This window comes from Trachypithecus francoisi, unplaced genomic scaffold (assembly GCF_009764315.1).
Source record: "Trachypithecus francoisi isolate TF-2019V2 unplaced genomic scaffold, Tfra_2.0 Lachesis_group8, whole genome shotgun sequence".
Lineage (NCBI taxonomy): Eukaryota > Metazoa > Chordata > Mammalia > Primates > Cercopithecidae > Trachypithecus > Trachypithecus francoisi.
Window position 1 is genome coordinate 104,960,902 of NW_022681473.1, and position 72,089 is coordinate 105,032,990.

Sequence of the window (72,089 nt, forward strand, 5' to 3'; positions counted from 1 at the left end):
TTATAGATATCCTTCCCACAGTGAAGCTCTTGTGCCCCTGAGCCCAGCTTGGCCTCTCCTCCTTGGATGTCCAGCTCTAATATACCTCATGACACTCAGGAGTTAGCCAGCACAGCACATGCTAAAGCTGGGCACACATATTCCCAGGACCCAGCAATTCCATTTCTATACATATACTCAACTGAAATGTAGACATGTTGTTACAAAAGGACAGGACAGGCACAGTGGCTCACACCTGTAATCTCAGCACTTTGGGATGCCAAGGCTGGTGGATTGCTTGAGCTAGGAGTTGAAGACTAGCCTGGGCAACATGACGAAATCTCGTCTCTACTAAAAATACAAAAATTATCTGGGCATGATGGGGAGTGCCTATGGTCCCACCTACGCAGGGGACTGAGGTGGGAGGATCGCTTGAACCTGGGAGGCAGAGGTTGTAGTGAGCCGAGATCACGCCATTGCACTCCAGCCTGGGTGACAAAGCAAGACCCTGTCTCAAAAAAAAAAAAAAGAAAAAAGAAAAACAGCCGGGCGTGGTGGCTCAAGCCTGTAATCCCAGCACTTTGGGAGGCCAAGATGGGTGGATCGTGAGGTCAGGAGATCGAGACCATCCTGGCTAACACAGCGAAACCCAGTCTCTACTAAAAAATACAAAAAAAAAAAACTAGCTGGGCGAGTTGGCAGGCGCCTGTAGTCCCAGCTACTCAGGAGGCTGAGGCAGGAGAATGGCGTAAACCCGGGAGGCGGAGCTTGCAGTGAGCTGAGATCCGGCCACTGCACTCCAGCCTGGGTGACAGAGCGAGACTCCGTCTCAAAAAAAAAAAAAAAGAAAAAAGAAAAACCCCAAAAGGACAATAACCTTCAGAGCAGCACTATTCATAATAGCCCCAAACTGGAAATTACTCAAAGATCTATCAATGGTTGAACGAGTAGCTACATGGTAGTTTTTCACACAATAGAATGTCATACAGCAAAGACAATGAACAATCTACAATTACAAGAATATGAATGAATCTCACAAACACTGAGTGAAATGTACCAGATGCAAAAGAATATATACTGTCAGATACTCTTTTTTCTTTTTCGGGGGTGGGGAGGGGAGGGGCAGGGCAGGGTCTCACTCTGTTACCCAACTGGAATGCAGTGACTCAATCTCAGCTCACTGCAACCTCTACCTCCCCAGGCTCAAACAATCCTCCCACCTCAGTCTCCCAAGTAGCTGGGATTACAGGGATGCCCCAACACGTCCAGCTATTTTTTTTTATTATCATTATTTTGTGGAGACAAAGTTTCATCATGTTGCTCAGGCTGCTCTCAAACTCCTGGGCTTGAGCCATCCTCCTGCCTCAGCCTCCCAAAGTGCTGGGATTACAGGCCTGAGCCATTGTACCTGGCCTTATATACGGTAAGATTCTATTTATACAAAGTACAGAATTTATGATGTTAAAAGTCAGGACAGAAGTTACCCTTGGAAGGTGAGGTAGTGACTAGAAGGGACATAATGGGAGATTCTAGTGTTTTGTTTTTGCATCTGGATAGAAGTTATGTGACTCAATTTACCTTCTGGAAATCAGAAATGTGCAATTGTACAATCTGTACACTTTCCTATACATATGTTAGACTCCAATAAAAAAAATTTAATGAAAAAGTAAAAGAGTAGGCCAATATTGCACCCTCAACCAAAAGCCAAAATCACAACCCAAGTGATAAGCCCTAACCTTGTTCCTGTCAGGGCATCACCATCCTCACGGTCACCTCATGGCTCAAAGTTGACCCTTGCCCTTATCCTTGATGGCCAGTATGTCATCTGATGGCTCTTCCTACACAATCCCTGTCAGCTCTGACCAGTTTCCTGTGTTTCTGCTGTCACTGCTCCATTTGATGCCTGAATTCAGCAAAAGTTAGCATCTAACTGGTCTTTCAGCCAGGGCCAGGACTAGGGTGAGGCAAGTATGGCACCTAGGGGGCAAAGTGTAAGGAGTCATCACCCTCAGGATCTTGTAAACTCAGGATCAGTCCCTGACAGTGATGCTTCTTTACATTTTCCCTGCCTCAGCCTAGTCCCAGCCTGCCCCCAGCTTCCCACTTTTCCCTTCAGCACACATGGCTCCATGCTGCCAAATTCTTCTTCTTGCTTCCATCATGGCCCTCCCCTGCCCAAGGATTTACTAGTGTCCCATCTGCATCCTAAATTAAGGATGGCCCTGGGGTGGACACACAACTCCCTCCACCTCATTTTTTTTTTTTTTTTTTTTTTGAGATGGAGTCTCGCTCTGTCGCCCAGGCTGGAGTGCAGTGTCGCAATCTTGGCTTACTGCAAACTCTGCCTCCCGGGTTCACGCCATTCTCCTGCCTCAGCCTCCTGAGTAGCTGGGACTATAGGCACCCGCCACCACGCCCGGCTAATTTTTTTTTCTTTTTGTATTTTTAGTAGAGACGGGGTTTCACCATGGTCTTGATCTCCTGACCTCATGATCTACCCAACTCGGCCTCCCAAAGTGCTGGGATTACAGGTGTGAGCCACCACGCCCGGCCCTCAGTTTCTTTATAAGAATGTGAGAAACCTGGACCCAGAGGTTTCCTTTGAATGCCAACTCCAGGCAGTTATAACAGCTAGCTCAAGCCCTGAGTTGAAATAGGCCTCTGAGGACAAGTACAGATTTACTGTACAAAGGTATCGACCATGTACGGTGATTCACACCTGTAATCCCAGCACTTTGGGAGGCTGAGGCAGGTGGATTACTTGAGGTCAGGAGTTCAAGACCAGCCTGGCCAACATGGTGAAACCCTCTCTCTACTAAAAATATAAAATTTAGCTGGGTGTGGTGGTACACACCTGTACTCCCAACTACTCAGGAAGTTGAGGCAGGAGAATTGCTTGAACCTGGGAGGTAGAGGGTGCAGTGAGCTGAGATTGCACCACTGCACTCCAGCCTGGGCAACAGAGTGAGACCCTGTCCCAAAACAAACTATGTAACTGCTATAACAAACTAATACAGACTACCAGATGACTTAAGCAATGGTTATTTCCCACAGTTCTGGAGGCTAGGAAGTCCTAGATCACAGCACTTGTAGACTTAGTGTCAGGTGAGGACTCACTTCAGTTCATAGACAATGCTTTCTTGCTGTGACCTCACATGGTGGAAGGGGCAAGGAAGTTCTCCAGGGCCTCTTTTCTAAGGGCACTAATCCCATTCATAAAGGCTCCACCCTCATGACCTAATCGCCTCCCAAAGTCCCCACCCCACCATCACCTTGAAGGTTAGGATTTCAACATAGGAAGAGTGAGGGGACATAAACATGCAGCCTATAACAGCAAGAAAGAGGACAATTGTGATAAGCATGTCAGGTATTTATTTGCCTTAAGTGAATCTAAACTGTGTACCCTGGCATTCCAGACCCTCCATAATCTAGTCTCATCCTACAATGGTCCTGTTTCCTAGGGAATCAATTCTAAAATGTTCAGCCTAAGTTCCAGAATAAGCTAAGCAGAGGCACACTGAAACAAGCTGCACTGTGCTGGAGGCAGCATGGCCACCTGTGGTGGTCACGTCACTCTCAGGTCCACCAGGGCCAAGATCCTACGAAGGTGGTCAGTCCTCAGGCTCCCTGGGGTTCATCTCCATTTTTGGAATCCAATTACAAAACATTGACCTGATCCCACTCCAGAGAGTTGATTTATGCCCTGGCTAAGGGAAAAGGAACCAAAAACATTGTACCCATTTGTTCAAGCTGTGGATGATTAAACAGGGTCACCTCTCGCCTGCCAACTGGCCTGGTCCTCTCAGCTCTTCTGGCACCTGCTGGAGGCAGCTGGATTTGGCAGGTGGCCAGGCAGGTCAGCCCAGCCAAGAGGACAAAGCCCAGACTGTGAACCCATGGAAATGCCAACCCAGTGCCCCTTGGAGGCCCCCAGGGCTTTCTGAGTCCAAGACATACACACACACACACACACACACGTACCTAACAGTTCATCAGTTACTGAATGGAAAAATCTTCCTAGTCCCCAGTTTTTCTTCTTTCCCAGCATCTTTTCACCCAAATGGTAATGTCTGGGCTTTGCCAGAGCTGGCACATCCAGGGATCTCTGGTCAGAGAGACTCCAGAAGACATGTCCTTCCTCTCCATCTGGGTGAGCAGCAACACACAGCCACCCAAAAGGCAGGTGGGGAAGGCAGGTACGTATGAACGCAATACAAGATTTGTGCTCTGCTTGGGCAAAGTGCCAGAAAGACGCAGAAAAGAAGTGACTGATTCTTTAGAGTGAAGTATGGAGGCTTCTCGGAGGAGGTGACTGATGTGGGTCTTAAGGGATAAATAACAGCCTAACAGAGCTGCAAAAAACGGAAAATCTTTTGCCAGAGGATAGAGGCAGAAATAAACTGGACAGATTATCAAGCCCCTCCCGGAGCTCAAAACCCCAGGACCGGGCCTGTGTGTCCTCCAGGCCATGACCTCATTTCCAGCGCTTAGGGACAGGGGGTGGCAATCTTTGCTCTGCCTTCCCCAACCGTGCGGCATTTCCAGTCTGCTCCAACAGCTTCCTATGAACCACTGTCAAACCTTCCCAGGGACATTCCTAACATCCCTTGTCCAGAGAGGACCCCTGTGGGGAAAATCATGACAGGTGAAACAGTAGGAAGTGAGGTTTCTAGAGATTGGAGGAGACAGAGAAATGAGCGGGGCAGCTGGGCTCCACTCTTCCCTCTCCGGAAATGCGGGAATGCGCAGCGAGGGGTTGATCCTGCCTCCTTCCTGTGAGGCTCGCCATCCTTCATCCACTGCTGCCTGCTCCTGCTGAAGCCCGGGATGCGTGTGTGACCGAGCAAACAGCGGGGCCGCGAGACTGCGCCCGCAGCACCCTCACTGTGGCTGGGGCACGCCTTTCTCCCGTGAGCCGAACTGAATAACCCGATTCTCGGGAAGGAGTGTCAGAGAAGCCACTCAGAAGGACTTGGATACTCTGTGGGGACAAAGTTTGAGCAGAGAGAGTAAGAGGGACAGAGGGGACTGCGTGAGGGAGGGGAAGGGAAGAAACCCCCTTTCCTCTTTCTACCCAGCAGTTCCATCCACCGCCCCTACTCCTACCACATGCCTACAGGCACCCTTCAAAGCCTCCACCCGCCTGCCCGCCTGCCCCAGCCATAATAGCCTGAAGTCTACCCAAGGGCGAGAACCAGGCTCTCTAGTCCATGGTTTTAGGAAGCAAGGCTATGCTGTGGAATTAACAAGGGGTGGGAGTCTAAGTGTAGATTTTGTTTCCAGTTATGCCTCCTCCAAGTGGGTGACCTGGGGCAGGGTCCTCATCTGTAACAAGCATAGGTTTTTCATCTGCCAATTGAGACTTGATTGTAGTACCTACCTCCCATTATCGAGGGGATTAAATGAGATATTTGTAAATTCCCAGAACATACTTCTCTAGTAATATGCTTCATTTTCAAGTGTACAGCTCACCTCCTCACCGACATTGCAAGCTCCAGAGGGGAAGTTTTGTGCCCCATCCCACCCCCATCACACAGCGCTGGGCATGGGGACGGCTCAATAAATGCCCTTTGGAAATCACAGCTTATCAAACAAGAGGGAGGAAAAGGAGGCAGAATCCTGGGAAGGGAGCTTTGACCCCCCAGGCTGGGCAGGAGGCTGAGTCCCATCTTTCTAATCTAGTTGTAAAGCGCCTGTGTTCATTATTTTAACAGTTATTTGTGATCAAACGATTTGGTGTTAATGTGGATCTAATGTATAAATCCATACGGGTCCCACAGTCATTTAGCATTAATTAAACAAGGCCATTCTAAGACTGGGATTCCACTGGGTTTATTGTGCTTAGCAGTGAATGGCAGAAACCACTCAGCCACTCTGCTTTCTGTTCCTGTCTTGTACCATTTACCTCTGGAGAGCAGGGGAATAGCAGGCTTGAAGCTACCCTGGACAGAGGGTGGGGGCACAGGGAGGACCCTGGCTAGGGTGTGGAAAGCTGACTGACAGGCGAGGAGTTCCATAGAGGCCTGGCTTGCAAAGAAGAAATAAGGGTTGCATTAGCATATCACGGGCCTGGATGCCCAAAGAACAGGATTTTAGTCCTGCTCTGCTGATGACTAGCTGCGCAGCCTCATGCAAGACACTTCCCTGCTCTGTCTTCATCGGTTAAGAAGCCTGGACAAGCCAACCTCATTCCCTCTACCTGGAATGCATCTCCTTCCTTTTCCCCATGGCTGCTCCTTTCCATCTTTCACATCTCAGCTCACGTCAGCTCCTCCAAGAAGAGATAACCACCGTCTGTTACCACCACTCCCCACCACCCAAGCACTCTGGAGCACATCGCCTCTCTTTTATTTTCTTCATGGAACTTGCCACTGCTTAATTATCTCTGCATTTGTACTCCCTTGCTCCCTTGTGTGTTATCTCTGTCTCCTCCCCACTGTTATCTCCAAGGTCAAGAGCTTCATATGTCTTATTCCTCTCTTTCACACAAATTCAGTACGTAGCACATGATGGGGGCCCAAAAAAATAGTATGTCCGTCAGCAGAATCATGAGGTGATCATTAAAACCCCTCCAGGATGGCACTCAATAGTCCTTGACATCTGCACCCAGAAAGTAAGGGTAGTATAGGGTGCAGGAAGAGTGAGGTTCATCCAGAAGAACTCATGGGAAAAGGACGATCAGAGCTGGGTTCTGGGGGACAGAGGAAAGCCAGCCTAGAGAAGGGGAAAACGTGGATATTGTCTTGAGAAGGCAGGCAGGAGCCACAGTGGTGGAGAGCTTCGAGTCCCTGCAGCTGCTACACCTTCAGGCTCCCAGCCAAGACCATTTGGTGAACTATATTAATAATCACAATACAAGAATCCCTTGTGAACTGGAACAATTTCCCTTCCAAGGCAGTGACATGCATATCATTTCACTTTATTCTTCTGCCATCCCCTTGATACAAAGGAGGAGGAAATATCTTCTGCTGTTTGTATGTATAAAATTAATAACAGTTGTTCATTTGTGTAGTACTTTCCTGTTTCCAGAACACATTTTCCTATACAAGAATGATAGTATTTATTCCCATGTTGCAGGGGAGGAGACTCAGAAGTGAAATGACTTGTCCAAGGTCAGTCATAGAGTATGTAGCCTGGAAAACTCAAGCCCCAAACTCCAAATTTTTCAACAACCCAATGGTGTTTTTTCCAGATGAGGAAACTAACAGAGACACAGAGACAGAGACAGAGACAGAGAGAAAGTACAGGGCTAGCTTATGAGAGCTCCCCACCCACACATGCAGGGGGCTCAATTATTTGTAGAGTCAGGATGAAGGCATGCGGACAGGGGGAAGGGAACAGTCTCCCTTCCCAACCTGAGCATGGAGATGGAGATCACCCTTAGTAAAAATGTTCATTTTTACAGTTCAGGGAGAGAGGGGCAGAGACTTCTTGTATTACAGAATTCTAGAATTCTCAGCTGAAAATGATGTTGGAGATGTCTATGATCACATTATACCCAGGTCCCAGTGCCCTCTTCTAAGCTCTTTATCATCATAATTTCTGATGTAAAAAGCATGATGCCATGCACAAAATGGGCCCTCAGTGAATATCCAATGCAGGGCCAGGCACTGAATGCAAGAGAGTGAGGAGGATCAGATGCAGTAAGTCAATAGCCATTGGCACTCAGCCCCTGTGTGGGGGATACAATAGGGAATGGTGGGGACTGTGGCAAGTTAGGAAAGTTTAAACTCTGTGTGAGGGGAGAAAGGTTGCGGCCAACTGTTGACACGTGGACATGCAGGCCCAGTGTTACCAATTCTTACAGTTTTGAAAGAAGGTCAGAAATGTGGATCTCTATCAGAAATTCCAGATAATGTAGACACTTAAATTTAAAGCACTGTGTAGGCCAAACAAAATATGTCTTAATAGCAAGTTTCTTTTACCAGCTTTGTTGAGGTATAGTTGATATACAACTAACTGTACCTATTTAATGTGTACAACTTGGTGAAGTTGGACATACGCAAACACCTATGAGACCATCACCACAATCAAGGTAATAGGCATATCCAACACCTCCCAAAGTTTCCCATGTTCCTTTGGGTTTGTTTGGTTTTTGCGGTAAAAACATTTAACATGAGATCTTAAGGAATTCTGAAGTGCACAACATCAGATTCTTAATTATAAGCACTATGTTGTACAGCAGATCTCTAGAACTTATTCACCCCGCAGAACCGAAACTTGCATGGAATAACAATTCCCCATTTTCCTCTTCCCCTAGCCCCTGACAATTTGCTCCAAGCCCTGCGTTGGTACAGCCAACTGTTTTCTCTGCTGCTATTAGTTTGACAATTTCTGATATGTCATATACATGGAATCAATTTCTAATATGTCATATACGTGTGACTGGCTTATTTCACTTAGCATAATGTCCTCCAGGTTCATTGTGCTGTTGCAAATGACAGGGTTTCCCTCTCTTTCAAGGCTAAATAATATTCCACTGTATGTATCTACCAGGTTTTCTTTATCCATGTAACAGAAAGTTTCTATCCATTGTCCATTGGTTTGACACTTGTAGTTAAATGAATAAATTAACCCTGTTTGAACCCTTCATTGTGAAGATTGGGCAACTGGAAGAGTTAAGCCATGTTCCTAAGGTTACAAGCAATGAGGGGCAAAGTTTAAACTCCAAGTTTCCAGATTTCCAATCCAGTTCTTAAACTGTTGGTCCAGGGGACAAGGTCAGTGAGGGAGACTGTGTATATGAGGACCCGTTAGATTTCGGGACACATCACCACCCAGTTTGGCGTCCTGAATCCACACATTCCATCCAGTCCAGGCCCGGGCCAAGAAGCCAGGGTCCATTGTCCTATATGAGCTGAAAGGCCTCGCCCACAGAAGAGGCACAGGCAACAGCACCTCCTGGCCTCCCTCCAACCAAAACCCTAGAAGAGCCCCTCACACCCTCCCCTGTGCCCCATCCTCAGGCCACTTAGCATGCAGCACCGTGGCACCAGCCAGCTGTCACTTAGGCACTTACAGGCAGAACCGTGGAAAAACCAAACCACTGTTATTACACTTAATAACCAGTTTCCACATCATCAACTCATTGGAGTCTGACAGGCGCTGTTAGGATGTCAGCTCCCTCGGCCTAACAAGTCAGCACTAGCCGGAGGGTGGGAGAGCACCAGGCAGGACTGGGCACCAACCTTCTACGAGTTATTCCATCCCCCTCCTGCCCCACCCAGAAGACACGCACCCAAGGGCAGCCGAGGCTCCGACCTTCCTCTGCCCCACACACTCAGGAGCTTAGCGCTGTACCAACAGCACCCAAGGTTACAGCAGGATCAGAACCCCAGAGAAGGGGGCTCAGGGCCCTGACTGGTATCCGAAGAGGAGAAAACAGCCCGGCTTGGCAGAGTAGGGGCCAAGGGGTCTGAAGGAAGAGAATCAGGACTGGGACACCTGGTTGGATCCTAGCTCTACTGTGAGGCCTTGAGTAACATACTCCATCTTTCCAAGCCCCAGCTCCCCATCTGTAAAAGGTGATACCTCAAAGAGTTCCTTGGAAGGCAAGCATAGTGCCAAGCATGGTGTCCATGCCCAATAAATGGTAGGTATCCCTGAGTTATTACGAAATAGATGGGCAGAGGGTGGGGGTCCTAAGAGGGGGACACAGGACAAGCACAGGGACTATTAGAAAATAAGACCACGGAGAAATGCTTCTGGATCGACCTAATATACTAGGGGAGGTTAGGTCTTTTAGAGTTGTCAATAAAATAGCTAATAATAAAGTAATATTTTCATTGTACCCTCTTTTAGAGATAAATCAGAGATGTTAAGTCACTTGCTCGAGTTAGCCCAGCAAACAAGTGGTGGAACTTGGCTTGGAGGCCCAGCAAGTGAGACTGCAGCCCGAGATCTTGGCCATCCTTGCCCCTTCTCCCTCTCCTCTCCTCTCCCCTTCCAGCCCATTCGGGTATCACAAACGAAGATCTGCTGGGGAAAGACGCAGGAGGGGCTGGCCCAAGATGAGGCAGGGTCTTCGTCTCCCACTCCCAGATGGTTCCACACTGAAACAGCAAATGACCTTAGGGGCTTAGGGAGCAATTCAGTAGTGGGTGGAGGTCAGGGCCCAAGGCCTCTGGAATGCAGTGATCTGCCTGTTGCTCTGGATAAGGCCACTCAAGCGCCGACTTCCAGGAGGCCCAGCCAAAGCATTGGTTCCCATCCAGAGCCTTGGAGGACAAAGGGCCAGCCCCGTGACCAGACCCTAGCACATACACCTGCCTGGCAGAACCCTCCTTTTGCCCGCGGCAGCACGGGCCTGAGGTAGTGCAGTGCTGCCATCTTTTGGCCGCATGCTGCACTGCATCCCCACCCGCCAGGTTGGGTGGACCTGGCTACAGACAGGGCCCCAGGCGTTCCAGCTGCCCATTCTCCGGTGCTACAGCATCTCTGAGCCTGGAGAGGGTCTACCCAGCATGCCCTGGTAGAGCGGCCTCTCCATCAAATGTGGCCCAAGATGTCAGAGCAGTCTCGCAGCCACAGAGGCACCTTCTGCCCTTGCAAAGAAACCATGGGCGAGGGCCCCAAGAGGCCCAGGGCTGGCCGGGGTCCCCCACTCCATCCCGCGGTGTGTGCAATGAGGCAGAGCAGAGACAAAGGAGGTGGGTGAGTGGGAGAGGGCGCACCTCCAGGGACCTCAGCAGACTGTTTGCTACCTGTTTCCGCATGAGCTGAGATTTCCAAGATGCCAGGAGCAGTTGTCCGAGAGGCGGAATTGTGGGTGATGGGAATGATTTTGTTAGGTTGACTGTTTCATTATGATTATTCTATTATTTTTTCTTTATGCTTAATTGGAATTTCACATTTTTCTACAATGCCCAAGTCTCAAGAAATAATTTGTTTATAAACTTGTCTGAAAGCAAATTTGCTTTTAAGTAAACACATAATTCTAGAGCAGAAAGGGACCCTTTATTTCACAGTTGAGGAAAATAAGCTCAGAGACAGGTGACTTGCCCAAGGTCACACCACTAGTTTGTGGCCAAGATGGACTAGACCTTCCCTCTCAAGACAGCGTCTTTCTCCTTTGAGAGTGAGATGGGCCTTTCCCTGACCCTCTAGCTAGGGTAAGATCCCCTATTTGTCACTCATGGTACCTGTTTTTCTGTTTACTCCCTGTCTCTCCCATGCAAGCTTCATAGGAGCAGGAACTTTATCCATCTTGTTCACCAAGGCATTCCCTCTGTCCATTATAGTCCAGGGCATGTGGCATACACCATAAATGCATGTTGAATGGATGCATGGAGTTAATCAGGGAAGGCTTCCAGGAAGAGGTGAGTTATACATCCATTTTTGAAAAGGCACTTGTAACAGATCAACAGATTAGATGAGAAGCATTCCTAGGAGCTGGAGGATGGCCTAGACCTGGCACACAGTAAAGATATGTTCCCAAATACTTGTAGGGGAGGGGAAAATGGCAGAGTAGTACAGATTGTCCTTCTATGCCTGTAGGGACCTGAGCTAGGATCCCATCCCTGACCCTGATTCCTCACCTTGTCCTGGGAATCTGGGAAGAAACCAAAAAGAATCCCTCTACGGGGCCAGGAAAGACACTAAGAGCTGAAGCCTCCATCAGCCTAACTGGATCTGACGAGGTCTGGCTGGGCCTGGTTGGACCTGACCATCCTGGGTGGACAGATGGGACCTGACTGGGCTAGGTCTTAGCTGAGAATCCCCTTCTTACTCCCATATTTAGGAGACTGCAGTAGCTGTCATATCAGCCTGATCTCCCAGGGCTCTAGTCTAGAGACATAAGCGGGTGGGGGTTGGGGGGTGGGGCAGAAACATTGAGGCCAAGGGGAAAATGGGAGGGGTCCAAATTTATGCACGGTCTTATTTCTAGGGTCTTTTATGAAATCACTGTTACTTTAGGAACATAAAGATGCATTAAGATGTAATGATCACGTTAAAATATGGAAGCCATTTACTATGTTTAGGTACAGATATGAAAGTCAGAAAAATGGAAAATTTCAACAGGGGGGAATGAACATTTCTGAAAAGAAAAAAAAAATTCTTCTCTTAATTTTTCTGGAAAAGTCCATCAAAAGGTTCTTGGAAAAAAAGGTTTATTTCTCCCAGAATGGTGCATCATGTCTATCTGACAAGGAGGCCAGAAGCCCTGTGCACCTCCCTCTGACCTCAGTCAGGAAGGAGACATGCACTTACTGAGCACCTGCTGTATGCCAGGCTCCGGGCTGGGCTCTTTGTGAGCATTGTCTGGTGTGATAGAAATAGGTCCACCTGTAGACTGCAAGTGCAGGCAGCCCACACAGGCTCTCGATAGACCGACAGCATTCTGCCTGACACCTGGGGGTGTCTCACAGCCTCAGCCTCTGCCTGTGCAGGCTTGCCTGTCCACACAGAAGGTAGGTGGGGTTCCAGTCTGCCTTTGGCCTGGCATATATTTGGAAAGTGGGGTACACATGCTTGTGTGGGGTCCTTCCCTTTCCCTTCCCGAAGCACTTCATGCCCAGTTTAAACTCAGCCCCCACACTGGGCTTCAGACTTTCAATTTCTTCCTGCAAAACCGTTCAGCACCCATACCTAAAGAGAACAGGATGGGATGTTGATGAGGGCCCCCCAGGGAACTGGAGCTGGGATAATTCTTTATTGTGAGTATGAAACAAGAATTTGGAGAGGAAGAGGGCAAAGACAAAATGATATCAAGCACATCAGAAAAAGACTCAGAGAGAGGTAGAAATTGAGACAGAAAAAGAAAGATGAGGAAAAGAGGAGAAAAAGAGACACACAGAAAAACCCGAAGAGAAGGTTACAAAGCAGGGAGGGGAGGAGAGGACAAAGGATGGACCAGCAGTTACAGGGCCAGGGAGAAGGGGGAAGGCAGAAGACTATCTTTCCCCACTGCCCACCCCCAGCCCCGCCTTAACTCTCCATGGAGGAACTGCTCAGAAATGGGAGGCAAGAAGAGAGAGCGGAGATAGGCAAAGTCACCAGGTAACCTTGGAGACAAAAGTCAAGGAGATGGGCACAGGGAGGGGCATAGCAGGGGATGGGGACACAAGCAGGAGAGTGGCAACAGGTCCCACAATCCAGGGAGGGGCAGGTGGGGACAGAGGCCAAGGAGAGTGACCCGGATGAGCTGTGGGAGGGAGAGGGACAAAAGATTCCAGGAACAAACCCAAAGAGGCCTGAGAAGTCAGAATAAAGAGAGTTTACTGAGAATCAATTTAGGGAAGAAGGAGCAGGGAGTTGGGAGCTACGATAGGAGAAAGGGGGGTGAAGCGGGGCAAGCAGCAGCAATGCAGCCAGGAATAGCCAGCCCACATGGCCGTGCTGAAGTGAGGGGGGCCGGGCCATTGGCTATGGACAGCGGGGCACAGGCAGGAAACAGTCACAGCAGACTGGTGTGGGGAGCCTGGGTTTCTGATCCTTTCCCTGAGACCTGCTAAAGGCAATGAATCTCAGCTTCTGGCCAGGGGAACCATTCCAATCACTCGAGTCCCAAATCCTGAGTCCTGCTATGTGCCAGGTGCTTTGCTGGGTGCTCTGGGGGACACCCGGACCATTGACAAACATGTACTCCGAAGACACTGATGGGTTAGTGGGAGAAACGAGGTGTATACACAAACAACAAGATGGTGATACGGAGCGACTTCCGGATCACTCACTGCCAGCCAGGGGCCCATCAGAGGGAGCCTCCCTTAAGGAGCCATGCCTGAGCCAGGTCCTGAAGACAGGGCAGGGCTGAGACAAGGGGAAGGCTCATCAGGTAGGGGGCAGTAGGAGCCCGCAGCAGGCAGGCCAGGGAAACCCAGGGTGACCCTGGGTCTGCCAGGGACTAGTGTGTGGCCCAGGACAAGTCACCTAACTTTTCTGAACCTTCCTTTCTCCACCTTGCAGAATTTAAGGATTATGGATAATATCTGTACAGTGCCTGGCATGTAGCAGGTACTCAATTAAGGGTAGCTATCATTGTTATGAATAAATAGAAAACATTGAGCTAGAATAAAAGGAAGTGGCTAGAAATGGACTAGAAAGGGGGTTTTAAGACACCCTTATCTCCTACGATCAGAAGCAGCTGTGAGCCACGGTCAGGAGGAACTGTCCCCAAAGAGCCTTTGGTGGAGCTCTCATTGGTATCTAGTTAAGAGTTGGGTGGCTTACAATTACCAGCCAAAAAGAACAGTTGAGAGTATGCTGGTTTTAAGATGTGTCCACAATTTTTTTTAGCGTTCCTTCCAAAACAAACAAACAAAAAAACCCTAATTCCCCTCCACTTGAATGTGGCCAGACTTAGTGACTCATTTCTAATAAAAAGAATGTGCTAGAAGTTACAGAGTGACTTCTGAAACTAGGCCATAAAAGACATTGCTGCTTTCTTCTTGGCCTCTGTCTTGCGCTCTCAGATCACCCATTCTAGGGAAAGCCATGCCCTGGAGACACTCAAGTAGTCCTATGGAGGGGTCCACAGGGCAAGGAACAGCGGCTTCCTGCCAGTAGCCAGGAAGCCTTGTGAGCCAGGCAAGTCAATCATCTTGGAAGTGGATCCCGCAGCCAGTCAAGCCTTCAGATGAGATGGCAGCCCCAGCCAACATCTTGACTGCAACTTCACAAAAGACTTCATGCCAAAAACATCTAGCTAAGCCACTCTCAAGTTCCTGATCCACAGAAACTAGATGAAATCATTCATGTTTACTGTTGTCTTAAGCTGCTGAGTTCTGAGATCATTTGTTACAGTGGATAGCTAATACGGGGGCCTGTGACTAGGTCTGGAGTCACAACCCCCAATAGGGCATCAAACCCACAGCAGTGGCCCAGTGCCCATGGCAGTGGATGGGGTGGGGTGAGGAAATGAGACATAGGGACCCAGGCAGGGCATCAACAGGTCCTGCCACAGCCGGAGCTCTGAATGACACTCAGAGCAGGCCTGGCTGTGTAGGGCATGGGCAGGTTCTGAGTTGTTCAGTATTTCCAGGAAAGGCAGTGAGACTGAGATTGAGTTGGTCATCCTTGTTCCTGGCTCTATCCCCATAGACACAGCTATGTGGCTCACCTAGGCCAGCAGGCAGGTCAGGGTAGAAGTAAGCACAAGGAGGCATTTACCTCACCTGGCCTCAAACTCCTGTCTTCCACTTATCTAGTTTATCCTACACAAGTGACCTTGACTCTGTGCCTCAGTTTCTCATCTGTGAAATGGTGACAATAAACCCGACTTTGTGGGGGTAATACTCTCGCAGAGCCTCATTACACAGAAGTCAGATGATGACATAAACATGCAGCATCGCACAAAGTCAGAGCTCCTTAAGTGTTGGTACCACCCAGCCCTTGGAGCCAAGAGAGCAGGTTCAGTTGTGAATCTCCTGTTTTTCTTTGCCTTCTGACTCCCATGTGGCCCACATCCCTAAGGGCAGAATCCATTTGTACCGAAGCTTAAGAGGAAATAGTTTTAAAAGCACACTGGTTATTTCTGATTCATATCCATCTTCCAACTTGTTTGCAGACTAAATCTTGGCCTTGACCTCATTCCATTCTCATCACAACCCTGGTTGCTCACTGAGGCATGTTTGCTTTGCTTACCTAAGCCTCAAAGTCTCCTCATCTGTGAAACAGGGCTAGTAACTGTACTGGATCCATTTGGTTGTTGTGTTGGGTTGGGTTAAATGAGGTCTCAGGGAAATGGGCCCAGCAGGCTCTCCTCAAATGCTTAGGATAACTATGGCAATGACAGTTTCACCAGGACCTGCAACACTAAATATGCTCATGTAGCACAAAATGTAAACAACATGGGGATCCTGACTTCTTTTATAGAAGGAAGTCTATACCCTTTTTGAGGCCTTCTCCTCGAATAATTAACTGCTGGAAACCCCAGGAAGTTCTGACATAAGGCAAAAATCTGTCTTCCTCCCTGATCACTTGCTGCATCATTCTGTCCAGTGTTCACCTCTGTACCCACTAGTACACCTTCCACATCAGTGCCCACTGCATATAGGGGAAGAACCTATGGGATGGATGGATGGATGGACGGACGGGTTAGTAGATGGATAGATGGGTAGATAAGTGGGTGCCTGAGTGTGTGGATGAATATGTCAGTAGATAAGTGGATGTGGGTAGATGGATGGGTGAACAGATGGGTGAGTAGGTGGATGGGTAGGTGGGTGAGTTAAGGAAGGAAGGGAGGGAGGGAGGGAGGGAGGGAGGGAGGGAGGGAGGAAGGAGGGAGGGAGGGAGGGAGGGAGGGAGGGAAGGTGGAAGAAAGGAAGGGAGGAAGGGAGGGAGAGAAGGTGGAAGAAAGGAAGGGAGGGAGGGAGGGAGGGAGGGAGGGAGGGAGGAAGGAAGGAAGGAAGGAAGGAAGGAAGGAAGGAGGAAGGAAGGAAGGAAGGAAGGAAGGAAGACTTCAGCTCTCTCTCACTCCAGGCCCCATGCCAGACCTCACCCTATTCCTTCCTTGGGGCTCAGTATATACGGAGAGAATTCCTCTCCTGCAGGGAGAGAGAGGAGAGAGGAACATCAACCATCCCACAATTAGTTTTCAATCTTAATTATACACATTTCTGATGCATTCATCAACTTCCCCTATTAAGGCTGCCATAGCCCCGTCTCTGCCCTAGGGTGTGCAGAGGGAGAATGGGCTGTTCTCCCCAGAAGAAAGGGAGAGAGGCGTCCTAGCCAGGTATAGAAGCCTGTGTTCTTCAGGGTTCAGGAGATCCAGCAGCCAGGAGCGAAGACACAGCCAGCAAGACAGGAGCCTTCTACCATGTCCTGACCCCTGTGAAGTCTTAGGATTCTCTAGGAGGAGGATAGAGAGGACCTTCCCCGCCACCAACACAAACACCCCACACCAGAGATGCCCAGAGAGATGGCTGGCTAGCGGCTAGGAGATTATTTTGATGTCATGGAAAGTCCTGTACTTAAGTCAGAAAGCTTGGACTGAAGATTCAGCTCTGATACCTACTGACCATGTGACCTTGGACAAGCCAAATGACCTCTTTGAACCTCATTTTGGTGAGGAGGTTAGAGTCGATGATCTTGTAAGATCCCTACCATCTCTCAAGAGTCATTGGGTCCAGAAGATCAGCATCAAGGTCATTCAGGAACCCCTGATCTGGACTCGGAGATCAAGGCAGGAGAGTCCTGCCTATTAGCTGGCCACCTGTTGGCCTGGATGAGTCAGGGAAGCCTCCCAGGTTCCCCCTCTCAAGACTATGACTGTTGCCAGGAAGGACACCCTAGCAGAGCCTGGAGCCTCCACACCATGGGCTGGGGTTGGCAAAAAGACTGTAGCAGTGCCAGAAACCTCTGAGCATGCCACACACCTTATCCTCTGCAGAGGTAGCTACCCTGTAGGGAGTCAGTACCCTTCTAGTCCCAAAGCTTCCAGGAGATGGAGAGCCAGAACCATTGCCTAGTACCCAACGAGGGGCTCATGGCCTCATCCACCCTGCACCAAGTCCTCAAGAGCCAGGTATGAGCTCCAGCCACAGGCAGGACCAAGCTTCCTACCCCATGCTCCAGCCTCCACCTTGAATTCTGAGCTCCGGCCTTCCTGCTGTGCGTGCCACCTGGCCAGCCCAGGCTGCCCTGGCAAGGACATGGAACAAGGCCAGGTCCCTAGTGTGGATGGTAATTCATGGTGCTTCAGCTCAGCCAGGCCAGACTCCACCAATCAGGAGACTGGTCTCTCTGGAGCTCGGCCTCAACTGCTCCAAAGCTGAGCCTGGGAAGAGGGAAGGGTGATATGAATGGCCAGCCCTCACCTTCTGCCAAGCCCAGGGAAGAGGGCTGGCATTACACAAGTACTTTGCTAGAGACAGTATCTGTTAGGAGCCTTTGCCTCCCTCTGGGTTCCAACCCAGCCTGCCCATCCTGTGGCCAACAGCATCCCTGGCCCCTGGCTTCAGCCACAGCTCCCAAAGTCAACTCATTCTGCAAGTCAAAGCACTGAGCCCAGAAGGGGAGACAACTTTCCCACGCAGCAGCAATAGAGAGGGGGAGCTCTTCCCGGCTGTGCTGCCCTGTGGCTTCAAGGTAGAGGGATGGCACTGCAGGCTCCAGGACCCAGCACCAGACTCCTCCTTGGGTTTGGCTGACCCCCATGGGAAGGTCTCTAGGAAGACAAGAGACAGAGGCCTGAGGTACACCTGGCTTGGAGACTGGCTTCGCCTGTCCTCACCACATCCCTGCCACTAACCTGCCGCATGAGCTTCCCTAAGAGACCTAACCCTGTTGTGTCTATGGTTCCTCATTTGCCCAGCAATCTCCTTGGCTCAGGGCTTTTTGGGAGGTCCATATGAGTCAACGCCCTGCATCACCTGTAGATGCCAGAGCTGCAAAGAGACCTGGACAACATCCATCCCAACCTCTAGCTTTTGCAGTTGTAGAAGAGGCTAAGTTAGGTGACTTTTCCAAGGTCACACAGTATGTCCTGCAAGAATGTGAATTAAAACACTCATCACTGTACGAATATAAGGAATTCACAGGAACAAGGTTTATATAACAGATATTTAAATCAGTGATTATCTGATAAAAGTTACATACTCTCCCTCTGAGAAACACGCACGCGTCAATGTGCAGCCTGCTCATGTGATATGAGGGGGTTGGCTCCTGAAGCCCATTCGTGGATTAGCCTGTGGTCAAGGATTCCAGCTCTGTCACTTGGACAACTTACCTAACTCTCTGTGCCTCATTTCTTCAACCACCAAAGGGAACAATAGTACATGCCTCATGGTTGTTTATAGGATTTAATGAGTCTGCAACATACTTGGAACAATGCTTGGCACATAATAAATGCTGAATAAATGTTTGCTATTATTATTCCCTGAAGACAGTCTTGGCACCCCCACGGAACCCCAGATGCCAGGGCAGCCTTCCTACCAGGGGGCCTTTCAAATGTCCAGGGGTACCTGTTCATGTCTCCCTAAACTCCCAGCCTCAGCTGGGCTGGGTGAGCAAACTATGAGATAAGGATCCCACCCACCCCTACCTCCCACCAGCACCAGGCAAATAACCCTGATTCAAGCCTTGGTCAACCTCTACCTGCCCACTGCCCACCTGGACAGCCACTGGCTGCAGTTCCAGGAAGCTGCCTCTTCCCCCCACCCTCCCCACTGCCCAGGAATCAATGCAATCCCCTAAAAGCTCATAACTTGGAGGTAATTATAAGAAGCATCAATTACTCAACAATGTGGATTTCATGAATTCAATTAATTTGCATGGCAATCGATACGGGCGGGTTCGCTAGGGTCCCCCGGGGAAGTTAGGACATTGTTCTGCACGCTATTGATTTTACAATGTAAAACAAAACCTCTCTCCTCGAATTCATAGATGCCCATTCAGCCATATTAACTTTCAGATCATTTATTTTTGTATGTCTTTCAACTCTGTTTGTTGCTATCACACAAATGCAGAGTATTACATTGTAGGGAATAATTGAATCAATACAGTCATGCTACACCAGACTTCCCCAACTCAAGGAAGAGCAGTTTGCAGACCAGCTCTTCTGCACTCTGCCTTCCCCAGCCAGCTGTCCACCCTCGTACCCACCCCAAACTCTCCTTCTCCCAAGCAGGTCACTCCCCTAACCCTAAGTCTCTCACTCTGTCCAATGTATCTGCATTCAGGATAGACTTAAAGTGCAGCTAGAGAAATATGGTTAGACAACAGGAAGAACTTTTTCTGTCAGTGAATGGAAGCTCAAGGAGAGTTGGAAGGAATTGAGGGCTTTCCTTTTTGGAAGGGTCTTTAGAACCAAAAAGATTGCAGCCTGATGGGGGCCTAAGTCAGCGGCCTCTCAGGGATCCTGGACAGGGGAAGAGGGCTTCTTTTCCTCCGCTGGAAGCCATGAGATTGAGGAGACAGCATTCTCTGAACATTAACCCATCCCATCTCTTGAAGAAGGCCAAGTTTAATAAGAGGAGTGATTATGAAAAAAGTCAGGGGCCTACCAGCCTTAGCCTCCCATGCCTCCAGCTCAGGTGCGCCCAGCTCTGCCGTGTTCTTCAATCCTGCCCCCTCCACACCCAGCCAAGCCAGCTCCCCGGGTCCTCTTTGAGGCCAGGCTATGTTCTGAGCAGCATCTGAGACTCCTGCCTACCCTGCACACACACACACACACACACACACACACACACGCACGCACTCACACACACATACACACTGTCACACTCAGCAAAACAAGGCTGGGGCCCACCAACCCAGCCACACTCCCAGGAGAGCAGGGACCACCTTCCCACCCCACAAAGCCCCTACTCAGCACATCACCCTCCACTCCCCATGTCTAGAGAAGGAGTGAAGCCTTTTTTTAAAATTTGCCTCTGCCCCCCACCCCCTGTCAGGATATTAGACAGCTAAACAGCCCAGCGCCTGTTTCCTTCAGATAACCAGCTCCTGACGAGCCCCCTAATTGTCCCCAGAATCTCAGTGCCAGTGTATAGAGTAGGTCATTTAACCAACAGTACACACAACTAAATAAAAATCCATTTTCCAAGAGAAAATTCTATTCTTATCAGAGTTTTGCAAGAGGGTTGCAAGCGGCCCATGTTAATTGAAGCTTTGATGTTTGTAGGAGGAGGCCTCTAATCAATGCCACAAAGGAGGCTGATTCCCTGCAGTGTGCCCCTTGGCCGAGGAGCAGAGTCTGGGGAGCTGGTGATGGGGGGCATGGGGTGCAGGGGGCCGGGCAAGGACAGAGGGTCCAGGCTAGCCACTGGACACCACAGTCCCAGCCACTGCCTCAGGCCAAGAGGCAGGCACAGAGATGTCAGGGAGGCAGGTGGCTGGGTCAGGAAAGTCAGCAAGGCTGGAGGTGAGCAGGACCCAGAGTCAGACAAGCCTAGGATCAGGATCTACCTGGTGATTTGCTCACTGTGTGGCCTTGGGCAAGTCACTTGACATTGCTGAGCCTCAGTTTCCCCTCTGGATGACCGTAATCCTCTTTACCTATTCTCAAAAGCCATTTGATGATGATCAAATAAAAGCACAGAAAATGAGTTTGAGTATGTCCTACGAACTAGGCTACCTGCTAACCACTTTACAAGTGGCTTTGTGTAGCGCATCTGATGTGCTTCCTGCCTTCCTCTGACTGCTTTGTAATGGTCCTCATCTCATTCATCTTCAAGGTGGGGAATCTTAGCCCATTTTGCATATAGAGCAACTGAGGCTCAAAGTGCCTAAGTGTCTGGCTCAAAACTTCACAGTAGAAAATGGCAGAGCTGGGATTCAAACCCGCTGTCTTCAACTCCAGAATCCAAACAGTTTTCTGTTACTTGAGATTTTCTCCTAAAACAAAGTAGGAGGGCCCAGCCAGACCCCTCATAACTATCTCCCCACTTCCCGTCCTTTACCTTCGCATGCGCGTGCGCACACACACACACGTCATTTCCTTTGCTCCTCACAGCAACCCCCAAAGCAGGCAGGTAGGCACCCAAAAACAAGAAAGGGGGTCTTGGGGGAGTTTGTGTGGGTTAATGAGCTATTCTTCATAAAATCAACTCTGCCAGGACCATAACAAACTCTCAAGAACTGGCAGCCCCAGCACTGTGATAATGGTGGTGGTGGTGATGGTTTTCATACCCAGCACACAAGAACTGCTCAAAAGAGACAGTTAACAATAGCCATCAATCATTAGCATGGCCAGGTGCAGTGGCTCACGCCTGTAATCCCAGCACTTTGGGAGGCCAAGGCAGGCGGATCACCTAAGGTCAGGAGTTCGAGACCAGCCTCAACATGGAGAAACCCTGTCTCTACTAAAAATGCAAAATTAGCCGGGTGTGGTGGTGCATGCCTGTAATCCCAGCTACTCAGGAGGCTGAGGCGGGAGAATTGCTTGAACCTGGGAGGCGGAGGTTGTGGTAAGGTACCATCGCACCATTGCACACCAGCCTGGGCAACAAGAGCGAAACTCCATCTCAAAAAAAAAAAAAAAAAAAAATTCATTAGCATCCCTGTTTTCCAGATGCATATACTGGAGCTCAGAGGATTTCAGTGAGTTCCTCCAGCCACAGCCAGTGAGCAGTGACATCAAGATGTCTTGAATCCTGGGCCTCAGCTGCAAAGCCATAACCAGTCCTCTGTGCTCCTGTGGACCAGTGCTTTTACGAAGGTCCTTGCAGGTTAGGAGGAAGGGAAATCTAAACACACGCCTGCCTAGCACCTGGGGAGTGAATCCTGGTCCTGAGAAACAGGCATGGGAAGGAAGTATCTTCAGAAGAGAAAGAAGGAGTGGGTGAATTTGCCAGGCCAGATTAGGCTAGAAAGAGTTTATCCTCCATATTCAACATGTATTTACCTGTGAGCTGCCAGTTCTGTGCCAGGGCTTGCGGGCTCAGAGACAGAGAACACATGGACGAGAGGCTTTCATTTCTGTGGGAGCTGTCTAAAGCCAGGGGAGCTTTGGCAGAGGTCTGCTTAGGACCTCCAGGAAGAGAAGGTAGGTTTCAGTTGCCATTTCCAGGATGCGTGGGGGTGTCTGGGCAGGGAATTGAGGAGTGAGAGGGTCTCCAGGATCTTTCACACCCATGGCCACATCTGGCGACTTTACCAGCTGAGATCAACCAACAACAAGGAAACCGAGGCCCAGAGAGCTCCGGTGACTTGTTCAAGATCCCAGGACCTGCAGGGAGCTGAAGTCAGATCCAAACCCAGGTCTTTGGACTCTGACTACAGTATCTTTCCCACTATGCCAAGCCAGTAGGGGATGGATGCAAAATATAAAGTGGCTAGCTCAAAATCAGGCGTTAAAAGCAGGTGTCAGGAAATGTGGACTAGGGAGAGCCCACGGGGCTGGCCTTCCCCACAGGGCACCAGGGCCCAAGATCTCCAACAGGCAGTCCCTGTGCCCAGCAGTGTATGCAGACCGTCTGCAACACTTGGACCCAAAGGGAGTGGGGCTTGGGGAAGGGAGGGAGTGTAGACAGATCATCTCAGAGTGAGAGGAGCAATTTCTTTTTTTTTTTTTTCCCCCGAGATGGAGTCTCACTCTGTTGTTGCCCAGGCTGGAGTGCAGTGGTGCGATCTCAGCTCACTACAACCTCTGTCTTCTGGGTTCAAGCAATTCTCCTGCCTCAGCCTCCCGAGTAGCTGGGATTACAGATGCGTGTCACCATGCCTGGCTAGTTTTTTGTATTTTTAGTAGAGATGGGGTTTCATCACGTTGGCCAGGCTGGTCTCCTGACCTCAAGCGGTCCACCTGCCTCGGCCTGCCAAAGTGCTGGGATTACAGGCATGAGCCACCACGCCCGGCCGAGCAGAGCAATTTCTACCCGAGATACCAGCCTCTAGCTTCAGCCTGCTCGAGAGCTGTGGGACCTGAGAAAAGATGACGGTGAGGTTCAGGGGACCAGTTACTGAATCAAGGCCAAGGTGAATGGGATGTGTCAGGACCAGCAAGCCTCCTACTCCTTAACCGTCTCCACTGATTCCATTTGCTGTAACAGCAGCAGGGCTTTTTGCTATGAGCTGGCATACCATGAGTTAAAGTTTAACAAGCATCCAGGAAAAACGCTTTACAAAAACAAGAGGTCACAAGTTGAGTCTCCTGATCATGAAATCAGGTCCCATGGAAGCCTGTGTTACTGAAAGGCTCCTAACTGGTCTTCTCACCCTGAACCTCTGTCCTACCCACTCTGTTCTCCACTCTGAAGCTAGCCAGAGAGATGACTCTATGGCAAAATCTGACCATGTCACACCCCACTAAAAACCCACCAGTGCTTCCTCACTGCCCTGGGGACAAAATCCAAAGATCGTGCTAACACATAAGACATTTCTCTTTTCCTCCTGCATGCCCTTCCAGGAGTCTTGCAAGCCCCTCCTCATATGCAAAGCTCCTACAGACAGTGCCCAGCATGCCCAGCCCATACTGCTTATGCTGTCCCTCATCCTATAACATCCCACCACCACCACTGCATCCATCCCACATGTGATAGGTTGCATTAATGGTCACCATTCCAAAGAGCTGGGTATGTGTGTGTTATCCCACCAAAGAGGTGAAATATACGGAATATGTTTCCCTGCCCCTTAACCTTGGGTACAGACATATGACTTACTTTGGCCAATGGAATGTTAGAAGAAGTGTAATTGGGCTTTCTCTCTTCTCCTTTTTCTGTCACCATTAGAGAATCATGCCAGGCTAGACTGGTGGTCCCAGAGGAGGATAAGAGTCTCATGGGGCAGAGTTGCCTGATCAGGCCCAGCCAACATCAGCAGACCCTCAACCAACACAGACACATGAACCAGATAAATGGTATTGTTATTTGCCACTGAGAGATGGTAGGTGTTTGTTACACAGCATATTGTAGTAGTAGCTGATACATCATTTTAACTTGAATAAATTCTATCCACTCATTGGGTCTCACCTGAGGTAGATGTCATGTCTTCTTAGAAATCTAACCTGAGCTCCTCGCCTCTTCCACAGGTCAGCATTGGGGGCTCCCATCGCACCCAGCATTAACCCTTCCTGCAGCACATAGCATGTATTGCGTTAAAATTGCTATTTCACTTTCCTGTTTCCCTCACCGATCCTGAGCTTCTTGAGGTCAAGGGTTGCATGTTATTCACAATTTCCGACATAGAGGAATTCAATGACTATTTGTTGAGGGATTGAATGTGGAAGTGGCCTTTTCTAAGGGGTAGAAGCAAAGAGGATCTCTCACTTTTCCACCTCAGCCCACTACCATCATGAAAAATGCCCAAAATGGGAAGAAAACTCACGTGAGTTCTCTGCACTTCCTGCCGACCTCTGGCACACACACTCACACACTTGAATCCCACAGTTAGCCAGGCTGCACTTCCCTGCCGCCCGCTTGCTTGGTGACGAAGCGCTTTTTGAGCCACTTTGCTCCATCTTTCTGCAATATCCTCCAGCAAATCAAGCATCCCCTTCTTGGGATGTTTTCAATCTGTTTTATGTTGATTTTAATTAAAGAATTCGAAACTGAACAAACAGTTCCTAGCAGGTGGCCATACAAGTGTGAAATAAGCAAACTGTTTTATCTGCCACAAACTCTGCTAGTAAATTTCTTCAAATTAATCCCAGCCTCTGAGAGTCTGCTGATTCCAAGGAGAAAGCTAAGCAATCCTAGCCTCCAAATATTTACTTTTGTTACAGCTCCTGGAGCCAACAACTGGTAGTGTCCGTCTTTCCCCACACTCATCCACCTTGTCTCCCAGTCCCATCTCTGGCACTCTGCTGGCCCAACCCATCTGCCAAAAGCAAGGCTCATGTGGCCACATCCCAGGGCTCCACAGCCAGAACTCCAGTAGGGTGGCCAGATTCCCAGGGAGACTTCCCAGCCCACCTTCTTCCAAGCATCACCTTCCCCATCTTTACTTTCTACTTCCTCTGCCAGCCCTCCAGCTGAGGCTGGGCATCCCACCAATGCTTGCCCACCCCAGGGAGGCACAGACATGAGGACTCAGAACAAGGCTTGCTTCCCTTCTCCTCATACCACTCAGGAATGAGCGGGGCCCTTGGAAAAAAGACACCACCCAGTCCTGGCCCAGGGTATGAGGAAATGGGCCACTTCCTTCACCGCTGATGGGAACTTAAATTAGCACAGCCTTTGCAGAGATCGGTTTGTCTATGCATATTAACAGTGTTAGCATCTTTCTTACTTTTGGATCAAAAAAGTCTACATATAGGACTTTAGCCCCCTGGAAAAAAAAAAAAATCAATGTACAATAGCAACATTTACCTTGGAACTCTTTATAACAGCAAAAACAGGGAAACATTTATTGTTCAACAAGGATTAAATGATACAGCCATATAAAACATTATAAAATAGTATTTAATAATGTGGAAAATAATTTTGTGATCTTAGTGGAAAAAGCAGGTTATAATGCAATACATAAAGCATGAATTTTTCCTTTATATTTTATGTGTGTACAGAATATATCATATTCTACATGTAGTATTATACATTGTTCATGTATACTATTAATATGTGTATGTGTAATATACTATTGTTTTTTATGTAGTATACTACACATATCTGCAGAACATTGTCATTTTATAGGTAGTATATTCTATTTATACTGCATATAGAATATGCAGAATATATTGTATAGTCTACATGTAGTATAAATATCGTGTATACATTACTCTAGATATGTAATGTGTTGGGTGCATTCACACATAAGAAAAAAAGCCTGGAAGGATATAAACGAAAATGTTAACAATGGTGGTCTCTCTAGGCATTGAGAATATAACTGAATATAACTGATATCCCCCCCTTTTTTTTTTTTTTTGGGAGACGGAGTCTCACTCTGTCTCCTGGGTTGGAGTGCAGTGGTGTGATCTTGGCTCACCGTAACCTCTACCTCCCAGGTTCAAGCGATTCTTCTACCTCAGCCTCCTGAGTAGCTGGGAATTACAGGCACCCGCCACCACCCTTGGCTAATTTTATTTTATTTTTTATTTTTTTGTATTTTTAGTAGAGATGAGGTTTTATTATGTTGGCCAGGCTGGTCTTGAACTCCCGACCTTGTGATCCGCCCACCTCTGCCTTCCAAAGTGCTGGGATTACAGGCGTGAGCCACCATGCCCGGCCTTTCTTTTTTCTTTTTAAAAATTATTTTGTTAGTTTTCTGATTTTGAAAACTCTGGCTGGAGAGGCAGAAGACCTGGGTTGTGCCCTAGCAGGGACACTGATACAATGCCATCTCCTGGCCTAACTCCAAAGCCAGATCTGGAGTCATGAATATCACCTGTGTCAACTTCCTGAACTACATACAACATGTAAGAGAAATCGGGTTACCTGTAAGGTTGCACCCGGCTTCCGTTTTATAGTTCTACAGTGTGTCCAGAACCACAGTTGAGAGAGAAAGGCAGACAGGGAAAAAGAAGGTACAAACTCAGCAGAACTTCATCCAGTGTAACCTATTCCTTCTGTTCAACCAGCCTCAGAGCCATAAATATCACTGAATAGGCATTCACTATGCGCCAGGCACTACTACATTATACACTAAATGCAAAGGGATTGCACAGAGTAATAACCTGCATTTCTGCCCCATTGTAACTGCAAGATCGTCCCTAGAGGATGGTAGTACTTCTGGCCATACCCAAAGAAAGGTGCTGCAGGTGCTCAAGTACAAGTGCAGGTCTAGGCATCAGCTACCACCCCATCTGCTGGTGGCGCTAATACTTCTCTGGGATATCTCCCCTCCAGTCTCCTCCACCGCTACAGGGCCAGCACTGTTCTTAAGCCTTGAAGTGTCACATCTGCATGGCAGTTGCCAGCAAAAGGGAGAAAAATCTCTATAACCGTTCAAGTGACCCTAGCTGCTGTATGGATAAACACTTAAATCTCACTTGGCTGAATGCAATAAAAGTTTATCTAGTGCTCACAGCACCGCCCAGCGGGGAGTCAGCCCCACACAGTCATTCATAAACCCAGTCCCCTTCTATCTTGTGGCTCCACCCTTCTCCAGAACCCCAGAATCCTCTCCGTTCTGCTGGCAAATGGAGGAAGAGCTAGAATTGCACAAGGGAGGGTCCTTAAACAAGGCCAGGCCACAGCATCTGCTCACATCCCATTGGCCAAGACTCAGTCACATGGCCACATCTAACTGCAAGGGAGGCTGGGAAGTGTAGTCCAGTATGTGTAGCCAGGGAGGAGAGGAGGCCATGTTGCTTTGGGGAACATCATCAGGTTCTGTACCCTCCTCTCTCCCCACTTACTGGGTGACCCTCTTGGAGGCCTCTCAGCAGTGCAGCCTCACACCCCAATGCCATGCAGAGTTTCTCATGAAGTGGCTCTTTCTCACCCTTTTTATTTTTCCCTGGAACCCAGAGACACATCCTGGTTGTAGGCATGGAGGTGGGGGGTGTTATCAGCCAAGGACACAACAGCTCACTGGGAACACAGTGGCTTCTAAAACCACCTGCTAAGAAGAGCCGAATAAAATATCCCCCTCAGTCTCCCACAGCCCAAACACTTTGAAATTCTAGAGGCTGCCAAGGACTGCAGGTCGCCAGAAACAGTGACTTCATTTGGGCCTTTCTCATTTAGCCTTTCTGAGGTGTTGGATGGCAGTGACACCTTCTCAAGGTCGCTCTCCGGGCCGCATGACCTGGTGCTCCCCAGGCTTCCCTCCTGCTTCCGACTTTACCTCCTCCGCCCCCTGTGAGAGCTCATTTTCTTACTCCTAATGGTGATGTTTCCCAGGCAGCCACTTCCACCCTCTGCTTCTTTCTTCTCATCTCTACCCTCTGCCTCCCTGGGACTCATCTGCACCCTACCTCAGATGCCCCTTTCACCACAGTTGCAGACCTCTCTTAGGTCTGGACATTGCCAACTGCCTGCTGGTCACATGCACCTGCGTGTTTCCATTTATCTTGTCCAAAGCTGGGCTCACCGTCATCTTCCTGGAATCTCTCATCCTCCCTCTTAGTGAATAAGTCCACCATTCACCTCGTCACCCAGGGACAATCCCAGAAGGCCCCTAGAGTCCAGCTCTGTCTGGCCCCACAGCAAGGTGGCAACAAGCCATGCCACATCCAGCTCCCAGGTTTGTCTGGGTGCTATTTCTTCAGTAGTTCAACCTCCACCCTCTCCCCCATCATCTCTTACCTGGACCACCCAAGAGACATATCTCCTGGTCTCCTTTCTCCAATTATACCCCTCTAGCCTCCTCTCCCCAAAGAAGCCAACACGCTCATCCTAAAAACACAAATTTCACCATATCACTCCTTCCAAACATGCAAGATGTGGGGTCCTCGAGAGATTGGCCAAACTGCCTAGTCTGTCAGGAAATGCATGTCACACCTGGACAAGCCTTCCACTCTAACTCACCCCAACTGCTCCTCCCCTTCTCCTAACTGCACTCTACCCCACCCTGTCCCAGCCCCACCAAGCCCAAGACCTTCTTAGTCCTGAGCCCCCTACCTACATTCATACCTCTGGGTCAGTGCAGGTGAAATTCTCTTTTTACCTGGAAGAAGCCTATCCATCTTCCCCAAGAACACTCCTTTTCCCCTTCCCCTGCCTCCTGAGGAAGCAAGGGCAAAGTGCCCCCACTCTTGGCCCCCAATACTTTTTCTCCCTTGAAGCCACTCTCCCTTGGCACTCATTTATTTCTGGTCTAACACTCCTACTGGATGGTGAGCTTTGGGGGGCCTAGCACAGGGGCTGACACTTGTAAAGGCACATGAGTTCTATAAAAGAACACTAGGTCCTCCTCCCTCAGGCCAGGACACTGAGGAGAGGCACACATACTGGGAGGCGCTGGGAGGCCCACGTTTCCACCCTGACACTCTCCCCAGAAAGGCTGCATGGACCTGGCCAGCACCCCTCTCTGCTTCTCTGCCAAAGCTGACTTGCCCCCAGCCTTGAAGGCACAAAGCTGGCAAGAACCCTCTCTGAGGCAGCAGGTCCTGCATGCTGATGAGGGGGCCAAGGGGGCAGGAGCGGCAGATGGCCTATACAGCATCCTCCTCCTCCTAGGAGATGATGAGAAGGGGCCAGTGGCAAACAAGACATCCTTCCCCTCACCTGCTGATCCGTGCCCTCCCTCAGAAGTGCTCATCAGCGTTTGTAATGATCCCTTTGCCACCAAGTTCTGGGAATGTCTCCCCAGGGTGCAGTGGCAGCCTAGACTCAAAGCCAGTCCCACCACCACCTACAGTGGGATTCTCAGACTGCCTTCCCAGCGCAAGGAAGTCCAGAGCCTCTACCCAGCCAGGGGGATGGAGGTGTCCCCTTCTTAACCTCAGGGCAGGGAGGCTTAGGGATCCACCAAGGTGAACTCACCAGAGCCATGCAGGTGCATAGTATTGCCCCTACACACACACACCACACACACACACACACACACACACACACACATATCAAGTACAGATACATAACCCCATAGGTATAGGCAGCATGTACTGAGGCAGATACATATATGGGAAGAAATGCCATCTGGCCACTTGCCTGGGGTCAAAGCCATTGCTTCCAGTTCACTTTCCTCCTCATGCTTCATTCAATCAAGTAGTACTACGGATTGGGCCCTTGCTGCATTCCTGGCACAGAGCTAGATTTATAGAGTACAGGCCCAGGGCAGGACAGCAAGATCCAAAGCAGGAAGAAAAATTGGGGGGAGAGGAAGCAGGAAACAGTCTGGGTACCCTGGTGACATTTGCTTGAGAAGGGAGGAGGCTGGTAAGGAGAGAGAAGGTGATAGGGGACTCTGGGAGCTATAGCAGAGCCAGGAGGCCCCCTTCCCCTGACTGCCCTGCTGCTCAAAGGCCCAGGGTGTGCAGGGCAGCCTGTGTCCAGCCTTTGAGCCAGGTGAGTCAGCTTGACTTCTGAATATTCACCACTGCAGCAGTTCCACCATTCCCCACAGCCCACTCTGCACACAGCAGCCAGAATGGTCTTTCAAAATCTGATCTTATCACTCCCTGCTCAGCAGTGTCCTATCATGCTCTGGACAAAGTCTGAAGTCCTTACTGTGAGCTACAAGTTCCTAAGTGATCTGGCTTCTGCCCACATCTTAGCACTCCTGACACTAACATACGTACCTGTGCATTTATGTTGGTCTCCCCACTAGAATGCCAGCTCCCTGGGGCAAGAACATAGCAGTCCCCACTGCTATGTCCACAGTATGGAGAGCAGCACTTGCCACATAGTAGACGCAGGATACGCATTTACCGACTGAACACCTATTACAAGTCAAGTCCTGGCAAGCACTGGGAATGGAGCATACGTGCTCATGATCCACACTTGTCTCACTTAGCTTGGAGGTTCTTACCCAGAGATCATGAGGGGGTTTATGGAGGGGTTTCAGAGAGTCCTTGAACCCCCAGAAATTAGATGCAAAATGAGTTTATAAACACTTCTGGGGGGAGAATCCATGCCTGTTATCAAATACCCATAGGGTTAAGAGTCCAAGGAACTAGAGGGAAAGAGAGGGGACTGTCAGTGACACTGTATGGGGTCTGTCCCCAGGGGGAGGGCCAAGCGGTAGCTCACACAGGCACAAACCTGACCAGATGCCAGGGAAGCAGGTGTGCGAGGAACCCCAGCAAGGGTGCACACAGGAATGCGCCTTTGCCATCCCGGAAGCCTTCCCCAGGGAGGTGATCAGAGCAGGACTTTGAGAATGAGCAGACAACAGGCTTTCTGTGCAGACACTCTTCCTTCCTGGCCCCAAGGAAAAGGAAGTGAAAAGGATGAGAGGATCTGGGGCAGGGTAGGGGGATGTCAGTGGAGGCTGATAGAAAAAAATGGGAGCGGGACAGGTGGCCTATTTTGTAGCCTGGCCTAGGCAAACATTTTCAAGGCTAGCAGCAGGGCCACATGGTGAGGAGCAGAGACTTTGGGGTCCTGCAGACTTGGAGGTATTTAAAGCCATGGGACTGGATGAAATTGTCTAGGAAGAGAGAGAAGAGAACAAGTACAAGGACTGAGCCCTCAGAATTTGAAGAGATGAGCAATAATCAGCAGAGGAGATAAGAAGGGGAGTCCAAAGTCCAGGAGAGCTTCCTAGGGCCTAAAATCGCTCTTGGCAGCTCAGACAATAATCACAAAATTATGGAAGCTGAAAAGCTAAGGGACAAGACAAGTGATAAATGACTTTGTGGACCTAAGAATGCTAAATCCACAGCTAGCAACAGGAAAAGCTGAGAATTAGCCCAATTTACACTGTAAAAATCCACAAAAGCCTCAGGAACTGACAGCTCCAGACACCTCTGGAATGAGGGTTGGGGAGGGGGTGGCTAAAATAAAAAGGACTGGAGGAAAGCCTTTTTGAGAAGCACCTAGCAATGAGGCCATTCACTTAAACCTCTCTGAGACTTTGTTTCTTGAACTACAAATCTATAAAATGGGGATGATTGCCCATCTCACAGGGTTATTTTGAAACAGAAATAAATCAAATGGAAAAAGATCTCCACACTCACTGCCGTAACTTCCTTCCTCTCCTGCCATTTTCGCTAGAACTCATTCTAACCAGGCTTTCATCCCCAGAGCTCCGGGAGACATCACTCTTTGAGATCACCAATGACCTCTGTGCTGCCAGGCCCAATGATTACTTCTCCAGCCCCATCCTACTCATCAGACTGTTGGGCACAGGCGATCATTCCCTCTTTCCCAAAACCTCTGCGTGACTTGCTTAAGGGACACTACTCTGTCCCGCCTGTCCCTCTCCTTCACTGGCCTCTCCTTCTCAGTCTCCTTTGCTGATTCTTCCCTCCCCCATTCCATGCTGCTGGGCAACTGCCCCCCACCCAACTCATGGCTGAACATTCGAAGTTTATTCTCTAGAAAGGGTCTCTATAGGCCAAACAGCACCAATGAGGGGGTGAGTACCAGACCATAAACAATGGAAACCAGTTAGCATGTAACACTAAATATGGCAGCCAGAGACTGCCAGCCCTGATCATCTACTTGGTTCCAGAATGCTGGCAATCAGACCTTTATCCTTCAGGCAGGAGTTTGGTAAAGTACCATCTGGGAAATACAGCCAGCCCAAGAAGAGGGACCCAAGACACTGACATTGTTCTCCAACAAAAAGCTCATTGAAGTTGGCAAGCACCCCTCAAGTTCAGAGCTTATAATCAGCTCTTCAGCCTGCTGAGTGACTCGTGAGCTGACAGCCGAGGATTATCAGATACTTGAGGGAAGAAAGCTTCTAACACAAAAAATAGAGGCCAAAGCAAATAAACAGAAAAAAAATAAATAACTTGGAGGAGAAAACTAGGCAGAGGAAAGAAAACTTAGAAGTTAAAATCAATGTCCTCAGAGAGATAAGAGAAGATACTGCATCCACAAAATAAGAATGGAATGCTATAAGAAAAGAACACTGAAAGAACAGAAAAGAGGTCTTGGAAATTTCTGATAGCAAAAACAAAAAATGCAACAGAAAAGGCAGAAGATAAATTTGGGGAAATACCCTTCAAAATAGAGCAAAAAGGTGGAAAATAAGATTAAAAAGTAGCCAGTATATTTTTATGGCAGCCAAAAGTGTGCCACAGGTGCAGTAGCATGTGCCTGTAGTGTGAGCTGCTTGGTAGGCTGAGGCAGGAGGATCACTTGAGTCCAGAAGTTCAAGGCTGCAGTGCACTATGATCACTCCTGTGAATAGCCACTACACTTTAGCCTGGACAACATGAGAGACCCCACCTCTTAAAAAAAGTAAAAAACTTAGAACACTAGTTCAGGAAATTCAACATCAATAACAAAATAAAAAGAAAAAATAGAGAAAAATAAATCGATAAAATAACTCATGAGATTTTCCAAAAACAAAAGAGCATGAATTCCCAAGCTGAAAGGGCGTCATGTGTTAAGCACAACTGATGAAAATAAATGAACACTAAGACACATCATTGTGAAATTTCAAGGTTAAAGATAAAATTCAAATAGAAAAAGAGAAAGTCACAATTAAAGAATCAAGAATTAGGATGATTTTAAACTTTTCAACAGTCATACTAAAGAAGGCAAAGGAGTGATATGTTTAACATTCTGAAGAAAAACAATTTACAAATTAGAATTTTGTATCAGTCAGGATGGGCTTGGTTATGCTACAGTAACAGACAAATCCAAAAATCTCAGATGTTACACATGCATCTCAGTTCAGCAGGGACCCAGGCTGTTGGAGTTTTCACCTATTTCCATAGTAGAAAAGGGAACATGACAAATGGCTCTCTTAAAAATTCTGTCAAGGTGATATCACCAAATTGGTCAAGTCAATGCAACCTGGCTTTATTCTCCCCTACAAAAAATAAATAAAATCCAGCATGAAGATTATCACCAGCATTATCCCAGAACTCAATTCTGAGACAGACCATCCCCGAAACGACAGAGAAGTGAAACGCTCTGAGTAGATGGCAAGAGAAACAGACTCTCTATCCACAGTGCCCCTCCTTCAATCTGCCAGGCACCACGCATGGATCGTTTCTTCCAGACTCACGTTTTCTACACTAGAAAAAGTAAAAGCAAGGCAGACAGCCAGCGTCCTCACTTTCTTGGGTTCCCTTGCACAAAAACTGTTCCTGCCTCAGCCCACCAGAAGCACCACAAGTGGCCACAGGGAGAGAAAACCCTGAGGGTACCTAGAGACAAAGAGGGGAGGCGGGACTAGAAACCCCAGCCCACAAAACTCTGCTTTTTATCTCAGCCAAAGGAGATGCCAAATCAGAGCAGCTGTTTAATAGCATCATGCTATAGAAGGCACGCTCCATGGGCCCACTGGGCATATACTCTTTGCCAGCCTTCCCACAAAGCCAGAATATTCCCCATTCGGGACAAGCAGTGCTCTGAACATTTGAATGGGCAGTACTCTGAATTTTTATGAGAGCTGAGGCAAACCTGAGCTTAAGTCACTACCTAGTGCCAAAAAGAGGCAACAATATAGGATTAAGGAGACTTGCAGGCATCTACAAAGAACCTTTAAGCAAATATACACTAGAAAGACCAGAACATGTGAGACAGTGAAGACTAGAATAAGTAACCTTTCAATGAACATCCATAAATGTACATACACAAGAAACAACAGCAAACAGGGAATCATGACCTCCCCCAGATGGACAAAGCAAAGAGCCAGTGATCAACCCTAACAAGATGGTGATGTATGAACTCTCAGATAAAGAATTCAAAATAGCAATTCTAAGGAAACTCAGCGAATTCCATGGTAATATAGAAAAATTGATTCAGAAAATTATCAGAAATTTCACAAAAAGATTGAAATAATTTTTTAAAAAATCAAAAAAAAAAAATCCTGGAACTGAGAAATACATTTATGGAACTGAAAAATACATTAGAGACTCTCAACAGCAGAATGAAGATCAAGCAGAAGAATCAGTCAGCTCGAAGACAGTTTACTGGAAAATACACAGAAACAAAATGAAAAGGAATTTAAAATGCCTACAAGATATAGAAAATAATTGCCAAAAAGCAAATGTAAGTCATTGGCATTCAGGAGGGAGTTGAGAAACAGCAAGGGTAAGAAGTTTATTCAAAGAAACAATAAGAAAATTTTCCAAACCTAAAGAAAGATGTAGTGGCCGGGCGCGGTGGCTCAAGCCTGTAATCCCAGCACTTTGGGAGGCCGAGACGGGCGGATCACGAGGTCAGGAGATCGAGACCATCCTGGCTAACACAGTGAAACCCCGTCTCTACTAAAATATACAAAAAACTAGCCGGGCGAGGTGGCAGGCGCCTGTAGCCCCAGCTATTCGGGAGGCTGAGGCAGGAGAATGGCGTAAACCCAGGAAGCGAGCTTGCAGTGAGCTGAGATCCGGCCACTGCACTCCAGCCTGGGCGACAGAGCGAGACTCCGTCTCAAAAAAAAAAAAAAAAAAAAAAAAAAGAAAGATGTAAATACCAGGCTCAGGGACCACCAAACAGATTCAATTCAAATAAGATACCCCAACGCATATAATAATCAAACTCTCAAAAGTCAAAGACAAAGGATCCTGAAAACAGCAAGAGAAAAGCAGCAAATAATACATAAAAGAGCTCCAATTTTTCTAGCAACATACTTCTCGCCAGAAACAGAGGCCAGGAGGGAGGACTACAACACGTTTAAAGTGTTTTTAAAGAAAACTGCTGAGGACATGGTACCTGGCAAAGCTTTCCTTCAAACATGAAGGAAAGAGAAAGTCTTTCCCAGACAAACAAACGCTGAGGAAATTCATCACTAGATTTGTCATACAAGAAATGCTAAAGAGAGTTCTTCAATCTGAAAGAAAAGGATGCTCACTCACTTAGTACAAAAGCAAGCATTTGAAGTTATAAAACTCACTAGTAAAAGTAAGTGAACAAATTCAGAGTACTCTAACACTGTAATTGTGGTGTGTAATCCACTCATATCTCTAGTATGAAGACTAAAAGACAAAACTATCAGAAATAATAACTACAGTAACCTGTTAAGAGATAGGCAAAATAAAAAGATGTAAATTGAGACAACAAAAGTCAAAATGTAGCAAGGGTAGAGTTAAAGTGTAGAGTTCTGTTTAGTTTTTCCTTTGTTTCTTTTCTTATTTTTGTGATCAAATTTAAGTTGCTGTCTGTTTAAAATAACTTGTAAGCCCCCTAGTAACCACAAAGCAAAAATCTATAAATACATTACAAACAAAAAGCAATGAATTAAAACATACTACCAGAGGAGATCTGTTCCAAGATGGCCAAATAGGAACAGCTCCAGTATGCAGCTCCCAGTGTGACTGATGCAGAAGATGGGTGATTTCTGCATTTCCAGCTGAGATACCTGGTTCATCTCATTGGGACTGGTTGGACAGTGGGTGCAGCCCACGGAGGGTGAGCCAAAGCAGGGCAGGGTATCGCCTCACCCAGGAAGTGCAAGGGGTCAGGGCATTTCCCTTTCCTAGCCAAGGGAAGCCATGACAGACCGTACCTGGAAAACTGGGACACTCCCGCCTTAATACTGACTTTTCCAACAATCTTAGCAAATGGTACACCAGCAGTTTATACCCCACGCCTGTCTCAGCGGGTCCCACACACATGGAGCCTTGCTCACTGCTAATGCAGCAGTCCAAGATCAAACTGCGAGGTGGCAGCCTGACTGGGAAAGGGGTGTCTGCCATTGCTGAGGCTTGCATAGGTAAACAAAGCAGCTGGGAAGCTCAAATTGGGTGAAGCCCACTCCAGCTCAGTGAGGCCCGCCTGCCTCTGTAGACTCCACCTCTGGGGGCAGGGCATAGCTGAACAAAAGGCAGCAGAAACTTCTGCAGTCTTAAACATCCCTATCTGACAGCTCTGAAGAGAGCAGTGGTTCTCCTAGCACGGAGTATCATCTCATTCCAGAGAGGATGGTTATTATCAAAAAGGTAGGAAATAAGAATGCTGGCAAAGATTGGAGAAAGGGGAACATGTATACTGTTGGTGGGACTGTCACTTAGTACAACCATTATGGAAAACAATATGGAGGTTTCTCAAAAAACTAAAAATAGAACTACCACATGATCCAGCAGTTCCACTGCTGGGTATACAACCAAAAGAAAGAAAATAAGTATATCAAAGAAGTATCTGCACTCCCATGTTATTGCAGCACTATTCACAATAGTGAAGATATGGAATCAACCTAAGGATTCATCAGTAGATGAATGGATAAAGATGTGGTATATATACACACGTCTAATGGAATATTAGACTTAAAAAATGAAACCCTGTCATTTTCAGCAACACGGATAGAACTGGAAGTCATTACGTTAAGTGAAACAGCCAGCCACAGAAAGACAAATACATATTCTCACTCATAAGGGTAAGCAAAAGTGGATCTCATGGAGGTAGAGAGTTGATGGTGGTTACCAGAGGCTGGGAAGGGGAGGAGAGAGGGAGAATTAAAGAGAGGTGATTTTTGGCTTAAAAAATATACAGCTAGATAGAAGGAATAAGATCTAGTGTTCAATAGTACAATAAAGTGACTATCATTAATAATAATGTATGGTTCAAAATAACTGAAGAATTTGAATGTTCCCAAATAAAAGATAAATATTCGAGGTGAAGAATATCCCAGTTACCCTGATTTGATCATTACACGTTGTATTCATACATCAAAATATCACAGGTACCCCCAAAATAAGTACAACTACTATGTACCTATTTTTTTAAAATTCTGACAGGAAGTGACACACATCATTTCTGCTCACATTCCTTGGCTATAGTCAGTTATACAGACTTAGGTAACTTCAAGGAATCAGAGAAGAGAAGAGTAACTCCACCACGTACCCAGACAGAGAATTAGATATAGATAGATGATTGATGAGTGAGTGAGAGAGAGAGAGAGAGAGAGAGAGACAGAGAGAGAGAGAATGAATATGAATGAATGACGAGAATGAATGAATTACCATTCCATCTTCTGGCCACCAAATATTTGGCTCACTCACCTTACCAAGCAACATGCACTCACCCTCTTCCCTAGGAAAACAACCCAAAAGTTCCATCCAGTCATAGCAACAAATGCAAAGTTCAGGACCCCTGACTAATGTGTCATGGTGTATACACTAGATCCAGATGTGACTCTCCTCTTAATCTGGAGACCCATAAGCTAAATTTTCTGCTCCACACACCCAAGATACAATGTTGGAACAGGGATAGGATAACCACAATAGCCAGTCCCATTCAGTAAGGGAAGAATGGAAAGACACAGAAGACACTGACTCATAGCAATTCTGAAATCTTGCTGGGCAGACATTTTGAGGGACAACCCCTGGGAGCAGGGATATTTCTGGGTTTGGCTACTGTTATGCTACCTGGGTAGAGCAATGATACAGTTTGTATGCTTGTCCTTTCCAAATCTCATGTTAAGGTTTCATCCCCAATCAAATAGGTGTTGGAGGTGGGGCCTAGTGGAAGGTGTTTGTGTCATGGGGGCGGATCTGTCATGAATGGTTTGGTGCCACTCTCACAGTAATGAGTGGTTCTTGCTCTATTAGTTCCCATGAGAACTGATTATGAAAAAGAAGCTGGCACCTTCCTCCCCTTTCATCCTCTCTTGCCATGTGATGGCTGCTTCTGCTCCTCTTCTGCCATGAATGGGAGTTTCCTGAAGTCTTCAACAGAAGCCGGTGCTGGCACCATGCTTCTTGTACAACCTGCAGAACTATGAGCCAAATAAACCTCCTTTCTTTATAAATTACCCATCCTCAGGTATTCCTTTATAGCCATGCAAATAGGGTCTAAGATGAGCTCCTTCATTCATTATACTCCATTGCTCCTTCCTCAAGGAAATTATTTTCCATTATTCTCCTTGGCCATATTGGAAGTGAATGTAAGGGAATATGCTCTCCTTAAGGGCTGAACCTCTTTCTCAGATCATCTGCTACTGATACATAGGGTCATTTTAGGTCTTGGATAGTCTAACCAAGTCCAGACTGGTGGTTCTTTTGGCAATGCAACTATCTCAATAATTTCTTACCTATTTGATTCTGACAGCAATAGAATCCAGTAGCCACACCCATATTCCTTTTAGAGGCAGTTTCCAGAGTTATGTCTTTGATTTCTCATCTCCAAATCTCTCTCCATCTAAAGATCAGTGTACCTTGAGCCTATCAGGATTATGTAGATATTCACAGCCTTAGTCTCTTTTCCTTGAGACATCTGTCCAATTTAAAGGAATAACTAGGTGCCATATCCTTGAAAGCTACTCTGAAACATTAACCTATTCAAAGATTTTAAGAGTGGCCATGCCCTTATTTTGATCCTTGCCATAGTAATAAATTATAAGTGGCCTTTTTCATTCAAAACTTCTCAATTTTACCTTCTACCATTTGGAATCCAAAATTATGGCTCTCCCAAATATTCCAAGGCCTCCAGATTTTGGAAACTTTCTATTCACTTTTATTTCTGCTTGCATATTGGCTACTTCTTTTCTGAGCACATTCTTCATTACTATAATACTTTGCCAAGCACAGTCAGTAATAACTAAACATTTGCTAACATACTGTTTTCCCATATCTTCATCTTCAGTTACAATTTTCTCAGAATGTGATCTGACATCCACACAATTGTAATAAATATTTCCCACTGCATAATATAAATTTTCATCTTCTAACCACCAATAAAATTTTCCTGCAGTTCACTACACAGCCCCTAGGACAGATCTATTTTAGGCTGTTTCATCAGTACTGTATTCCATTCCATTTCTAGGAGTCTATCTTTTTCTCTCTCTTTTTTTTTTTTTTTTTTTTTTTTTTGAGACAGGGCCTCCATCTGTCCTTCAGGTTGGAGTGCAGTGGCACAATCTCAGCTCACTGCAACCTCCTCCTCCCAGGCTCAAGTGATCCACTTTGGCCTCTCAAAGTGCTGGGATTACAGGTGTGAGCCACTGGGAGTCTATCTTAATATCTGTCAGGATGAATTAGATTATGTTGTGACAACAAATAAACCCCTAAGTCTTTATGTCTTAAAATAATGAAAGTTTCTTGCTCAGCTACGTGGTGGGGAGAAAAATGTCCCAAGTTATTCTCGCTCAGGAACCCAGGCTGACAGAGCCTCCAGCATCTCAAATGTGTTAGTAGTGGAGAGGAAACACGGTGAATTACACATCATCTCTTAAAGTCAAGTAATACCTTCCACTTTTACTCACATTTTGTCTAAAGCAAATCACATCACAACGCCTAACTTCAAGAAACTGAGGGTATATAATCCTGCCATGTGTTCAGAAAAGGAAAAACTAGAAATATTGGTGAATAATACTAAATGCTACCATAAATGCTTTACCTATACAAACTATCCCCTACTATAAAGTAGAATAATTGGATTTTTCAATTTTGCAAGATCTCAAAAGATTTCTCTCTCTACCATAATTTTCATGAAGCTACAGAGCTTGTCTCTTACCAAAACAAAAGAGTAAGCCAAGAAAGGGGAACATAGAGAGAAGCAAAGGGAATCCCCTGGACAAGGGTGAGAAAAGACTCCAGAGTGACAACTGTTCACAACACAGGAAAGATAATCAACTCATACTGGAGCACTATGACTCAAGAGATAGGAATATCATCACCATACCTTTGCATTTATACCATTAATCTGATGAGACAGACAAAGATGTGAGATCTGGAAACAAGGAATTCAACCCAGGAGAGAGGTGAGGGAAACCCAAGACTGACAGCAAAGAAAAGACCCAGACGATAGGGGTGCAACAAGCCTTGAGAGTAATTAACACAGGTTGAAAAAACAATGGAGGTCTTCAGGAGGGATGGCTCTAATTTTTTGCATAATGCAGCTAACAGATTATCTGAGAAACTGGCCTTGTGGTAAATTATACTTAGAATCTGTTAGGCGATAGGAAGAATTGGAAATGGGTACACATAAAACTAAGCAAATTAAAAATCAGGACAATTATTAACTTCAGGAGAAATAAAGTATACTACAATGTTCAGTTATTAATATTTGCCTAAGTGTAACAATGTAAATACTGAATATTGGTATATTATAAATGGTAATATAGCTATATTGGGGCTTATAACTGTTTATCTGTAATAAATAGAAGTCAATGATATCTTGAAATTATCAATCAAAAGGGATCAATATTTATTTAGAAAAATGTGGCTGGGCACAGTGACTCACGCCTGTAATCCCAGCACTTTGGGAGTCAAGGTGGGTGGATCATGAGGTTAGGAGTTCAGGACCAGCCTGGCCAACATGGTGAAACTCTGTCTCTACTAAAAATACAAAAATTAGCCAGGTGTGGTAGCTCACACCTGTAGTCCCAGCTACTCAGAAGGCTGAGGCAGGAGAATCGCTTGAACCCAGGAGGCAGAGGTTTCAGTGAGCCAAGACTGTACCATTGCACTCCAGCCTGGGTGACAGAGTGAGAATCCATCTCAAAAACAAAAAACAAAAAACAAAAAAAAAAAGAAGAAAAATAAAAACGTGTATAAATATTAGGATAAAGAGTCAAAGATATTTCCTCTGAGGAGGAAGACTGGGGAGAGAGGAGTGCTGAGACAGAAAACCACTGTATTTTGTCATAAGCTTTTTGGCACTATTTGATTTCTTAAAACCATTTGCATATACTACCTTCAAGGAAATAAAATAAAAACAAAAAAATTTCCTAAATGATTCTGATGCTCAAATTTAGGGACCCCTAGGCCAGTTCACATTCCCATCCATTATTAGAAACTCCTCTGCAACATTCACTGATGAGTAATTGTCCAACTTTGACTTGACTATCGCCACAATAGAGAATTCACTACATGAAATTTCACCTCCTATTTCTTTATAGTGCCAATTCTTATATCAGTTATAAACATTGCATAGTAAAAGTACAGAGATACTGTGAGACTGTACTGGCCCATTCTACTTCCAGGGATGAAAGTAACTGGGGCAGTAATGAATGTCTCATAATTCTCCAGTAGTAGGTTGCTATCAACAGGGTGAGTCCTGGCTGGGTGCAGTGGCTCATGCCTGTAATCCCAGAACTCTGGGAGGCTAAGGCAGAGAACTGCATGGCCCAGGAGCTCAAGTCCAACCTAGACAACATAGGGAGACCCTGTCTCTACAAAAAATTCAAAAATTAGCCAAGTGTGATTATGTACACCTATACTCCTAGCTACTCAGGAGGCTGAGGTGGGAGGATCACTTGAGCCCAGGAGATAGAAGTTGCAGTGAGCTGTGATCACAATACTGCACTCCAGCCTGAGTGATAGAATTACATCCTGTTTCAAAGAAAAGAGGGTGAATCTTTTCACTATGCTATAGCCCACTTCCCTGGCAATCACTGTAAAAGATATTTGTCCCTCAGAATGAAAGGGAGGGCCCAAGAGCTCTAGAAATCTTACATTTAGGTCTCTTTCTCTGGCTTTAATGACACAGCCTATGCCATCTTAAAGATTCCCAGAAACTGAGGTGGCAATACACCTCAGAAAAGAGGAAGACAGAGGAAGGAGCTATATAAATTGGGCCACGTATTTGAGTCCAGAAGGTAGCTATTTATCTCAAGAGTTGAGACATACTTTAAAGCATTATTTTCTTTACCACATCCCCAGGCAGCCCACTTCATCCCCTAAAGCTCTATTAGAAGGTCTTCATATGAGGGAGGGAAGGAGGGAGGGAGGGAAAGAAAGAAAGAAACAGAAAGAGATAATAATTAAAAGTACTGGCTTTCAGTAGTGCAGATAGATAAAATGAATGAAATTTTTTAAAAATTCAATCCAAAAGAAGACAGAAAACAGAACAACAGACATGGCCAAAAAACAGAGCAAGGAGGTAAATTTAAACCCAACTATGTACATAATTACACTAAACATAAATGATCTAAACACCCAAATTAAGACAGATTAAACTGGATTAAAAAGCAAGACTCAACACTTGGAAGAAAAAGGCACAGCTAGATTATAAGTAAAATGATGGAAAACACATACCCATGTAAGCATTGTTCAAAAGAAAGCACTGATATATTAATATCAGACAAAGTGTAGTTTGCAGGATGAGGAATATTACCTGGATAAAGAGGGACATTTCATAAAGAGGTAAATTACTCAAGAAAACAAGCATAAATGTGTGTGCACCTAATAACAGGATTTCTGATGGTTTGTTTTCATGCTACTGATAAAGACATACCCAAGACTGTGTAATTTACAAAACAAAGAGGTTTAATTGGACTTATAGTTCCACATGTCTGGGAAAGCCTCACAATCATGGCAGAAGGCAAGGAGAAGCAACATCTTACATGGATGGCAGCAGGCAAAAAAAGCTTGTGCAGGAAAACTCCCTCTTATAGTAACCATCAGATCTCATGAGACTTACTATCACAAGAAAAGCACAGGTAAGACCTGCCCTCATGATTCAATTACCTCCCACTAGGTTCCTCCCACAACATGTGGGTGAATTGATGACCAGATGTGGGTGGGGACATAGCCAAACCATATCATTAACAAACTAAAAACAAATACAACATATAATCATCTCAATAGATAAAGAAAAATCATTTGAAAAAATTTAACACCTATGTGTGATATAAAAAAAATTATCAGCAAACTAGGAATAGAAGAGAACATTCTTAAATCCATAAAGGGCATTTTGAAAATCCTGCAGCTAACATCATACTTAATGGTGAAAGACTGAGTGCTTTTATTTAAATTGGGAACAAAGTAAGGATACCTGCTCTCATCACTTCTATTTAATATAGTACAGGTAACCTTAGCCAGTGAAATAAGACAAGAAAAAGGAATAATAGATTTGAAAGAGATGGTAAAATTGTCTTTTTTTCAAGCCTTGGACTACTTAATTTCAAGACTTACTATAAAGCCACAGTAATCATGTCAGTGTATCGGGGTGAGGATAGACATATAGATCAATGAAATAGAAGAGTCCAGAAATATACCCAACATATATGGTCAACTGATTTTTGACAAAGGTACCAAGGTAATTCAATGGGAAAGGAAAGCCTTTTTAACAAATCGTGATGGACAATTTGACATTTATATACAAAAAGGAAAGATCTTACACCTTATACCAATTTAACTTGAAATGAATCACAGACCTAAATGTAAGAGCTAAAACTCTAAACTTCTAGAAGAGAAAACAACTTTTACCACCTTCAGTTAGGCAAAGAAGTCTTTGGACACAAATCCAAATACTAGAGCTCAAGATCACCTTTAAAATTTGACCAAGGTGTGTTTTAGGCAAATAAAAGGAGGAGCTTCATTATACAGCTGAATCCAATTCCTTTCCCATCCTCGCTGCTCTCTCCTGGAACACCCTCCTTGTTCCCCAACCAAACCTTTGCCATAACCAACTCCTACTTATCATCCTGTCTCAGCTTCAGTGTCACTTCCTCCAGGAAGCCTTTCCTGACCTTCTAAACTGGGTTAAGTGCCCCTCTTTCAACTTCTCTCACTTCCTGGACTTAGCACCTACCCCTCTCTATTGCAGGGGCCTGTATCACTCTAGACTGGAAGCCCCACAAAGAACTGGGACAGTGTCTGACATGTTCTCATTCTTATTACTAGTGTCTGACAAGTGGTGGATGCTCAGTATATTTTATTAAACAATTATATAATCACATCCATCATTTCTTATTACCATTAGGACCAGACTGAGAGGAAGACAGGGCAGAATTATTATTCTCTTTCAGCTGAAGAATCCAAGGCCCAGAGAGGTACAGTGATTTGCCCAAGGTCACACAGCTGACATGAACTATCCTACTCCTTGCCAGGTCCTTTTCCTCCTTGTACATTGCACTGCCTCTCAAGCATGGCACCCTAAACTGCCCCCCAGGCATATAAGAGTGCTGGAATGGACACCTGGCTTCTCAATCTCCTGCCTCTCCATCTCCTTGTCTTACTCACTCTGGCTTCCCTGTCCTTAGCAGTGAGGCCTGGTAGTGTAATGGGTGAGAACAGACATAATGGGTTTGAGTTATACTCTTAACCACCCACTAGCTGTGTGACCTTGGTCAAGATACTTAACTTCTCTGGATCAACTGTAAAATGGAGGTAAAGTAGTACATACCTCAGAGGGTTACAGAGTAAGGACTTAGCACAATGTCTGGCATATATGAGCTATGGTTATCTGCTTTTTACTATTTCTCTAATACGTTCTGTCTTGATGTCTCTTTTCCTCACTCTTTCTTTTCCACCCTCTGTTGGTCTGTCTGTGGGCCTATCTCCCAAACCAGCTGTAGTCCCCTTCCACACATTGGGACATGCCTGGGAGACTCCGACAGTTCTGAGACCTCCATGTGTATCTATCCTCCTGGATAGAGAAGAGATCTTGTTCCAGGAATGGAGACACAGTATTAAAAAAAAAACACACCACCACCACCACCCCTACACGCATGTACATCTCCCTCACCTGTGTGGTCCGGGGCAGTTGGAAGAGAAAGGCTTGGGGAGGTTGTGGGGGTGGAGGGGTTAAGGCTGAGTGGTGGGGACAGCTGTTGGGAGTGTAGGGGGGAGTCTCAGCCCAAGGGTCAGATCACCAGATCACCCAGCAGCAGGTACTTATGAGACCCTCCCATGCCTGATAGAGTGGAAGGCACAGAGCACGCGCGCACACACACCCCCCCCCACCTCTAGATCTTATAGATGGAGGGTCATTGGGCCCCTGGGGAGGCCACATAGAGGGGAGGGCATCATGACCCCAGCATCCTGGGCCAGTGGTAAGAACAAGACTGGCCTCAGAAGACCTAGGTTTGGGTGAATGCACAGCCATGTACTGGTCATATGACTCTGGGGAAATCATATCATCGCTCTGAACCTCAGTCTTATCTGCAAAATGTAACAATAGATGCTCGGCTGTGTGGCTGTGAAAATTACATTTAGAAAGAGCAGGTAAGAAAGCACTTCCTAAACTACACGGTGCTCTGTAGTGTCCTTGGGTGTCATTATTGGCACCGGCTGGATGGCACCCACAGTGACCCCTCATCATCCTGCCCCCACTGTGACAGAGCATCCATTATCAATGGTGACACCAGGAAGACTCCAGTGCAGTCTGGCAACATCGTCCAGCTGAGCCCCTCATCAACCCGCTATGTGACCATGGGCCCTTCCACCTCTGGGCCAGTTTCTACCCTACACCAAGGAAATTCCTGAAATTCCTGTTAGCTTCATGTTGGCAGCTTGAACTCAGCCATGGTAGAGGTATTTACACCTTAGAAATCAGCAAACACTACAGACCAGGGTACCACTGTTTAGGCTGACATCCCAAATCTCCTCCTCCCAGTGGCTGGCCAGAGCAGAGCAGCTGGTCCAAGCAGATTGCCTCATGTGCTCAGCATCCGGCTGCTTTCCAGGGACTCTCCCCTGATAAATATGGATGCACACCTGGCCAGCAACAGGCCTGAACCCCCTGCCCTCCTCCACACACACACAAAGTGCACACACATACACACACTCAGACACATTCACTCGCACTCTCTCACACACACTCACACAGCCAGTCTACCTGGTGGATCCCTGGGCATGGGCAGGGGCAGGAGGGAGGCAGCCCCTGCTCTTGTCAATTACAGGAACAAGGCTCCACCCACCTGGCCTGCCTATTCCATGAGGCCTTTTCTCTCTGGTGCTCCCGCCCCTCCTCTTCGCCACCCACCACAAGGAGGACGGGAGCTTGCCCAGACTCCAGCAGGCCACCCGCTTTGTAACTGAGGGCACCACCATGCAGACCCCACTCCCTCTCCTCAGGATTGCCCCTCCACCGACCGCCACGCAGTGCAGGAGTGGTGCTCAGGCAGTGCCACCCAAGTAGACTGGGAGGTGCCTGATGCCACAGCAGCGGGGTCACGTGACACTTTGACGCTTCACCCTCCCACCACCCTCTCAATACTTAGAAGGCAAATCAGTCGGGGAGGCCCAAGTGAGGAGATGGAGTGGTGAGGGAGGGTTTCTCTGGGAGAGAGGGAAGCTGGGCCGACCCCCAGCAGTGTCTTTTGCTGGTTGTTTGCACTGCTCTTTTCTGAGCTAAGCACTCAGGCATTCTCCTGCTCCCTGCAATGGGTTGAATTGTGTCCTCTAAAATTGCTGCACAGAAGTCCCAACCCCCAGCACCTCAGGAATGTGGTTTCAGATCTTACTGGAGACAGAGCCTTGATTATCTTTACAGAGGCAATCAAATCAAAATCAGGTCATTAAGCCTGGGTGCAGTGGCTCATGCGTGTAATCCCAGCACTTTGGGAGGCCAAGGTAAGTGGATTACTTAAGCCCAGGAGTTCAAGATCAGTCTGGGCAAGAAGGCAAAACCCCATCTCTACAAAAAAAAAAAAAAAAAAAATTATTAGCCAAGTATGGTGGCCCATGCCTGTAGTCCCAGCTACTTGGGAGGCCGAGGTGGGAGGTGGAGGATACAGTGAGCCATGACTGTGCCACTGCATTCCAGCCAGGGTGACAGAGCGAGATGCTGTCTTCAAAACAAAACAAAAATCTGGTTATTAAGACTCAGGTCATGACTTAAAAATGTCGTAGGGTGAGCCCTAATCCAACATGACTGGCGTCCTTATACAAAGCGGAAATGTGGACACAGAGATATGCCCCGAGGGAAGACCATCCACAGCCAAGCAGAGGGGCCTGGACCGGATCCTCCCCTCACCACCCAGAGAAGACACTAACTCTGCCTTCATTCCGAAATCTTGGAACGATGAGGTCATGTGTTTCTGTCATTCAAGCCACCCCGTGCGGAGGGCTCTGTTACAGCAGCTCTTGCAAACGAACCCACCCCCCTCTCTGAAAGAGCAGGTAGGAGAAACCACTTGTGGGTATCTCGACTTCACTCCCTTCTGAAGCATTCGTATTGCTGCAGCTGATCCCCAGGTCACATGACCCTTAGGCCCAACAGGTGCTGTTCATCCCCTTCAATAGATGAGAACACTGGGGCCCAGGGGACAGGGTGCTTACCAAGAGGCTCTCCAGAGTCAACAACTAAGCCAGGACCAGAACCAAGGCCCCCTTACGAATGACCCAGACCCATTGGGCCTTCCTATACCAAGCCAAATTTCTCCTGAATGTGTACAGAATTCCGTGAGCCCACAGTGAGGAGACGCTGGGGCACCTCCCTCCACCAGAGGAAAACTTCCAGGCAAAAGTCCTGAACCCTGGATGCTCTGTGAATCACCAGGCAGCTTCAAATCAGTCCAGCACCTGGGCCCCACCCCAGACCAAGTGAATAAGCACCTCTGGGCGTGGGGCTCAGGCACTGGTCTTTTCTACAGCGCCCAGGTGATCCTAATGTGAAGCTGGGGCGGAGAGCCGGGAGCTGGAGGGCTCCCTGGTGCCAGCATCCTATGATGCAGCCGCGGCCTGAGTGCCCCTACTCAGTTGCAGAGGGGCCTGGGGTGCCCAGCAGACAACCACACCTCAGGAAATGTGAGACATAAATGAAGGTGCAAATTGGCAGTCATGCATTTTTATATTAAGACCTAGAAAATGTCAGGGTTGAAGGAAGTTTTTCTAATTTCTTCATGGCCGGGGGTAGCAGGGAGTTGGGGTGGGGGCTGTCTTTAAAATGCTAATGGAAGGGAAAACAGTGTTTTTCTTTAAATTTGGGCCTTTACTCTTTCATCTTGTATTAGTTTGTTCTCATGTTGCTATAAAGAACTGCCCAAATATGGTGGCTCACGCCTGTAATCCCAGCACTTTGGAAGGCTGAGCCAGGCAGATCACCTGAGGTCAGGAGTTCAAGACCGGCCTGGCCACATGTGAGACCCCCCCCCCATCTCTACTAAAAATACAAAAATTAGGCGTGGTGGCGCATGCCTGTAATCCCAGCTACTCGGGAGGCTGAGGCAGAAGAATCACTTGAACCCGGGAGGCAGAGGTTGCAGTGAGCTGAGAATTCACCACTGCACTCCAGCCTGGACAACAGAGCAAGACTCTGTCTCAAAAAAAATAAAATAAAATAAAAAGGAACTGCCCAAGACTGCGCAATTTATAAAGAAAAGAGGTTTAATCGACTCACAGTTCTGCAGGGCTGGGAAGAAACTTGCAATCACGGCAGAAGGGAAACCAAACACATCCCTCCTCACACGGCTGCAGGAAGGCGAAGCCTGAGGGCCCAGAAAAAGCTGCGGAGCCCCCCTTATAAAACCATCAGATCTCGTGAGAACTCACTCACTATCACGAGAACAGGATGAGGGAAACAGCGCCCATGATTCAATTATCTCCACCTGGTCCCTTCCACAGCACACAGGGATTAGGGGAACTACAATTCGAGATGAGATTCAGGTGGAGGCTCAGACTCAGCCAAACCACATCACATCTTAATCAAATGTGATTGCTTATCAGGAAAAGTAAAAAGCTACACTGGAGCACTTCTTATATGGCAGGCATGTGCTAAATGACCCTTGTGGTTTATGCCTATGAGGTAGGCATTATAACCCACATTATCCAGTGGGAACAACCAAGGCTTAGAGATGTTATTTGACCTGTCCAAGGTCACCCAGCCACTAGGCAGTGAAGCTGGAATTCCACCCAGGCAGTCTACGCTACACCAAAGCCTGTGACTTTGACCACCCGTTACAGGGTCCTCTACATTCATAACCCATTTTTGTAAAAGGGACTAAAATAAGAATTGTCACCAGGCACAATGGCTCACACCTGTAATCCCAGTGCTATGGGAGGCTAAGGCGGGAGGATTGCTTGAGGCCAGGAGCTCAAGACCAGCCTGTGTAACACAGCAAAACCCCATCTCCACAAGAAAAAAAAAAAAAAAAGCAAAAACAAAAACAAAATTAGCTGGGTGTGGTTGCACGTGCCTGTAGTCCCAGCTACTTGGGAGGCTGAGGCAGGAGGATGGCTTGAACCCGGGAGTTCCAGGTTGCAGTGTGCTATAATTGCGCTGCTGCACTCCAGCCTGAATGACAGAGCAAGACCCTGTATCTAAAGAAGAAAAGTATTGTAGATATTAAATGTTTAAATAATGCCTTTTTTCCAGGGCTCCCAGATTTCCAGAGATTTTTCATCCCTAACTTGGAACTGAACAGTTCAGGCATTAATAGGAAGCAGAACAGGCACCCTCATTCCCAGCACAAAGAATGCCAACGTGGACACCAGCACCCCGCACCCCGATCTCCTCTTCCCTGCCTGGGCCCACTGGCGCTGGAAGGAGAGAAACACGGGCCTGGACTCCCCTCTAGTGGTCATGAAGCTAACTGCACCAGACACCTCCACACCCACCCAGGCCAGCCAGGTGCCCAGGGCCTGAGCCCCAGGTGAAGTGGGAAGCTGCACCCGATGGGCACACCCACACCCACTGAGACAGCAACAGGCCCCTAGGCTTGGAGACTTTATCCAGGTACTGGAGTTGAGGGGCCAGAATGCTGCGGCCCCAAAAGTCCAAGCCATACCCGACTCCATCTCATCCTTTTCACCTCATCCGCCTCCCATCCCTCCCCAGCTGAAGGGAGCATTAGAAGTCAGGAGGAAGCTGCCCCAGGAAGCAGGATTGTGGCCCTGGGACAATAACCAGAACATTTCCTCACACTGGGGCCTGTGGCCTTCCTCCAAGGCTCTCGCCCAGTCCTCTCCATCCTGCACGCCCCAGCACTCTGCCTCTCCAGGAAGCCTTCACTGAGCCTCTCTCCACACTACGGCACTCAGTCCACAGTTTCTCCCTTCCCTGATCTCCTGCCAGGGGTACCAAGATCACCTCTCAGCGCCCAGCACACCTTTCAGGACCATCGGTTCTCCCCTCCCCAGCCGTCCCCCCAGTGAAATGGAGCCTCTGAAGGCAGGGATGACACCATCATATCTCTGGGCCCCACCCCCTCAGAGTGTCACCTGGGCCAGGGCACCAGAACCTACTCAATTGGCTGCAGCAAGTCCACCTGAGGACTCAGCCTTGGAAGCCAGAGCAACGCCGGCCCCGGCGAAGCTGCCTGTCTCCTCCCAGCACTGCTGTTTCAGCCAAGGCACCATGAGGGTCCAGGCAGGTGGCGCAAGGGAGGGTCGGGAAGGTTCCCAGGAATGCACAGCCTGGAGCTGGAGACGGGACAGCTAACAGGGCTGGTAGAAGTGACCCGTCAGCAGTTGCTGTGATGGCATGAAAACTCCTGCTGGGGGAGCAGCCTCTCAGGGCACAGCAGCTGAGGTCCCTCTGGTGGAAGGTCCTGCCTGAAAGAGCAGGGGGACAGGTCCATCAGCCCTGAGGAGCAGCCATCCCCAGCCCAGCCCCAGGCCAGGCAGCAGGGACCTACCTTCCTCTGAGGTCCCCACCTCAGAATCAGGCTGATGGGGCGCTGCCCTCCCAGCTGGCCGGGGGGCACCCCTGCATGAAGCTCTCCCCCTGCTCCCCTCCCGGCTCCCACCTCCAAGCCCTGAATGCATTCGTGTCTTCCGGCTGTCAGGAGCAATTCCAAGTGCCCCATTTATATTCCTAAGTAGAGGACTTGTTAATATGGAGCCTGCCTCTGGGGAAATGGGCATGTGCTGGGTGAGAGATGACAAATCACAGCCCAACAGCCCGGCTGAGAGCACTGGTACTCACCTACATCTCATTCATCAGCCCCTGAGCCTCCTACCACATGGGCCAAGGGGGCAGCCCTGGAGGAGCCACTGTGGGCTCCAAGAAGCGCAGGCATTGGTGGGTGGTGACGGGGGATCTGTCCTGCCAGGAGGCCAGGAGACGGCCTAGCAGCAAGGGGGAGCCTGGTAAGTGCATATGGGTGAGGCCCAAACCAGAGAATTCCCTGGTACAAAACTTCCAATCCTGGCTCCAGTGAGAGAGCGAAAGGCCCAGAACACCATCAGTTTCATCTTGAGGCACACCAGTCCCTGCCTGGAGAAGCATTTGGTCAGTCCAGTGGGCCAAAGCAGGGAGAGGGTGGTTCCTGCTCTGGTTCCAGCCTGGAACCACATGTGTACACACATGCACACACACACACACACGGCCCAACCCAGATGCAGGGCAGGGCACGCAGCCAGCCTGGCCAGGCGCTACCTTGGCGAGCTCAGTGCCCAGTACCAGGCGGGGCGGGTGTGCAGTGTGAGTAATGGCAGGCGAGGGATGCACCCGAATCCTGATAAGGGAGAATAATAACTTGTCAAAGATATATATGATATGTGTTTGCTTTCCCGACGGAATATCTATGGGGCTAATTCATCAAGCCGGCGGGCTGGCTGGAGACCCAGGGAGGGAGGAGAGAGGAGCTGCACGTGACGGGGCAGCCGCCCAGGCAGCTGGTGTGGCCCTCCGGCCTCCAAGGGACCCACAGGTGGGAACACCAGGCCCCTGGAAGGCACTGAAACGGGCCCTGCCCAGCAGGGCTCCCTGACTCCCAGCACTCCTCCAGGGCGCTTTTGGGTCTGGAATTCACAGGAGGCATCCCACCTGTTTAGGAATTTCACTGTTCTCTTGCGTGCTCCTTCTCTCATCCACTCTTCCTTCCTTCCTGCTGCACCATCTGTGCAAAGCCCACCCGGTTTGAGAAGCTGAAAGGTGATCAGAAAACACCACCCCTTCTGGAGAGGTCAACAGAAGCTGCTCTTCAGGCAGAACAGAGCCAAGATGGCAGCTCCTACCATGGCCATCTTCTTCTCATCTATGCCCTGCCAAGAGGGCAGCTCCAAGAGGGCAGCTCCTACCTGGGCCATCTTCTCATCTATGCCCCACTCTGCTCCCCCACCGTCTCCCTCCCCACACACTCCCACACCCCAGTCCTCCTAGGCAGAATGGGGGAGAGAAAGAAAGAAGGCAGGAGGGCCCATTCACCTTGCCCAGGTCATTTCAAAGACACTGAAGGCAGAAAACCCTCTTGGAAACAGAGTGCCCACAGGAGGCTCCACCTGCCACAGATGTACAGAGGGGCTGGGCCCACCCCCTCACCAGAGAAGACTCCTCATCTGTCTCTGCCTTCGTGATCACGCATGGGATGAGGGCTTCCTTTCTAACCCCTTCTCTGCCTCATAATAAGAAACCTTGAGTTTGTGTGCACCCTCCCGGGCCTTCCCCTGGAGTTCTGCCTGTCCCTCAGCCCCTGCATCCCAAGCCCCCCAGCCAGCCTGGGTATAGCCAGGGACCAGTCCCCAGAAGGGGAACCCCAAAATCAAGGTCTTGAAGGAAGGGTCCCCAATGAGCCTCCTCGGGAGCCAGCTCCAGACCCTGCCCTCATGCTTCCCATCCTGCAGGCCCAGGACAGGCATCTTCCCAGCTGCACCCTCACCCCCAGGGCCTCGGTGTGGCCTGACTCACGGAACCATCACCCAGCTCTGTGTTCCACCGCTCACCACTGACAGTAACTCCCTCACCTGGATTGGCACCAAACTGGCATTCAGCATCCTCCTGTACCCATTCATTCAACAAAGGATGGAGCCCCCAGTACGCACCAGGCTCGTTCTTGGCACTGGGGACATGCCTGTGAACACAACAGATGAGGAGCCCTGCCGCTGTGGAGCTGCTATTGTTAGAATGCTGAAATACTTCCACGCTGATTGCTAAACACCTATCCCACCCAGCACTTCTCGCCCCTACCTCCCCACCGCCCAGCACCTAAAGGTGAACTCCTGTCACAGCTCAGGGCGCTTCTAGGGCCCTGCCCAGCTCCATGCCTGGTGTCCATCCTGATGAGCCAGCACTGGTGCCACACTGCTGTTAAAGATTTTGACTCTCACCCCCTGTGTGGCACAGCTGCAGCCCATCTTGCAGGAATTAAATGAGAGCTTCTCTGTGCAACAGTCACCATTGGCTTCCTCCCTTCCTTTCCTCCTTCCTGCCCTCTTTCCCTCCTCCCTTCCTTTCCTCCTTCCTGCCCTCTTTCCCTCCTCCCTTCCTTTCCTCCTTCCTGCCCTCTTTCCCTCCTCCCTTCCTTTCCTCCTTCCTGCCCTCTTTCCCTCCTCCCTTCCTTTCCTCCTCCTTTCTCTCCTTCCTTCACTCCCTCTTCCCCTCCTTCCTTCCTTCTCTCCTTCCATCCTTGCCTTTTCCATTCCTTCCTTCTTTCCTTCCTTCCCTCCCTCTTTGTCTACCTCTTTCTCTCCTTCTTTCCTTCTTTCCCTTTCTTTTCTTTCTGCTTTCCATCTCTCCCTCTTTTCCTTCTACCTTCATTCCTTCACCTTCTCTTCCTCCTTCGCTCCTTCCCCTCCTCCCTTCCCTCCTTCTCTCCCTCCTTCTTTCCTTCCCTTCCTCCCTTCCTTCTTTCTCTCCCTCTTTCCCTCCTTCTCTTCCGCCTTCTCTCCCTTCTTCCCTTCCTCACTTCCTCCTTCTCTCCCTTCTTCCCTTCCTTCTTTCTCTCCCTCCTTCCCTTCCTCCCTTCCTTCTTTTTCTCCCGCCTTCCCTTCCTCCCTTCCTTCTTTTTCTCCCTCCTTCCCTTCCTCCCTTCATTCTCTCCCTCCTTCCCTCCTTCTCTCCCCACTTCCCTTCCTCCCTTCCGCCCTCTTCCTCCCCTCCCTCCTTCTCTCCCTCCTTTCTTTCCCTCCCTCCCTTCCCCCGTGTTTGAGGCCCAGGCTCTCCCTCTTAGCTATCTTACCCTCTCCAGACCTTCAGCTCTGGGCACAGATCTGAGAGACCACCTGTCAGTGCCCACAGTCCCCCTCCCTCCCACACACAGCCATCTCTGAATCCTGAGGGCCAGGAAATATGGAGACCAGGCTCCAAGAGTGCCAGCTTCTCCCCCACCTCCCCTTCCTCTCCACTGCTCACTAATGGACACTGAACCCATTCCCCTCTCTGCCTCCTCTGTCCCTCTCCCCAACCCTGTTGGCTGCCCTGTCCATGGAGGGCAGGCCCCAGGGCTGGAGGAGGCTGCAGGGCACTGGCCTAGCCCCTCCCAGGGCATGGGGAAGGGGAGAGGAAAAGGGGGGCATGCCCCCTGCCAGTGTAGCCTGAAGCTGGAGAGCAATTAACTTGGCATTTTCAAACAAGGGCAGAGGAAGCGGGAGCCACAGAACTGAGTCAGCACATCGGAGAGGTGGGCGTCAAGCTGGCTCAGCTCGTTAGCAGTACAGGGCTGAGCCAACGAGAAACAAGGTCAGAGAGAAGAAGTGGGAGCCCCAGATGAGATGGGCTGGGGGAGGGCGAGTCAGGAAGGCAGCAGCAGGCCCCCCATCATCCCCACCCTGCAGCCAGCCTGGATTCCGTCCTGACTGCCCACTGCCCAAGATCTGCCCTCATCCTGCACACCCCCACACAACCTCTGCCCCCATCCACCAGTTGGCACACATTTCCCAAGAACCTGCTCCAGGACTGGAGTAAACCCTTCCAGGAGTTGACCTTCCAGGAAGATGTGGACCAAGGCCCTGAGGCCTAAGAAAGAGCACAGGGCTAAAGAGGATGGAGGCAGATGAGGGCCAGCAGACTTCATGGAGAAGGTGGTCTTTCAGTAGCTACATTTAAAATAAGGTCGCATATCCTGCCTTTTTCCTAAAAGGAAACAAAGTGGCTGGATCCTGCTATCTGCTGAGTACCTTACCAGGTGCTGGAAGCACAACCCACATGGCCTATGATCCTTACCTCATCAGCCTGCAAGGTTCTCTCACTTGCAGAGGAGGTGAGAGGCACAGAGAGGCTGAGTGGGAGGTGGGGAGGTAAGTGACTCGCCCAAATCCATATAGCTAGAAAAGGGCAGGACTGAGATTTACACCTGGGTCCCTCTGACTCTGAAGCCTGTGTTTTGTTTTGTTTTGTTTTGCCTTGTTTTGTCTTGTTTGAAACAAAATCTCGCTTTGTCACCCAGGCTGGAGTGCAGTGGTATGATCTTGGCTCACAGCAGCCTCCACCTCCCGGGTTCAAGCAGTTTTCCTGCCTCAGCCTCCTGAGTAGCTGGGACTACAAGCACACACTGCCACGCCCAGCTAATGTGTGTATTTTTAGTAGAGACAGGGTTTTATCATGTTGGCCAGGATAGTCTCGATCTCCTGACCTCGTGATCAGCCTGCCTCGGCCTCCCAAAGTGCTGGGATTATAGCCATGAGCCACCACACCCGGCCAGCCTGTGTTCTCTCTAAGGCAGGGCTCCTGCAGGTAGGATTCGGCCAGGCTGAGAACAAGGAAGATCCCCAGGGAAGGCAGGATGGGAGGACAAGGCCCAGATGTAAGAATAAATTGAGTGAGTTCCAGCAACCAGGCCACCAGCCAAGCTAGAGGTGAGGCTCAGCATGTCTCCAGCACACTCTGGCAGCCCAAGGACAGGGTTTCACACTCATGGTGGTCAATGACCAATGTACCACAACTTGGGAGGATCTCCTGAGCCACACAGTAAAGCATCCTTGCAGACAAGAACCAAGAATACACCAAAACATCACACTGAACCATAGCATCATGATTGCCAATTCTACTGGCCTGCCCGCCTTTCTTTTCTCCTTCCTTCTCTTTTTTCTTCCTTTCCCTCTTTCGTTGATTATTTCTTGACCCTTGAGAGAGGGACCATCTCCAAGAGGCTGCGTGTGGTTCTCTCTTGTTCTGGTGTTACTGCTCTTTTCTAAGTAAGGATGGTTTAGGCACAAGGCTCAAGGCAGGGGCCACAGGCTGGGGGGAAGTTTAGTGACGGTCAAGAACTGGACAAAATCTCTGGAGTAAACCACACCATAACCATGTTGGCCATAAGACACGGGCTTCCAGTTGGGTAAAGGAGAGTCTGAGGGAGGAAGGGATTCCCTTACTCAGCTAAATTCCTGGCCTGAATTTCTTTTTTTTTTTTTTGTTGAGACGGAGTCTCGCTCTGTCGCCCGGGCTGGAGTGCAGTGGCCGGATCTCAGCTCACTGCAAGCTCCGCCTCCCGGGTTTACGCCATTCTCTCGCCTCAGCCTCCCGAGTAGCTGGGACTACAGGCGCCCGCCATCTCGCCCGGCTAATTTTTTTGTATTTTTTTTAGTAGAGACGGGGTTTCACCGTGTTAGCCAGGATGGTCTCGATCTCCTGACCTCGTGATCCGCCCGTCTCGGCCTCCCAAAGTGCTGGGATTACAGGCTTGAGCCACCGCGCCCGGCCTGAATTTCTTATTAGCATCAATCTCAGAAGTCCCCTCTTTCCAGTCTCATGATATGAGTGTCCCTATACTCCCGTCTCCTCATCTAGATATGGACAGATCTTCCCTTTTCTTCATAGCCTGCTCAGGTGAGGTTAGAAATGAGTTTTGTTAAAAAACAAAGGGCAGATAAATGCAAAAACATGCAATGGACAGGTATCCCAAACACATTTGTCGAATGATACAATTATTCCACTGGATTTCACTAGAGTAAGTTCTCGGAGGCAGGAGTTTTGACTTTTTGTATGCATCTGTATCCCTGGTGCCTAGAAAAGTGCCTGCCACATAGTAGATGCTCAATACATCTTTGCTGAATGAATAAATTAATAAAGAAGGAATGGATGTGGCCAGTTCCGGTGGCTCACGCCTGTAATCCCAACACTTTGGGAAGCCAAGACAGGCAAATCACTTGAGGTCAGGAGTTCAAGACCAGCCTGGCCAACATGGTGAAACCTCATCTCTACTAAAAATACAAAAATTAGTTGGGCATGGTGGCAGGTGCCTATAATCCAAGCTACTCGGGAGGCTGAGGCATGAGAATCACTTAAACCCAGGAGGTGGAGGCTGCAGTGAGCCAAGATGGTGCCACTACACTCCAGCCTGGGTGACAGAGCCAGACTGCATCTCAAAAAAAAAAAAAAAAAAAAAAAGGGATGGGTGGAAGAATACCTGCCCTGCTTGGTGCTAAACATGGCTCTCTCCTTCACCAAAGCTCGTTTCTCTCATTTTCAGCTCTACACATCTCCAACCTGTTGAGGCCACAGGACTCCCTGCTGCCCTCAGTATGACTTACAAACAAGCCCCACCTCAAACCCACCCTCCTTCCTTTGCAGATTCCTCTCTTACCCCCTCCACTCTACATCACACCCCTTCCACCCTGCTGACCACACCAACCATACCAGCACTTGCTGCCATCCGAAATGACAACTGCCACCTGCTGGATACCAGGCACAGAGGAAACACTCTTTTTGTGGAATCTACAAAGTGTGCTAAGCACTCTATAGGAATCATCTCATGCACTCTTCACAGTGCTGTACCCAGGTACTAACCTTGCACCCATCGGCCAGGCATGGTGGCTCATGCCTGTAATCCCAGCACTTTGGGAGGCTAAGGCAGGTAGATCACCTGAGGTCAAGAGTTCAAGACCAGCCTGACCAACATGGTGAAACCCCTTCTCTACTAAATACAAAAAATTAGCCAGGTGTGATGGAGGTTGCCTGTAATCCCAGCTACTTGGGAGGCTGAGGCAGGAAAATCACTTGAACCCAGGAGGCGGAGGCTGCAGTGAGCTGAGATTGCACCATTGCACTCCAGGCTGGGCAACAAGAGTGAAATTCCATCTCAAAAAAAAAAAAATGAAAAATAGGCCGGGTGTGGTGGTGCGCGCCTGTCATCCCAGCACTCTGGGAGGCCGAGGCGGGTGGATCACCTGAGGTCAGGAGTTGGCAACCAGCCTGACTAACATGGTGAAACCCTGTCTCTACTAAATACAAGAAAAAATTAGCCAGATGTGGTGGCACATGCCTGTAATCCAAGCTACTCGGGAGGCTGAGACAAGAGAATTGCTTGTATCTGGGAGGCAGAGGTTGCAGTGAGCCGAGATGGCACCATTGTACTCTAGCCTGGGCAACAAGAGTGAAACTCCATCTCCAAATAAATAAATAAATAAATATAAAATGAAGATTGCACCAATTTTAGAGACAAAGAAACTAGGATGAGAGAGGCTCAAGGTTACACAGCTGGTATATACAAGACCCAGATCATTAACTATTTCCAAAACCCATGCCATCTATCACTAAGAGTGATGGTGGACCTCTGACACCCACCAGGACACCTTTTAAGGTCTTCACAAAACACCACATTCAAGAATTTCCATGACATTGAATTTGCACTTGCCCCAAAGACAGTCATTCAATAAATCCTGAGCACTGACTATGTGTTCAGTAGATGTGTAAATGATGACCATCAGATCCTTGCCCTGGAGTAGTCATGGTCCTTGTGGTAGACATCGGTTTGCCTGGGGTCTCTGGTCCTGACAGGGGCCCTTCCATCTCTAATTCTGCAGCGTGTGCATCAGTCTAGGAAAACCCTCTCTCCTTTGGGTTTTCCTGGCCACGGGCTAAGGCGGCCTGCAGTTTTCAGCTTGCTTGCAGAGCTGACCTGCCCAACAGGTCTTTTGCTCTAAGAACAAACAAACACAGGTAACCTTGCTTCCTGGAGGGCTCTCTGACAAGCCATCACTCAAGAGTTCCCCTTGAAGAAGGTGTTGTGGGGCCCTAACACTACACTCTTGCAACATAAACCACTTCACACACTTTAACAGCGAGAAACACCATCTCCTCCAAGCAAAGCAGCACGGTGTCCTAACAGAAGTGTCCAGCAGGCATGCGTCAGAGATGAACACATCATTTCACCTGAAAGAGGCAAATGATTCTACTTTCTGAAAGTTCCTAAATGATTACTGGCCTACCCTCTCACTTTACAAACAAGGACACCTGAAACTTGTCAGAAAAGGTTAGCGATTCATCCCACCTCCTAACAGACGGAGCTGGGATGTGGACCCACTTTTCTGGTCTCATGTCAAGGGCGCCTTCCCCTATCACCACATGTTCAATGTGACAGGGTCAGGTCAGTGCAGATGGTGGGGCAGGGTAGGGTGGGACCAGGCCTGATGTCAAGTAATAGTATAGCAGCTACCAAGGCACCCTGGCAGGGTTGTCTTAACTTCAAGGAAATTGTAAGAGAATGTTGCTTCCCTACACACCCATTCTGGCAGCTAAGTGGCTTTGGGCTTGTCTGGATCTGTTGTGGGTGTTGGGGGGTCCTCATACACCCAGGACCACAGGGTCTTTGTCTGAAGGAAGGGTTCCGTCTCTACAGCCAGGCCAGCGTACAGGCCAGGAGGGTGGAAACAGCCTAGCTTGTCTGGAGGGCCCGAGGTCTTGAGCATCAGAGCCCTGGGGAGCAAGTTGTCTCGTGCACCCAGGACAAGGGGGTGCAACAGCATCCTGACACCTCCCCTCTTCTTCTCCCCAAGCCTGCTCCCAGTAGAGCCAGTTGTCCTCCTCCCTAGCCCAGGCTGGGGGGACGTTTCTCCTGTTAAAGAGTTGAAAGGAGCCTCTCCAATGATTAAGCCAGACCTGTTCTTCAAGTCCTCCAGCCATAATGAGATTTTTGCTGTTCCCAATTAGCTTACTTTTTGACAACATTGTGCCTTCTCTTCTGTCATTTCCTCCTGCTCTGTCTCAGCCTGTTGAAATGTGGTCCATCTTTTAAGACCGATTTCAAAGCTGCCCTCCTCCACTGTCCCTGTGGGCAGCCTCTCTCCCAGCCCAGAGCCTCCGGCCCCTCCAGGCCCACACATCATTTTCTAGCTTGTGCTGCGGTGACATTTGTAAATGTCTTTTTCCTAGCCCAGTGCCTGCCACAAAGAAAGCTCAAAATTAGTTTTTAATTGAATAAATAACTCCAACATACTCATCATGTTACAGATGAGGAAACTGCAGCTGGAAGAAGCTGAGTGGCTTCCCCAAGGTCCCATAGCTAGTCAGTGCCAGAGGCAGCTCCAAAACTCATAACAATATAACCCCACCCTGTCTTCTTTCCCTGACCCCATAACTCCTCTTACCACCCGCATCGAGCCAGAGGTCACAAGCTCAGGATTAGTGGTTTTTTAATTGCCATATGTATCACACACACAGAAGAGGATATAAATATGAAAGTATAGTTAAAAGGACAACAATAAGGGCCAGGTGCGGTGACTCACGCCTGTAATCCCAGCACTTTGGGAGGCCGAGGCAGGCAGATCACCTGAGGTCAGGAGTTCAAGACTAGCCTGGCCAACATGGTGAACCCCCATCTCTACCAAAAATACAAAAATTAGGCGGGCTTGGTGGCAGGTGCCTGTAATCCCAGCTACTCAGGAGGCTGAGCCAGGAGAATGCCTTGAACCCAGGAGGTGGAGGTTGCAGTGAGCCGCGATCATGTCATTGCACTCCAGCCTAGGCCACAGAACGAGACTCTGTCTCAAAAAAACAAACAAACAAAAAGGATAACAATCAGTCACCCATCTGTGACTCCACCACTTGGTTAAGACATGGAGTGTTACTGGTGTCTGGGAAGCTCCCGGTGTGCCCTCGCTCCCCCGCTGTGCCCCTCCTGCGTTGCCCTGGAGTTAACCACTCTCCTAACTTGTGTGTGAATCGTTCCCGTGCTTTGCTTTATGGCTGTGCCACTTTCATGTGTCTCCCTGACAATGTATCACCCTTTGCTTACACAGCTAGGTTTGTGCTTGCTATTTTGTTTTTCAAAACCACACAGGATCTGTGATGGCTGCAGTGCTTAACACTGTTACGTTTAAGTTCTCCCAGTGCAGTGAACTCTGAGCAGATGCCTATTATAAAACCAGGCCACAAACACATGTACTGAGTCCTCCCATCAGATCTCACGCGCTGTCTCCTAAAAGCCACTTTATTTTAGGCACGGAATTAATGGTATACAAATGACATGCACAGTGATGTGGAATTAGCATATGTCTTGAATTTTTTTCAGGAAGAGATTTTGTATGTGTGTGAAAAAGTCAACTGCTCAGGCCCTTTCCACACGGATTGTTTTGATCCCAGTTGTCTGACAACGGGGACCTGCCCCCGTGTTTGGAGGCAGAAAAGAGCCCCCAGGAGCGTGTGAGGAGAAACAGGCTCAAAGGGTCCCCCAGGCCCCTCTTCCCTTCCCCCCGCCCCAGCCAGCTTTCACCACAGTGGCTTTGGCCCACAGCTGCCCTAGCCCAGGGACCCGGTGGCAGGCAGAAGCAGACCTACTTTGGTTTCCATGGTAACTGCAGGAGTGTGCCGCAGCCAACAAGGCAGCTGGTTTGAAGGGTGTTGATCTCTCTGCAGACCAGCAAGGCAGAACCACCAGGGACCAGAGGTGGCAACCAAGCCAGAAGGAGCCACAGGAGCTGAGCATGTGAAGTCCACAGGGACCTGTCTGAAGAACCCAGCTGCTCATCCCCAACCCTCTGCCACCCATCCACACAAACAGATGGCACCTGCTGAGCAGAGCACATCCAGGCTCCACTGTGAACACAACTCAGACCCGCGTTCACACCAAACACATCCCAGCTTCACAACTGGACCCATTTTCACCGAGGAGACACATGAAATGGCACGGCCATCACACAAAGCAGGGGAATGATTCATACAAAAGTTAGAAGAGTGATTAACTCCGGGCAATGAAGGAAGGGTCACAGTTGAGGGTTGGGGTGGCACAGGGAGCTTCCAAGGCACTAATAACATTCAACAACAAAAATACAGACCCCCGGAGCTGGGAATGGTGGCTCATGCCTATAACCCCAGCAGTTTGCGAGGCTGAGGTCGGGGAATCACTTGAGGTCAGGAGTTCAAGACCAGCCTGGCCAACATAGTGAAACCCTGTCTCTACTAAAATTACAAAAATTAGCTGGGCATGATGGCTCGAGCCTGTACTCCCAGCTACTTGAGAGGCTGAGGCAGTAGAATTGCTTGAACCTGGGAGGCGGAGCTTGCAGTGAGCCGAGATTGTACCACTATACTCCAGCCTGGGTGACAGAGCAAGACTCTGTCTCAAAAAAAAAAAAAAAAAAAAACAGACTCCTGCATATAAATGCTTATTCACACATAGTATATAAGATTGACACCCAGAAAGATCCGCATTCACCCCATCACCTTATCTATACACACCCCCTCTGTTGTACCAACACTGCGCAGGTGGGGCATGTACTCCATTCACCGCATGCATGCACAGACCCATATCTCCCTGAGACGCCTATGCCCACCTGTGTACTCACAGGGACACCCCCAGACACATACCCAAAATGCAGATCACAACCTCCAATTGCTAAAACTCAGAAGCTGAGGACCCCAAGCTTTCTGAAGCGACTCAGAAACAAGATTGTGTTTCCATTCAGTGCTGGAACCAAATCACAAAACCCTAGCAATGACCCCCGAGGCTTGTTACCTCATAAACCAGGCCCATCGTGGAGGGAGGCCTTACTTCTTCTCTGTTTATTGACTCAGAGCAGTTCTTTTTTATGTCTTCCATAAATGCCAGGACAAAAATGTGTCACTCAGACTTGAAATAAAAACGCTGATGATAGACTCACAGAGACACACACTCCTCTTTAAGATAGCCATCCATGGTGCCCACCACTGAGTGTGCCCCACAGGGTGCACCGCCCACCACCCCTCAAGACAAGGAAAGAGGCCTGCTGGGCACTGCTCTAGGAAGGCAGGAAATGTTGTAAGAAGCACGGAGTATCTTGCTAGGCCGGGGTCAGCTCCTGACCTGGCCGGGACACCTCACAGCCACAGACTCCATCCACATAGGCCCTTGAGAACAGGAGGTCACAGAGACACTTGTGGAGGACATTTGGTTGAGAATCTCTTGAAGCACATTTGAAGATTCATGACATTATTTTCAATATTGTCTTAATGATCACTTCTTTTTTTTTTTTTTTTTTTGAGACGGAGTCTTGCTCTTATCACCCAGGCTGGAGTGCAGTGGCACAGTCTCGGCTCATTACAACCTCCGTCTCTCCAGCTCAAGCAATTATCCTGCCTCAGCCTCCCAAGTAGCTGGGATTACAGGCACCCACCACCATGCCTGGCTCATTTTTGTATTTTTAGTAGAGAAGGGGTTTCACCACATTGGCCAGGCTGGTCCCGAACTCCTGATTTCAGGTGATCTGCCCACCTCGGCCTGCCAAAGTGCTGGGATTACAGGCATGAGCCACTGTGCCCAGCCAATCACTTCTTAATGTGCAGAAATTGAAAGGTGTGTGTAGCATGTACACAGGTCTGTATGCTTATTATAATAAAGATAATATTTGTTGGGCACAAAAGGTCAATACATGTGAGCTATTGTTATTATTGTACTTTTACATGGTTAATGAAAATAATGTAGAAATAGGGGGTTGTTGAGATGAGCTTCCTTTATTTTCTAGGGTTTTGATTCAATAAACACTTTTCAGTTTTAGCGGTAACAATATTGCATTGTGCTGTATTTTACAAAACAATTTCACATACACAATCTCCTTTCAGTCCTGGAGCAGCTCCTGGGTGAGGGAATGATGCTGGGGGAGGCAGCAGGTCATAGATGAGGAAGACCCAGACCCAGGCCTTCGAGAGCCCACAAGCTAGTGAGGAAGCATTCCAGAAGCAGCTTTGAAACCATACCATGAGGCCTCAGGTTGTCACAAAGGACTTGCCAAAAGCAGTGAAGCACAGGAAAGGCAGTCATTTGTTGCTCGGGAAGAATCAGGAAGGGTTAGAGAATCAAAGAAAGCTTCATGGAAGAAGTCCCACTGGAGCCAGGCCTAGAAGCGTACATAGATTGAGGCAAGCCAAGTTCCGGGCTGGAAAAGGGCACTGTGGTCCCAGGCACAGCTGCAGAACAGAAGTTGGTGGGCCTAGGTAGCCTGACTTGAGGTGCTGGGGCAGGAGCAGGGGGAAATAAAGCTGTGAAGGTAGACTGAGGCGGGATTCGGAAAGTCCTTGCACCAGAATCCAAAGCATCTGGCCCCAGTGAATGACCAGGTGTTTGAACCAGCCAGTCTTGTTCTCCAGAGAAACACCTCACGTACCCTAAGGTTAGTGGGGATCTAACCCAAGCAGAAGCCAGTAGGATTAAATCATGACATACACACAGAGAACACCTTTTTTTTTTAACTAGATTCTTTGATCCCATAGAACTACCCAACTCTTCTTGACCCTACCAGGACCTGTGGGTAGCTGATCTACTGCTCACGGAATTTCAGATTCTCCTGCTTCAAAGGGAAGGGATGGCCAGGTGCAGTGGCTCATGACTATAATCCCAGCACTTTGGGAGGTCAAGGCAGGTGGATAACCTGAGGTCAGGAGTTCCAGACCAGCCTGGCCAACATAGTGAAATCCCATCTCTACTAATAATACAAAAAATTAGCCGGGCATGGTGGCGGGCGCCTGAAATCCCAGCTACTCAGGAGGCTGAGGCAGGAGAATCGCTTGAACCCGGGAGGTGGAGGTTGCAGTGAGCTGAGATGGCGCCACTGCATTCCAGTCTGGGCAACAAAAGCGAAACTCCATCTCGAAAAAAAAAAGAAAAAAAAGAAAGGGAAGGGACTTTTTCTGTCTAAATGTCACCCCTGGGTCAGGCTGCTGTGTCCTCTTTGCCCAACGCTGGTGATTAGAAACTTCTTGCTTCTCTGCTCTGGTGGTGGGCATGGTGGTATGGGGTACACCTGGGAGCCTCAGGTCCACACAGGAGAGTTAAGATTGCACCCTCTCGGGAACAAAGCCAGAGCCCCCATCCGAACCCCTACACCTAACTCAGGCCCTGACCCGTAGAAGGTTCTCCATAAATGTTTCCTGAACTGCCCTGCGCTGCTGGGTCACGCGAGGAAAATGGAATTAAGAGTTCGCTGACACGGAGGGCTGGTTCGGGCACACTATTGACTGGCTCCAGGACCTTGAGCCCGGGATTTAACCTCTCGGCTTCTCGATTTCCACGCTGGCAAAATGAATCCGATCCCGCCCTGACCGCCCTTGCTCAGCAGGGGTGAGGCTCACTAGAGGCTGAAGGCGTAAGAAAGGCGCAGAGCGCTGTCCAGGCAGGGAGCCACTCGGGCTGCCACCTCCCGCGCCCGCTGGAGACCGTAAGCCGGGAGAGCTGGCTCAGCCGTCAGCAATTACCTGCGCCCCGAACACAACACCTGCGCTCCACTTCCGCACAGGCAGATGGTGCAATCTGGCCGCGCCGCACCCTCCCGCACCCCATCCGCGGCGGCCTTGCTGTGACAGCGCTCGCGCCAGGTGTCGGTGTGCAGGTTGGTCTGGGACGCTGCGACTGCAGCCGGTGGGAACCCGCGGGGCGGGAAGTGTGGGTGGGGACCAGGCCATGGGATGCCCAAGGCACCCCTCTCAAGTCCAAGGGAACAAGGCCAGCTTCTCCCTGATGCTCACAACCCCTCTGAAAGGAGAGCAGGGAACAGGTATTATCTCCCTGCGTTCCACGTGGAGAGACTGGGGCTCAGAGAGATGAGGTGGCCTGCGGATGGACACACACATATTAAGAGACGGGGTCAGATGGAAGCCCAAGTCTCCGACTCCAGGTCCACCATTCCTCCCTGGGCTGGCACTGCTCTGGCTGCACAGCTGGCTAATCTTGCCAGGGCTGGAATTCTTCCTTTTGCCCAGGGCTGGCTTTGCCTCCTTCCACCCCGTGGCCTTGCCACTCCTGTGCCTCTCGACCCCCTCCCAAACACCATGCCCATCTCACATACCCTAAGGTTAGTGTGGATCTGAGCCAAGCATAAACATGTTGATTAAATCATGACATACACACACAAAGAACACTTTTTTTTTTTTTTTTTTTTTTGAGGCGGAGTCTGTCCCCCAGGCTGTACTGCAGTGGCGCGATCTCGGCTCACTGCAAGCTCCGCCTCCCGAGTTCCCGCCATTCTCCTGCCTCAGCCTCCCCAGTAGCTGGCACTACAGGTGCCCGCCACCACGCCCGGCTAATTTTTTGTATTTTTGGTAGAAACGGCGTTTCACTGTGTTAGCCAGGATGGTCTTGATGTCCTAACCTCGTGATCCACCCACCTTGGCCTCCCAAAGTGCTGGGATTACAGGCGTGAGCCACTGCGCCCGGCATAAGAACACCTTTTTTAAAAGTAGATTCTTCAGTTCCATTGAACTACCCAACTCTTCTTGTTCCCTACCAGGAATCGTGGGGAGCTGACCCTACTGCTTAGGGAATGTTAGGTTCTCCTGCTTGAAAGGGAAGGGACTTCTGCTGTCTAAATGTCACCCCAGGTCAGGCTGCTATGTCTTCTTTGCAGCCTGTAATCACCTATGCTGGCAATTAGAAACTCCTTGCTTCTCTTTCACTGAAATCCATCGGTCTCCTGAAGGACCTAGTCATCCCTATTGGAACCACACAGCAAATCCACTCTGTCTTTCTCTGCACCACCCAGCCTGTGTTCGAAGGCAGCTCTGTCTCTTCCCAACCAAGGGCCTTCCTTCACCCATTCCTCGGAAGCCATGCTTGCGAGTTCCTTTCTCTGTCTGCTCATGTCCTTCAGAGCTCAGCACAAACCTGGGTTTTGACCATGTGTCACGCAGTGTGCTCAGTGCACCGCCTCCTGACAACCACCTCCAGAGGCGGACACTACCGTTAGCCCTATTTTACAGATGAGGAGGCTGAGAAGTGGAGGAACTTGGTAGGAGTTACGCAGCAAGCAGCAAAGCCGATGCTGCTTCTCCCTGCAGTGCCTTGTGATCCCTGAGGAGAACTGTTCTCTCACCCAGCAGTTCCATCGAGAGACAAGGTCACTGCACTTGGAGTCAAAACATCTGGCTTTGCACCCCACTGTGCTATTTATTTATTTATTTATTTTTATTTATTTATTTTGAGACAGAGTCTCACTCTGTCTCCCAGGCTAGAGTCCAGTGGCACAATCCTAGCTCACTGCAACCTCCATCTCTTGGGTTCAAGTTATTTTCCTGCCTCAGCTTCCCCAGTAGCTGAGATTACAGGTGCCCACCATCAAGCTGGGCTAATTTTTGTATTTTAGTAGAGATGGGGTTTCACCATGTTAGTCAGGCTGGTCTCAAACTCCTGACCTCAAATGATCTCGGCCTCCCAAAGTGGTGGGATTACAGGTGCCCGGCCCCCACTGTGCCATTTATTATTATAGGCACACCCAGCCCCCACTGTCCATTTATTATTGTGTGACCCAGGCAAGCCACTTGTCTCAGTTTCCTGGTCTGTGAAATGGGGATTATTATAGTGTCACCTTCCAGGCTGTTTTGGAGGCTAGGACTCATGTCTACGTGACCTCATGACTGGTACTCCACATTAGCTCCCATTTCCCCTCTCAACTGGCTCACAGGAGCTAGGACAAATGAGATTCATGCCGCATCCTGTGAGGCTCGGGTCCCTTCCAGGTTAGGGAGCCAGGTTCAAGCTTCCAGGTTCCCCACCTGGCCTGGAGTCACTCTCTAAAATGATTTGTCAAGTGACAAGCAAAAATATATTACCAATTTAAGAGTGTGATTTGCCTGCAACTTTTTAATCCTCGGGCTGTTGTTGAATAGATTAAAGTGTCTGCTTTGATCCATGCATTTAGATGGAAACATAAATATAGCCATCACTTATTCTTCCAGCCGCCAAGATGGGTGTCCTGCTGCATCACTCCACTTCCCACCCAGCCGGGCTAATGCATGAGAATGTCCTTTTTGCCATTCAAATCCCTCTTGCATTTCAGCATTGACTCTTCTGCTCCAGCCAGCGCCCCTCAGCCCTGCCTAATTTGACCACGGCTCACGCTGGGAGATCGCCACCAGGGAAAGGGTGGGGGCGGTCCCACAGGGCTTCCCAGCTGCCCGATGCCACAAACTTCCTCCGCTTGGCAGAGCCCTGCAAGAATAAATCTCTGGAGAAATAGATTTTGAAGAGGAATTTGGTACATAGATCTTCTGTCAGCGGAGCAGACTCTGGCTCAGCTGTTTTTCAGGCTCGCTGCTTATCCAGAGATACATCTATTTTTACATGGATCTCTGGCGAGATTTCCTCTTTCCTCACAGGGTAGGAGGCCGCTGAGGGAGCCTGAGGGCTGGCAGCGGTGGTGGCCATGGGGACACGGGGCAGGGGGGCGGGGAGGGGCTGGTGCAGAGCCCTGGGCTTTCTCCACCTGCAGCATCCTCCCTCGGCCCTTCTGCTGAGCAATGGGGCCAGCCTCCCTGAGCCTCCATCACTGCACTGGCCCCTCTGCACCCCCTCCACCCACCCAAATCCCCCAGCCACCTCCATGACTCCCAAGCCTGAAGTCCCCTTAGGGGGCTGAGGCCTGGGCTGAACTGTGGACAAGTGCTGGGCGTGGACACACACAAGTGTGGACACACACAAACGTACACACTGGAGGGTCCCCACCACATACCCACAAAGATTGGGAGGGCCTGTCCACTGCCCCAGTTCATCCTGGACCTACCTGTGGAGTCACTGCAAACCGTAGGAGCCAGCTCTGAGCTGTGCCAGAGGAAAAATGGCTGGTGGGAGTGCCAAGCAGGGTGCTCTGGCAGGCAATTAGGCCCCAGAGAATGGCCCAGGAATGTCAGAAGTGGCAGGAAGGCTGGAATTCACTGAGGCCTTGGACATATGGAGGAGCACATGGAAGGGCACAGGGATGACCATGTGCTGATGGAGCCAAGAGCCCTGGAGATGATAGTTTCCTGCTCCCCACAGAGCCTCTGGCAGGCTGGGCACTCTTATGCTTCCTTTTCCCAAGTCCCCTTGAAAAAAATCCCCTCACCCCCAGAAGCTCTGTGCTGTGGAGGCCCAGCACCCCCCAAGATAATTAGGGAAGAGAAGATAGTCCCAGGATAGGAATAACCGCACAGCAACTACATCTGCTGCCCCGCCTGGCTCTGTCCCTGCCCCTTCCCCACAAGCCGGCCTCCATCTCCAAAGGATTCTGTTTCTAAGATGCCCAGAGGTCCAGACCCAGCCAGTCCTGCCCCAGTACCCAAGCCCTGGGGACAGACTTCCAGCCAGAAAGTAGCATTGGGCCAGGGTGCAAACCTCCACCTCCCAGCCAGACCAATAGGTCCTCCATGGGCTCAGCACTACCCACCAATGACCACGGATCCACCCTTGGTCTCTTCCCCATGAAGCTTCTGGTTCCATTCTCAGCCTTATCGGCCCCTTCGCCTGTGAGAGCCTTGTCCCTGAAATTGTATTGCCTCTCTCTCCCTCTACTGTGCCAGTCTCTCCCTCTACCCTGCTTTCCAATGCCTCATGCCTGCTCCTTCTCTCCCTACATGCTGACACACAGGAGGAGGAGGAGGAGGAGGAGGAGGAGGAGGAGGAGGAGGAGAAGGAAAGAAGAAGAAGAAGAAGGAGGAGGAGGAGGAGGAAGGAAAGAAGAAGAAGAAGGAGGAGGAGGAGGAGGAGGAGAAGAAAGAAAAAAAGAAAGGGAAGGGACTTTTTCTGTCTAAATATCACCTGTGGGCCCTGTTGAGCCTTTTATGTGTTCTTTGTCTTTCCCTCCCTCCTTCCTTGGCCCCTGCACTCAGAAATGCACATTCCCATCACCACCAACCATCCCATCACCAGCTCATGGCCTTTGTACACCCTCCTGCCAGGCCTCTGATCTTCAGCTCTCCCTGGCCTCACAGGCGGGACCTCACCTGGCTCCTCTCCTTCCTAGGCCTGCTCTCTCTCTCTTTAGCTGTTCTTCTTCTTTCTACCTTTTCTTTGGTCATCCCCTATGGCTCTTGCCCAATTTTCTTTCTACCCTCTCTCCCCAAGCCTTAAATCATTGCTGCCATGCGAATAGCTCACACATTTGTATCACCAGGTCTGATATTTCTTGTGTCCTCGACTGCTCCTAAGATAGTTCCATGTTGGCAGGAACTCTCCTGTTATCCTTAAGTCATCCTGTCTGTAACAAATGCATCATCTACCCTCAATAACCAGCTCCTTGACTGGGCACGGTGGCTCACACCTATAATGCTAACACTTTGGGAGGCCAAGGAGGGTGGATCACTTGAGGTCAAGAGTTCGAAACCAGCCTGGCCAATGTAGTGAAATCTCATCTCTACTAAAAATATAAAAAAATTAGTTGGACATGGTGGTGGGCACCTGTAATCCCACCTACTTGGGAGGTTGAGACAGGAGAATCATTTGAAACCGGGAGGTGGAGGTTGCAGTGAGCTAAGATTGTGCCACTGCACTCCAGCCTGGGCGACAGAGCAAGACTCCATCTCAAAAAATAATAAAAATAAATAAATAAATAAATAACCAGCTCCTCCTCCTAGAGTGACCAGTGAGGTTTTTTTCTCTTGTTTCCTCGCCAGATCCTAGGTTTACTCCTCCTTTCCCCTCACTCTCCTGCCCCCACCCACACACCCACACAACCAATCATCATCATCCTCTAGTTGTCTTTGAAATGACTCAGCATCTGCCCAAACCACTGCATTCTCAGTAATGACTCAGCATCTGCCCAAACCATTGCATTCTCAGTAATGACTCAGCATCTGCCCAAACCATTGCATTCTCAGTAATGACTCAGCATCTGCCCAAACCATTGCATTCTCAGGACACCCCAGGTTCTAGCCCTTATTTCCATTCATCAGGACTATGGCAGGTGCCACCTAATCTGCCCTGCCTCATACGGTAGGCAATACTGCCTCTCCCGCAAAAGTCCATGCCCTAATCCTGGAACCTGTGAATACGTTCCATGACATGGCAAAGAGGGTTTCACAGATGTAATTAAGGTTACCAACCTTAAAATACAGAGCTTAGCCTGGATTATCCAGGTGGGAACATCTAATCACATGAGCCCTTAAAAGCAGAGAACTTTCTCCAGCTGAAGTCAGAGAGGTGAAGCAAAAGACAAAGTAGCAAAAGAAATGTGGCAGAGGCCAGGCGTGGTAGCTCACACCTGTAACCCCAGCACTTTGGGAGGCCGAGGTGGGCGGATCATCTGAGGTTGGAAGTTCGAGACCAGCCTGACCAACATGGAGAAACCCCATCTCTACTAAAAATACAAAAATTAGCTGGGTATGGTGGCGCATGCCTGTAATCCCAGCTACTCGGGAGGCTAAGGCAGGAGAATAGCTTGAACTCTGGAGGCAGAGGTTGTGTTGAGCCGAGATCGCACCACTGCACTCTGGCTGGGCAACAAGAACGAAACTCCGTCAAAAAAAAAAAGAAAAAGAGAGAAGAAAGAGAGAAAGAGGAGAGAAAGAAAGAGAGAAACAAAGAAAGAAGAAAGAAAGAAAGAGAAAGAAAAAGAAGAAAGAAAGAAAGAAGAGAGAGAGAGAGAAGAAAAGAAAAAGAAGAAAGAAGAGAGAGAAAGAAGGAAAGAAAAGAAAGAAGGAGAAAGAAAAGAAAGAAAGAAAGAGAAAGAAAGAAAGAAGAAAGAAGAAAGAAAGAAAGAAAGAAAGAAAGAAAGAAAGAAAGAGAAAGAAAGAAAGAAAAGAAAGAAAGAAAGAAAGAAGAAAGAAAGAAAGAAAGAAAGAAAGAAAGAAGAAGAAAGAAAGAAATGTGGCAGAAGGGAAAGCCAGAGAACTTGCAAGCATGAGAAGAATCTGATGCACTGATACTGGCTCTGAGATGTAGGGGCCCACATGCAAGAAGTAGAAGAGGCCTGTAGGCAATAAGGGTGGCCCCAGCTTATGGCCAGCAAGAAAATGGGATCTCAGTCCTACAACCACAAGGAATCTGAATGAATTTGGAAGCAGATTCTTCCCAAAGCCTTC